The 68,163-nt window shown below is 33.4% G+C and overlaps 2 protein-coding genes across 3 annotated transcripts; both read right to left on the bottom strand.

Moving 5' to 3' along the window:
* Positions 1-9,351: 9,351 nt before the first annotated feature.
* On the bottom strand, positions 9,352-55,676 carry LOC132755476 (protein DDB_G0287365-like). Of its 2 annotated transcripts, none has more exons than XM_060746351.1 (25): positions 55,555-55,676; positions 54,383-54,544; positions 53,342-53,558; positions 52,565-52,728; positions 51,533-51,671; positions 50,815-50,994; positions 50,493-50,699; positions 49,808-49,912; positions 19,506-19,687; positions 18,946-19,140; positions 18,360-18,496; positions 17,756-17,960; positions 17,122-17,251; positions 16,455-16,518; positions 15,773-15,808; positions 15,324-15,440; positions 14,652-14,835; positions 14,048-14,269; positions 13,620-13,819; positions 13,212-13,391; positions 12,183-12,354; positions 11,700-11,759; positions 10,772-10,874; positions 10,376-10,492; positions 9,352-9,438 (listed from the first exon to the last, which is right to left on the bottom strand). In XM_060746351.1, the coding sequence occupies exons 2-24, from the start codon at positions 54,506-54,508 to the stop codon at positions 10,377-10,379; spliced, it is 3,441 nt and encodes a 1,146-aa protein (XP_060602334.1). In that variant the 5' UTR covers positions 54,509-54,544; positions 55,555-55,676; the 3' UTR covers positions 9,352-9,438; position 10,376. The 2 variants fall into 2 exon arrangements, with proteins under 2 accessions (XP_060602334.1, XP_060602333.1); XM_060746350.1 differs by lacking the exons at positions 49,808-49,912; positions 50,493-50,699; positions 50,815-50,994; ... (3 more) ...; positions 54,383-54,544; positions 55,555-55,676 and adding exons at positions 20,197-20,301; positions 20,846-21,052; positions 22,793-22,972; ... (3 more) ...; positions 25,878-26,039; positions 27,408-27,561.
* Positions 37,207-42,770, bottom strand: LOC132755478 (SCO-spondin-like). Its single transcript, XM_060746352.1, has 8 exons — positions 42,626-42,770; positions 42,197-42,396; positions 41,737-41,916; positions 40,297-40,468; positions 39,804-39,863; positions 38,581-38,683; positions 38,204-38,320; positions 37,207-37,293 (listed from the first exon to the last, which is right to left on the bottom strand). Exons 2-7 carry the CDS (start codon positions 42,307-42,309, stop codon positions 38,205-38,207), a joined length of 744 nt encoding a protein of 247 aa, XP_060602335.1. The 5' UTR covers positions 42,310-42,396; positions 42,626-42,770; the 3' UTR covers positions 37,207-37,293; position 38,204.
* Positions 55,677-68,163: the final 12,487 nt, after the last annotated feature.

Below are 68,163 nucleotides of genomic sequence, written 5' to 3'. Positions count from 1 at the left end.
TCTCATTCGAAAGTCAAAATTCTGTCATGTTAAATTATATTTCAACGGATTAATCCAAACCGAGATATCGATTCGAAAATGACACTTAAATAGAAGGGTTTAAGCATGACATATGTCCATAGATTTGTACAATCGATACTACTCGCCTATTTAGGATGCGCCACTCAATACATTGTCGAAATGATAATTACATGAATACATTACCCCACCCACCCCGTCAAAACAGCGTGGTACGGTCTAAATATGGGACCCTGAACATGTAACAGAACAGGCAAATGTCGACATCCTGCTGAAGTAATCTATGGTAGTTATTTAAGGAATGATAATCGTATTATAAACATTCAGTCAATTTAAAATGAATATGATATCTTCAACTACATTTATATTCTAGGTGGTAACAAGTTCACGCACTGAAAATCGGCAAAGACGCTTATAATGATAAAAAAGAGACGTTAAAAACTTCTATCATAATTCTTTACGAACTTTAGCCTCGAAGTAATACCATTGGACGATAGACAGAAGTGTTAAATAGAATGGCATGTTTATAATTTACAGATTATCGCTGGTTTAACTAGTAATCCAAAACTGATTTTTTGGATAAATATCCTGATTCACAAAGAGTAAAACATCTTAAGGTGTGGTGAATTTTCAATATTTTTCAGAAAAAGCTAATAGACCAGCTTTCTGCGTATTCTTTTTTTATTTCAATTTTATTTTGTCCTTTCTTATATTATATGTTTGCAATAAGTTAAAAAATATTTAAGAATTAATGATAATTTCATTTTGCTATATATCACTTTACACTAAAGGAATTTATTTTCCTAAGAACAAAGTTGTTATATTCGTCTTTTATATTGAATTATTTATCTTTATTAGTTTCGAGTAATCCCTTAAAGTTATTCTAGTTGATGATTTACGTTACATTGTATGTATATATTGAGAATGACACCTTGGTACCACCGATTGCAGGTGTTATTTTATCGATTTAGCTATGATTCGTTGTATCACTATACATTTAGAACGAACAATTGGGTTTCAGTCACACACACATTATAAATACAAGTTAAGCATACAAATCTAGTTTTAAGACAACACACAATTAATATAAACAAGTTATTGTTAGAAGTACAAGTAGAGGAGCCGAAAACAGATTTATCTTTATCTTTTACTGATAATATTAGAATTCTCAGACACATAACCGTGGCCTTAAATGATGCTGGTGTGTCGAACCATCATCATCTTATATACCTCAGAGCCTATGATCGACATACTGAGGGAGAAATGTTCCAAAAATAATGTCATTTCACCTTTTGCGAGAAAAAGGAATGCCCCTGTGTCTGCAATTTATCAGTATATGATGGGTGGTTCTATTGAGGAGTGTGAAAAATGTTCCCAGAAGTGCAATGACCGCCTTAAAACAGTATCAAAGCCAAGGGTGAGTACATTGACGGGCAGGGAAGAATAAAAGGGTCACAGAGATGAGACATGGGTACACAATTTTGAGCCAAAATGTAACAGTTCTGACAGAATATGGGCATCAACGAATGTACTTCACATCACGAAGCGTGAAGAAGGTTTTATATGTTATTTTCTTTGCAATAAAGGCCCTGCTATGCAAATTCGTGTAAGGGCAAAACAGCCACAGGTGACTTCTATAAAAAATGTTGCGATTAAAGAACTGAAGAAATATTACGAAAGTTGTCGCCCCAAAACGGGTATGAAATATCTTCGACTTCTGCACAACAATGTGCCTGCATACAAAGCACGCATTGTGATCGAGTATTTGGAGGCGGAATAAGTACCACTCCAGATTTAGCTCGTGCGACTTCTTTCTGTTCCCAAACGTAATTTCCACGTATCTGGAAAAGATACAAATCACGAAATGCCCCTGTATCTGCAATTTATCAGTACATGATGAGTGGTTCTATTGAGGAGTGTAAAAAATGTTCCCAGTACATGATAAAGTGGAATGATCGCCTTAAAATAGTATCAAAGCCAAGGGTGAGTACATTGACGGACAGGGTAGGAAAAAGGATCACGGATTAATATATATATACATCCATTGTACGTACATGACACTTGCGGGAGATTGATTGTCGGATGTAATAAATGAACTCTTAAGCAGAGTTGTTGTTGTTGTTGTTTACTTTGACACGGGCTATAACTGACCGGACAATTAAACCTTGGAGTAGACTATAGGATGCTTTTATTATGCAATAAAACAGATGGAATTGTCCGATTGGACGGAGAAGTAACGGTATGTCATTACAGAAAAAGAAAATATAATTTAAACAAGCAAGTATGACATACTTGAAATGCAATGTTTTTGGTTTTTTTTTTTGGTTTTTTTTTCCATTTTGTTACTAAATTTTGTTTCGTTTGCTCAGTGATCTAAAATATACTGTTTTCTGTCCTCTGCTACTAGTTACTTTGTTTATCTGTAAAACACAAAGTAAAACCTTCAAATGTTAAGATGGCTGTGCCAACGTTTATTCTCAATGTTTTGGACTTCTAGATAAAGTTTAATATCGTCAGGTCTCAGTGAGTTCCAACAATCATAGTATCATAATTCTTCCTTCTCATGAGAAGAAAGACTTATCTGGTGACAGATTTACTGATTGGGGAAAGTATCAGGTACCCCTCTTCCATCAATAATTTCAGACACGAGCTGATACCTAAGTAGAATCCACAAATTTCCGTTAGCTAGTTGAATAGTTTCCCAATCTGAAAGAATTGATAATTGTTTGAGAAGGGCTAGAATCAGCAGACTTAGCAAGTGAATCAGTCAGCGTCCACAGATATGTGCAATAAACTTAGACGTCACTACATATAGTATCGTCCATATTTGATAAGTTTCCGCAAACGTGAATTAACCGTCCCAAATTGTTGCAAAAAGTATACGAACAATAAATATTCTTGTCGATTTAGTTAATTGCTATTATTACATTGCATTTTTTACTCGCCCCTCACCACTATGAAAGCCGCCTCCGTGGTCGAGGGGTTAGAGTCGATGACTTCTAATCCAGGTACCTCTCTGGCGTGGGTTCGATCCCCGGGAGATGCTTTGGTAGTTTAGCGCGGAGGAAGGTAGTCTAGTACTGGTGTAACTCTCCAGGAACGATGGTTAGGAAACTACCCGCCTATATGACTGAAATACTGTTGGAAAAAGGCGTAAAATGAAACAAACAAACAAACAATCACCACTATGAGTTTCTATCCCGAAAGGGACTTAAGATTCTTTCATGTGATGAAGCTATCTAACTAGAATACGGAACGTCGGTGGTTTTACTCAGGTGCCAGTTTGTGCTTGAAAGGCACGGAAGGGCACCCGAGGTATTCCTCCGCTAGTAAAAGCTGAAACTTTGCCATATGGCATATACTGTGTCGGTGTAACGTAAAATCAAATTATTGGTATTAATATTACTTTAATCAAAGCGAGATAATTCTTGCATGATAGCAACTGTAATATCAAACATCATATAAACAGTTATCTTTATTGCCCAAAATAATAGTGATTTACAAGTACCCTAAAATGATCATGTTAAAACTGGATACACTATAAATATTACTATATACTATAAATGTTATGAAAGATCTCTTTGATACCCCTCTATTAGATGGCATTATTCACGGTTTTAGCTAAGAAGTTGTCTTTTAAGTGTTTAGGCATTATGGTTGTAGTTACCGACTATCTTTGTGTGATCGTAAGATGCGACTGAATAGGTTCGAATAAAAACTGGAAGAATTAAAAATGGAGTCTGTGCATCTCTTAGCTCGAAGCAGGTTCAATTGTTTTGACTCCCAGTGTTGCTTTAAAGTTTGTTTGTAACAAAGTTAGCCAAAATCGTCCTTCTTTTTTCGGCGTCATATGGCATAAACTGTGTTGATGCGCCTTAATACAAAACAAACAAACAAACAGAGAGCCAATGTTATTATTTTAGGTAAAGGACAGAAAAGAACTGGTGGGTGTTCCAATTATTTCCCCCTAAGTAGCCATCATCATATCAAAAACCACAAAGCCAAATCCTGTAATATCTGCATGATTACACACAGAAGTATTTTCTGATCATCTGGGGGTAAAGTGGGGGTGATGAGCATTGCGTCAATACTATAATGGAAAACAAGATGTCCAGATCAGAACAGTAATAAAATACAACATTAACTGGCAAATGTTTATAATACAATTTAAACAAGCAATTTTCATAGTATTGCAAGCAATCCATAAGTCCCCTACCGGTAAGAGCCCAAGCAACATTCTGAAGGGCCATTGGCCATTCACTTAGGTTCCTATTTTAAGTAAATTTGTTGAAAAAGTTCTTTAAAAGTGATCACAGGAAACTGTTTTTATGTACAGACAGACGGACTGAAGGACACTCTAAAGTTATTTTTTAAACATCCCTGTTATCAAAATATAACATTTTTAAAATCCTATCATGATTGAAGAAGTTGGAGTAAAAATTACCAATTTCTCAAAAAAAAGTCTAAGTTCAAAAGGGGCATAATTCTGGAAATAGTCTTGCTAAAGTATTGAACACTCACAAATGTTGAGTGACAATAAGAAACATTTATATGAAGTTTGAAGTAGATACATTCAGAAAAAGAAGTTATTAAAAAAAACAATGTTTTTTCATGAAAATTTTAAGTTCAAGGGAGGTAATTCTGATAAATTTTGTGCTAGAGTTGTAAACCTTGTCACATATGATGTGGTTGATGACAAGCAACTTATATTTAAAGTTTGAAGAAAATACCTTAAGAAATAAAGAACTTATAGTGAAAAAACTTAAAAACTAGAATCAGAAATCTTGAAATTCAGTCTATTTGTTGCCATAGCAACCAGAATTTTCAACATAGGAAGATATAAAAGGATGTGCATAATTTCCATACTGCCATCTACCCATATGTCAAGTTTCATAAACATATTTTCAGTACTTTTTGTGTTATCACTGGATCCAGGTTATGTGTAAAATTTGCCATATTTTCAGTCTATTTGTTGCCATAGCAACCAGAATTTTCAACATAGGAAGAAAAGAAAAAGACGTGCATAATCTCCATACTGCCATCTATCCATATATCAAGTTTCATAAAAATATTTTCAGTACTTTTTGCGTTATCGCGGGATCCAGGTTATGTGTAAAATTTGCCATATTTTCAGTCTATTTGTTGCCATAGCAACCAGAATTTTCAACATAGGAAGAAAAGAAAAAGACGTGCATAATCTCCATACTGCCATCTATCCATATATCAAGTTTCATTAAAATATTTTCAGTACTTTTTGTGTAATCGCGGGATCCAGTTTTGTGGACGGACGGACTGACGGACGGACAGACAGACAGACGGACAGACGGACGGAGGGTAAACCTAAAGTCCCCTCCGGTAAACCGGTAGGGGACTAATAACAGCTACCAGTATGCCATTCATACTTTCTGTTTGACAACACATACTAATTTTTTTATTTTAACGGGTACGAGAACATAAGTGCAGATCCTGAAATTGTCTCCCGATGTAATAAATGTGTATTTCAAGCATGAAGATTAAATCCCTGCATATACTTGCGATGGCTTATGCACATGTTTCTTTTAAAAATCAAAATTTTACTATTTCAAAATTTTAAGTATGCTATTAATAAGTCAATATTTTTAGATATATATACCAAGGGATCAAAGGTTCAAGCTCTTCGGGCGAAGACCATCATATGACACCAATACTAGTTAGTTCCATGAAGCGAACTCAAAAGAGATAAATTCAAGTTGCAAGTTCCTGTTTCACAATCGAGCTTGAATAAATATATTTAAACTAAAAGCGGGATCAATCATTCACGATAACATTAGTTAGTGAAACATTTTCACTCCGAGTTCAACAATATTTTTTCTTTCCTTATTATTACAGTTATTTACTGCTTTATTTTGTTACATTACAAATTATTAATTCTGCATCCAACCCTTGTGTGCCGATTACATTTGAAATTCTACACCATTTTTGTCTTCATAGTAATATACTGATCAAGTTCAAGAAACACAGCAATTTCTGCTGAGTATAGTGGCACCAAAATAATGATAAAAAGCTAAATTGTGTTAAGAATGTTAAGAATGCCACTTCAAAATGTGCTTTATATTTGTCTTACAAAGGAAATAAGATTGACTATCCAAGGTAAATGTCATTTACATTTGGTTTCCAAATCTTTTTTGATTGCACGGAATTTTACAAATCATTTATTTATATGTTTTTATTAGTCATGTCTTTAACCAATGTTGTTTTTTTACATCAGCTAAAAAAAACGCTTTAGATGTTATGTACATATAAATAGACAAATCTACTTTGTTAAGCACCCTAAGTAATTTTTTTTTATATTTTCACAAGTATAAAATAGATTTCTTTCCAATTTTTAAAAATTCTGATTCAGCAATGTTTTGAGATAGTCCCCTGATATGAATCTGTGTTGACTAATCCGTTACAACTCGGTAGCATGGAAAGCAGGCACCCCAATATTTTCATGTTTTTGATTGGGTGTACAATCACATGTCTTTTGTGATACGGCGACGTTACCGGCTTATTGTCATTCAGTGGCTTACATTTCTTACATATGTCACTTTGAGCCAGGTTGGTGCGACGCTTGGTGTACACTACACCGTCATCACGAGACCCGGGAGAGATACCGGCTACATGGTACACCCGCCAGGAGGCATACTGGATTCAGCAAAGAGTCAAAACACCAGCTCAGGATCGAGTTTTGGTCGTTTAGGCACGTCGTACAAGGTTTTCGACACCACATTCTCTACAAAGTAGCCTTGCTAATGCTGCGGGAGTCCGTGTTTCCACGCAGACCGTACGTAGAAGGCTGCATAAAGGTAATTTGCTTTGAGAAAACGTGCATACGTATCCCCTTGACGCGTCGACATCGCAAGGCCCGTTTGGAATTGACCATAAAGCATACACGGTGGACCATGCAACACTCACTGATGAGTCCAGGTTCTGCTTAGCTTCACAGATAGGTCTGGAGAAGACGAGGTGAACGGTTTAAGGCTGCAAATATTGCTGAGCATGACTGCTACGGAGGTGGTCAGTTATGGTGTGGGGAGGCATCAGCTGGGATGGACGAACCGATCTGGTTGTGCTATATAGAGGCACATTGACAGGTCAGCGATACATAGACGACATCTTAGACAACCAGGTTAGGTTGTATGCTACAGCAGTCGGCGATCAGTTCATTATAATGGACGACAATGCTCGCCCCATAGGGTCAAGGTGGTCCAGGACTACCTAGAGAGGGAGTCTATTGAGCCCATGGACTGGTCAGCTCGCTCATCTGACTTAATTCCAATAGAACACATGTGAAATGAGCAGCATGTAAGAATTTCAGCTCGTCAGCTACAACCCAGAACCATCCAGAAGCTTGGAGTCATGTTGTTAAATGAATAGGCAGCCATACCCGTTAAGGCCTCAACAGACGGTAGGATTTTGAAGTACAACACCAATTAAAACTAAGATGTACAGGCAAATCTTAATGTGTGAAGGCTACTATTTCTTGAATTCGGAAACCTTAAGTCTAGATGTAAGGGATAGGACATGTTCTATTTTGAAAATCTTGTCGTACAGATTTCTACAGACCTCCCACAATGACAAGTAACAGATTACCAAATTATCTCCTGATAATGGGTGTAATGAATGAAATTCCAGAACAATTAGGGCTAAAAGGTAAACATAGTAGTAAGATGGGGTAAAAATGATGTTGAAAAACTCTTCAGGAGACCCAAAGTTGTGTTATGTTCGAATCCCAAATTATTCCGAAAATGATTATGTCACGGTAGTGAACTGTTCTCTAGTTAGGGGAGGGGAGGTAGTTTGTAAGTGGCCGGATAGCTTAGTCAGTAGAGCCGCAGTACGGTATTCCAAGGGTCCCAGATTTGAGTCTCGGTCAGGCTTCACATTATTTATTTTTTTAAATGGAGGTGTTTCAATCATTTCTCATGGCGAAAAAGGTATTTAGTGAGTAAAGTATGTAAAGGATCAATGTAAAGGGATTCTTTTAGGGAAACCTCAGCTGATTCCTACAGTGTAGAATTACCGTCTGAATGCAAGTGTTGTATTGCTTTGAAAATTGTACATCTTATCTCTAATTAGTGCTGTACAACTAAATCCTACCGTCTGTTGATCAAACACCTAATAGAGAGTATGAGAAGGTGCTGCCAAGCTGGCATTGATAGTCACGTGTCACATACACGATATTAAGTCTAGAACTGTGAACAAAAATATCAAATTCTGTAATCAAATCCTCAAAGAGGGGGGTCACCCTCTTCTCAAGCACAAAATCGGTGTAAAACTCATTTATAGGATTAAATTCGTCCAACTGAATTGATAAAACAGTAAATCAACATTTAAAACCTTTCGCACGGCGTTGATAAAATCATCCCAAAAAATAATCACACTCAAACATATGGTGCTTAGCAAAAGTTGACTAGTATAGTAAAGAAATTTCTTGTATGTAATAATTATTATTAAGTGTATATAAGTAGTACTTTTAAAAATTCCGTATTTATTTAGATCTATTTGTGCGAAGGCACACACACCATGGCATGTCTCGCGTACTAATTAGAACACAAAAAGGGCGACTCTCATTTCCATTTTGCTTCTTGCAGACAAAGGAATAAGATTAGGGACAACAAGAAAAAATTATTTGGAGGAGCTAAATAAGTCTGATAAAGAAAGTACATGTTTTGTTGCATCCACAGAACTTGTCGGGAAACTCTCAAGATACACCATTGGTTTCATATTTCCGTCGTTTATTTAACTCGCATTTTATAACACCTACTTTCTTTTGTTTTAGCCAATAGCTGATATTGATAATCGAATTGTAATTTATATGATATGAAGCATAAGTAATGTTTAAATGTACAAGCTAATCAGTTGTATAAAAGAAATTGAAAATAAATGAAAATTAGCTCATTGAAGAACTCATTCCAAGCGGGATAAATCTTTCATGAAAACAACAGTTGTGAAGCGTTTCAGTATAAGTTGTCTTCAATTCCTCATTGTTAAAATGTCTGCTTGAAATTCACCAACCATAGTTAGAATAGTCTTTATTAAAAGCAGTAAATTACCATGCCATGACAGTTTAGTCGTTTCACGTTAATTTTAGTATGTTATATATTTATCAAAAGATTAATTAATGTTTATTACAGCAGTAACATTTGTATCTCAGCAAAATGTACTTGTTTTTTCTTCTCCTAAGAAGCCATCCTTTTGCTAGTTTTGAGGATGTCACAATTAAAAAAGGCTATTGCTTTCATAACAACAGGGTCTGAAATAAATACTCGGTAGCTAAATAGGGTTAAGGAAAGAAAACACAAAATGGAATGCTACTCGTATAAGTTTATTACAGTTGTTACTTATATCATAAAATCTTAGGTCTCATATATCCATTTTTTGTTGGACGACTTCCTTCTGAAAAAAAAAGAAGAAAGACAATTTTATAAAACATTGTATCAAGTCTTTGTAAATATGTCTCTGTTGATTGAATCCAGTTTAGTTTATAATACTCACTGTCTAAAACTAAAAATACTTTACGACAAAAAGTTGTTGTATTGTAAACGATGGGGCCACGATTTCAAATTCAATGTTGTATACGTAGAACAAAATGTGCAAGTACTTTAATCTAAAGAAAATGGGGGCATTGACCTAAGTTCAGGTCGGGAAAGTTAAACACAAGGTATAAACATACGAATATGTATATTAGATATCAGGTTAGAAGCAGATTAGTAGAATATTTTATCAATATTGATATCAGGAAACCAACCAAGTAACACTCGGACAGACTCAATTTGAACAACAGTGCTTTGAGTGAAAAATAAAAACTGAAAGAGATCACGTTGGCCACCTTTTTGAATTTTACACTGTCTTTCGGTGTCTAGGTAACCTATAACATTAATTCAATGATAAAAATAAATAGAACATATGCTTGTTGAGCATAACCGGCTGAATTCGTGTATTGGGTTCGCCAAGCTTTGAAATTTTAACAGTCCATCCGAAGATTAACGGTTTTAAATATCAAAATACAAAAATGAGCTACCAGTAGATTAGACCTGAACGGATACCGGTATACAGACTAGTCCGGTTTTATACTGGTGACCAAGGACAATCATATTTAGTTCTTAGACCACCAACGTAATGGAATGTATATCTTTTCTACTGTACGCATAATTTCTCGAACTTTATTTTTGACGAAAACCCTTCGCAAAATTTATCAATGTGTTCGTGCAAAAACCTTGATGCCATGAAGAGGATTCAATCATTTTGCGATTTTATTTTTGTTTCTTGAGTTATAATTATTTAAGCATTGATATTCATTTTATGAAAAATAATTATTTTGAAAAAAAATAACCTCATGTGCATGCATCTAATTTACAGTTGCGCTCTCTATAATGGGGTGTGGGGCACGGGGTTCCACCATGTTGCGGCATCGGGTTGTTGCATTCACGTTTTTTATACTGATATCCACCTGTAATGTATTTATTTCAGTTATAATTTTCATGACATAGATTAACCTTACGAAAGCATTAACGAAACAAAAGTGGGAAAAAAAAATATTTTAAAATTCATATTCAATCTAAGAAAATGACATGATATGTTTAACTGTATACAACTCTTATAAACAAACATCATTTTATCAAAAAATTGTAACATTTGAATTAATGAAAAATAAAATTCATCATAATCTCTGCTAACATTACTATATATTTATTTTGAAACTGAAATTAATATGGTAAAAAAGACATACTTCCGCAAGTTACCGAACAAGATGACCACTCAGACCATTGGCCGTTTTTACCATTTACTGCTGATCGACTAGTAAAAGGTCGGGAAGACCCGTGACCGAAATCCTGTAAATATTTTCAAGACCAGTGGGTTGTCATAAATTCATATTATCCAATGCAGCACAATAGCCAATGATATTATTTTACATTAATGTACATACAGGTAGTAAAATACAAATCAAAGTTAACAGTTACGATTTTGAAATGGATAAAAATAATGTATATTACTGAGTATCATATTTGTTTTAAGGTTGATTCCCCGACAATGACGTACAATATACACGTTGCTTACATTGTCTTTATGATTATCAAATTCTTCGAATAATTCCCGCAAAAACACCTAAACCCCTAACTTATAGTAGCAATTCCGCGAGAAACTCAACCTTCCCAGCACCAAACTGAAATTAAACAATGCATGAAGGACAATGTTAAGACAATGTTAAGGACAATGTTTGGACAATTGCAAGGACAACGTTAGGACAATGGTAAGGACAATGTTTGGACAATGGTAAGGACAATGTTAGGACAATGGTAAGGACAATACAATGTATTAGGACAATGGTAAGGACAATGTTTGGACAGTTTAAAAGACAATGCTTGAACAATGGTAAGGACAATGTTAGGACAACGATAAGGACAACGTTTAGGCAATGTTAAGGGACAATGTTTGAACAAAGTTTAGGACATTGTTTGGACAGTGTTAACGACAATGTTTGGACACTGTTAAGGTGAACGCTTAGACAATATTAAGGACAATGTTTGGACAATATGACAGATATAACTTTATCCAGATTATCAAGATTAGTTATTCTGCTTTTCAGCTGAGACAATAAATTAATTGATAACCACATTAAGTAATTGATTATAAAACAAAATGATAAGTTTACAAACCGCAGGAGGTTCTGGTCCAGCATTTGCCACAAACGTTTCAGTCAGTAATGGTAACTCAGGCTTTTGGTAAATAAAAATATAGTTGTTAGTTATACAATAATTGTGATTTTACAATGATTTATTTTAACTATATAAAGACTTTTGAAGGAAAGACAACTTTTGAACATTTATTTTCTTACTTGATAAATTTGTGTGACATTGATACGACGGATGAATAAACTGAATTAAAGTGCATATACATATGAGCAAAACAAGATACTTGTTCAAAGTAATTGACTGAGAATATTTTAACTAATATAAATTCATCAGCTGCTCATTTGACAGAATGTTAGGTACTATGATAACAAATTACTCAATCTTATCGGCTAGCCGAGACTGTAAATATGTACAATCCTTATCTGACATACACTGTTAATTTCTTGTGCAAGCGACATAATTAATTTGCTTATTTTGTTGTTTCCTTTATGAACTAGCTCAACTTACCGGGACAAGGGCCATCTGCTCTGCGCTGTAAAGGGTAGACCTACAATCGCCATTGTTTGCAGAAAGATTACCAGCCAATGTGAGCTGTATCATCGGGCATATACCACCACCACATACCTGGTTATCATTCTCTGATCGGTTTGTAGCACCATAGAATTTGTAGTAAACCATGCTGGTTTGTGCAAAATAAATATGTACATACATTGCGTGTTGATAAAATTTCATTTTTTTAAATTATATTTCTATTAATAAAGAAATTAAATGCCGGTTTTATTTAGGAGCGGGAAAATTACATTAAAATTACTGTAATAAGTTAAGGTGTTTGTAGATTTTAGTGACAATAATACTTTTTTACTTATGTGGTATGTAAGTTATTTCTTTCTTCATTGATGTCTTCACAGTCAACGAACATTTTGTTCAATAACAACTCGAAGTTAATAGGTTCCCATCTCCACAAAAGCAATTAAATGACCATAAGTGCCATAGATCATATGTGACCATGGGACAATACTTTATATAACTTTTGTTGAGAAGCACAAGATCAAGTAATATGTCAGATTTATAAGCTTTGAGCATTGTAGCTGATCGGGTTAATTTGAGCCATTGAGGTGAGCATGATAAAATTGTGTAAAGCTATGACGACAGATACCCTGGTATAAAAGACCTCATATCAAGCAATTTGTGATAAGTTGGATAACAACAGGTGATCATGCCTTTGTCTTAGCGTGGCACCCGAACTCTATAAAATGATTTTTCTATCGAAATACGGAAACAAAGATGCCTGGGTAAATTTCAAGTCGCACGGGCTCTGTAAACGTTTACATTTTGGCAACCTTCATCATACAGCTTGCCGACAAGATACATAGTTAACCTACTCAAAAGCGATTGTATGCAAAAGAAGGAAAAAGTACCTGCTGGATAGCTTCTTTATGTGAAATAATTAAATGCTGCACATGATATGAGGCATGTATTCTGAACCGTTCGTGAAATGAAGCCAAATTGTAAAATATCATAATAAAACGAATATACCTAGTGGCATTGTCGAAGTAATACTTCTTTCCGTTCCTGCCAGGCTCGTCTTTGTCAAGTTCAGCGAGTGAATCTACTTCTATGAAATCGGCCATTTTTTTTAATTTCAGAGGGTACGAGGAGCTTAATGTCCATGTTGCTCCTTTAGGTACACAAAAACCTATTCTTACTTTGTCTCCCCTGAAGTAATTTATTTACAATAATATCAGTATCGTCTTCTTTCATTGACTTTTGTTTGTTTGTTTGTAGCTTGATATACTAAAAGCAACTCTTGAAAAAAACCATCCACGAACCTTTATAGAAAAATGAAAGTCCTATTATGTGGTAATTTTTATAATCAGTTTAACAGAAACAAAGATTCTAGCGTACTATTTTATGTTTTGTAATTATGACGGACAAAATTCTTACACTTCAAGTCCTTCTGCTGTCATTTTCATCCAATTCGGAACTTCTCCTACTGTATGGAATGTGTAAGACCGAGTCCCATCAATTACAATTTGAGGCCCCCCTGCCTTCTCCAGAATATACTCCTGTTGTCCGACAGGGTATTTGTCGAGGACGTAAATACCACGTGATCCCAGATTGAAGAAATTTCCGTTTACTCGGAACTTGAAGTAAAATTCAAACAAAATAAAATCTAAAGAGATCATCTTGAGATGGTGGCATAATAATTCAAATTGAGAAAAAGCAGACGACATTAAAAGTTTTCATTTCTGACGTGAACGCTGCAGATGTAAATGTTAAAAACATCTGTCTAATAATAAAAAAAATTTCACTACCATTCTGACACAAGGTTAAGCAACCATAAATTCCGAAAATTGTAACTACAATCTTACATTTCCATATTTGGTCTTGCAAAACGCCAATCTCCAATTTGGTCTCAATTTGCAATCGTCTGCAGTTCGGGACAAAACGTCTGGCTTAACTATATACCATTTTTCCGTTACATTGCCCGTTTTCTTATACCATGTAAAACCCATTACTAGTTCTCCATCTTTCTGTTTCTCCCAGCCTATATCCGTCTTGTTTCCGGACATGGCGTAAGCGGCACCATTAGGCTGTGGTGTAAATTGATACTTGATTAATTTCGTATGCTTTTAATTTTTCATTTGGTCAAATCAATGAGCGTAAAGCTCGTTCTACAAATGATTTTAAATACAATACATATTTCAAATTTCTTTAAAATGTAGAAAATGCATACATTTATTAATTCTAACAGCACGTAGGGATAAAATGGTTTACTGCTGTCCTAACAGCAGCAATTATTTTAAAAATACAAGAAAAATCATACAATTTTGGATAACATTGTAAGAAACTCAAAGAAATTCATCGGCTATGAGTAGCATATGATTTACTATTCTAATTGTTTTATTAAGTGTCTTAAATTACGATAAATGTTCAATTATTAACAAAATGTATTTGCAACTTGACTAAAATTACCTCGTCATCAAAGGCAAATTGTATGTCTTTGAAATTATTTGTCACCGAGAAATAGTAGCGTTCCACTCTCTTCTTCATTATAGCTGCAATATCATAATGTTTATTTGGCGGGTAGCCGTCAAAGTAGAGGTTATCATATCTACATGGTCCTCTCCACATTGCCAGTCCAGAATGTGGATCATAGCTGAAATAGTTATTTATTCATTATTCCGGAAAGATTCAGCTCATGCTGCAAGTTCTCGTGTCTTAACGAAATGACACTTGTGAAAGCGCCGCCAGAACTAAGAGTAACAAAGGGGCATAATTTCCAAAACAAATGTCCTTGAAAAATTCTCAACCTGATTCTAATGACGTATAATTTATGTTAATGCAAATAATAAATGGGAGTCGTTGTTACAAAACTCTATCATTTAAAGTCATCAATTATTCGATGGTAGTCAATGGTGGTAGGGTCAAATGCATGTATGTTGCAAATCGGTTTTAATAGAAGTAGTTTTAATATCAAACTTTACACTGTGCCACACATATAATGAAGTCAAATACATTATAATCTTAATGATATATACATCGACTGATGTTTTGATTGTAATAAGATTCTAAAAAAAAATAGTTCTCTTGTTATTTTTTTTTTCTTAACGTGTATTAATTTTTTCATCTCTGATCAATGCTTACATTTTTCCATGTAATGGGAAGCTTCTAGTGAAGTTTACTCCGGGAACACCGTAATTGTCGCTTTCTCCTATAATTACGGAATGATGAAGTCTTCCCGCAAATGCTGTCATCTTTTCGCTAAATAGAAACACAGGAAAATATGCATTATAGCATCTGACAATTATGTTGTTCTTCAATTAAGTATAAAATCTCAAGTTACAAACTACTCACGTGCATTTCTGTAACGTTTTCCGTTTGTATCCTTGTTCTTTTAATAAAAGCAATTATGTATAGACATGTCTTAGAAGTTGATTAATTGACTGAAAACTTATGACTTTCGAAAGACACCTTGAAAACAATTAAAGTATGCTGATGTAAAATAACATGGTATGGCATAAAAAAATAACTGTACAAATCATATGTTAAATTAGATTAATCTATCACGTTCAGGAAAACAAACATAGACTTACTTTGAGATTATAACACCGCTAATACTGTCAGCTGTCCTGAAAACAATTAAATAAACCATTAGCTGTATGTTGGTACACATTAAACTATTAAACAATACGTAAGTAAGTATCAGGCTGTATAAAGAACATTTATCATCAAAAACCTTTTACGTTTACTCTCTTTTATTATATATAACTGATAGTTTAGATGATGATAGTCCTATGTCACCAACACAAAGCTATGTTATCCAGCAGTTGTATACAGTTGGACCAGATACTGTATCAGGCTTCATCACCTCTTATTCCTTCTTCAAATTCCGATTTATTTAGTTCCGCTCGTTGTTCAGGTCACACACTGGAGACCTTTTTGCACGGAATGAAATTACTACTTTATGATTTTATCAGATGTTGTAATATATTTATGATGGAAAAAACAACATTTTCACGTTGACAGTTGAGCTGCATTAAACGGTGTTAGGAGGGCATTGACGGTAGATAGATTTACCTCCGCAATATTTTGTTATCAAGTTTTATTAACGAAACTCACTTTTAACTTCAAATCAATACAAGTAAATCTTACAAATTTCAAAGTCTTAAAGATATTTTTACCCAATTCATTGATATCTGATGCTGACCTTAACTGGCTACATGCAAACAAAGTTTGTTAAATGTTACATTTCCTCCGACTTGAGATTGTACTTACGAAATTTTCGACACTTGGAGTAAACTGCCCTCAAACCAAAGGTTAAATTTACTATTCTTGTATCCTGTCACGAAAAAATGATATTCTTTATCATTTAATATTCATAACTATTATTTACAGTATCTGTAATATTATAATACTGCACTGTGCTTCGTTTTTTTATTGGATAGTCGTAACGTGTATATTATTCGTTATTAAGATTGTTGACAGGTTATATGGCCGTATATAAACGACTGTTTGTAAATATACGTTTATATACGGCCATATAACATATCAACAATCTTTATAACGAATTTATAATACAGCAAACATCATTTTTAGAGAAAAAAGTAAGATTTCTTTATGAATCGACAACAGCCGTGTATATAAAACTACATAAACGTCACGACTATCCAATGAAAAGCGACGTTACAAACGTGCAGTATTATAAAATCTATTCACATGAACGCAGTCGATTTATAAAAGTAGTTATAAGTAAAGTTATTAATTAATTACAATATTATAAATTTGTTATAAAGATTTTGACAGGTTATATAAACCATATAGCCTGTCAAAAATCTTTAAAACTAATAATATAACCTAATAATACCGGAATAAACGGCATGTTAAAAAGACATCAAATAAATGTTCGGCATTAAACATATGTTATATTTCAAATCAGACATACCTGAAATACGTTCAAAGTATACATCGATTGGCTTGGAACCATTATCTTTTGGATTTTCCAATGGTTGCCAGTTATTACAACAATATGTGGTGCGATCTTCCTCAATTCTTCCACCGAGTTTCATGCCCATCTGAAAAATGTGGAAAAATTAATGTGAATATTTAAAAAAAATGACAGCATCATTCTATATAGTCACCTACATTTGACAACTTATGCATGTATACCAAGCTCGAAATTGGAGTATTTCTATTTTAACAATCATGTCCTCCATCATTTAATTAAGCATTGCTTCATTATGTTAATCATTTTATCAATCATTTTCTTAATTATTTTCTCAATCCTTTTCTCAATTATTTGATTAAGTTTTTCTTCAATCATTAAGTCAATCATTTTTTCAAATCATGTTATCAATCATTTTCTCAATCATTTCTTTGTTATATTCTCAATCATTTTGTAAATAACACTATCAGCCATTCTATTATTCATTTCCTGAGTTTTTTCTCACAGTCATTTTCTCAAGTATTTTCTCAATCATTTAATAAATGATATTATCAATCATTTTATCAATCATTCAATTTATCATTTTCTCATTATTTTCTTAGTTTAAAATGAAGTGTTATGGATTCAAACATACCCCGATGTTAGAGTGAGCCACGTTGTTGGTATACTCGAGTAGATTCGTTTTTCTGGCTTCATAAGGTGACATTAGGTTGTACTGTCTTGATGGTGGTAAGGGTTCGAGCGGGAACAGCACCCAGATACCGAAACCTTCTCCTCCAGCCGCTACGTTGTTCCGAATGTACGTGTGAGGATTCGTTATCCACATGCCGGCGGGTTCTCTAAAATATATACATGTATATAAAAAAATAATAAATTTCATAACATGTTTAATCATATTTTTGTGATGACATTCGTAATTCGCATTCCTTTCATATTAAGTTATTGCCATTTTTATAAAGAAATAATTAGAATTTTTTAAGAACGGTATTCATCCTGTTGAACTTACAAACTGATAAGGTGGGACATCAGGGGACATCAAGACCCGAAGTCCTATGTTTAAAGTTTTGATTGACTAAATCATACATATGAATTTCGTTCCATTAATGAACGAGAAAATTTAAACCATCCAGATTTTTAAATTTCATTTTGTCTGCTGTGTCATAATACAATCTTTTTTCCCAGAAGCTTCTTAGTTAAAACCAGATTTGTACTTCTAGTGTCTCATGAATGCTACTTACACATCGCTAGGTTCAAGATCACCAGTTCCCTTCCTGGTATTGAACACAAGATTACCGTCGAATGTATTGTTGAATTCGGCACCATCCTCCAAGAAGAATCCATGTCCCAGGTGATCATAACATACGTTGTCTTGTACCTAGGATATATAACAACACTAAGAAAAAAATACGTCATGGTAAAATAGATTAATATACGTGTATATGTGAAGGAATTGCTATGAAAGAAAAACGAGAGCGAGAAGTTTAATATGGTTGAGAAATGTATGCCTCGGACGAAACTATGCTTATGTGTATGCAATGTATTAACCGGTATATCCAGACAGAAAATAATAACTAGTACCGTACAACACACATTTCTTCTTTATGTATCTTCTACGAGAAAAACATTCGTTGTATTCTACAAATGTGATTTTCATGACATAAATTTAATTATAAGCCTAGAATATTCTAATTACTGTAAAACCTGTGTTAAAGACCACAACTGAATAACAATCACCCTGTGACGAAAGGCCATATTTTGTCTATCCTTTATGTGGCCTTTATTTACAGGTTTGACTGTATGAGAAAACAATTATTGAGACAATACCAAGATTTCGTGCGTGGCATGTATTGTAACACATCTAGCGAACGTGTTGTGGATACTGCAGCCTTTAACATATGAGCCCCTTGCATCCCCCAGACACAAGTGGAAATGTATTGGGTAACGTCCTAGATTCATTTGTTGTCCCATATTATACAGTTCGATGTTCTCGATCTTAGCCGATATAAATCCTTTCAATAACTGAAAAGCAAGAAATCATATTTTTATTTGCTTAAAATCACTGAGAGTAAAAAGATAATGGGAAACTTCACATTTTTTTAAATACAGTTTTAAATGAGACAGCATGTATACACACCACTGTTTGGCAGCATTTAAATGAAATAAAGGGTCACACAGCATTTAACATACAAACTAAGAAAGGGAAATAACTCAGCTGCAGCTGTAGACATCCAAATACAAAGTGCAAAATGTGAAGTTTTATTTAAATCAGCATACAAAATATCGCGGGTTTTGTTGTTCAAGGGAGGCAATGGATATATTAGTTTAATAATATGAAATGTTCTATGATTGGGATACTTATAAGAAACAAGTTAAATAGTCATCACCAGGATGTGACCTCCAAACGTATCCATGTTTCGGACAGCCTCTTTGGCACAGTTTCCGTTATATGTCGGGCATGTGGACTGCACCTCTCCGCGTATCACAATTTTACGGCTCAACAATGCAACTTCTCCTCTCATGTCCAGATTTTTATAGATCTGACCATAATGCCAAAATTTCAGAGGCTCTTTAAACAAAAACAACAACAAAAAAAAACAGTTTAGAAAGATTAAGATTCTTGTTATTACAATAATAATGATGAGATAAATGTCTTTATATTGTCAAGTCTATTTGGGTAATATATACAATGTATTTTCAAACAAATAAAATAACAATGGCAGATGTTTATATATTGTAGTTGTTTCTTTTTTTTTCCATTTAAATAAATCGCTCATTCAATCAAGGTGATATTTTCTTACATATGTATTAATAGAACCTTACTTTTATTTTCATCGCAATTTTAAACTTATCCTATTAATCTCATATGCAAATACAATTTAACGAAGCATCTTTCCATTTTTGTTATGGATCGTAAAGTTTGGGCTAAGTTTCTAAGTTATGTTCTTTGAGCAGCGAACTGAAACAGATTTATTATTATAGGTCATTCTTATCTTTATATGATACGGAATGTTGCATAACATACCAAATTTTCACGAGCCTAGAGTGGGTTTATATTATGAAAGGGTTAGTAATTACCATTGATTCTGATTTGATTGACGGTACAATCTCGACAATGTACAATGGTCCTCTCCTCTGATTGTTCAGGGTCATAATCCGTGGATGCAAATGCTATCTTGTCACCTATCAAAGTCACATGAAAAAACAAGAGTCATTTTCAACAGTCTTCCCTTGTTTTCCACAATAATGAATATTCTTCATTGATAATGGTTCTGTGTAAACTGGACAGTGCACTAGTATTTTTTTCAATTGATATTATTTCTTATTATTTCTATAAATAGATCTCTATATATGCAGTACATTTTCATCATTTGTAAACATTTAATTTAATTCCTAATCTCGTGCGTCTTACATTCCTTAAATATATGAATGGACTGTAAAACTTAAAAATAAGGGCATGATTGGTGACATGACCGTACTCTCGGTGCAAAAATGGCGGATGGACCCATATTAAGCTAAGGACATACACAATTAAAAAATCACAACAAACTTCTTTCCATGAACAGTTTTAATTTGAAAAGTAATAACATTTCTACCACTGTACACGGTTTAAATTCAAGATATATAGTAACACTGTGTGCAAATTTTAATCTGACTTCAGTTCAGACCTTCTTATGTTTAAAGCGTAGCATTATTTAGGAGGTAATTTTAAATAGATTGTACAAACCATCACGCCATGTTGTACAGTCATCCAGTAAGTCAACCTTTGGGTAAATCGCATTTATACTGGCAACTTGGAAATTTACTGTCTGTCTAAAGATGGCTGTGTCCCCTATAGACTCAGCAGTGAAAAACAGATCGTCACTGTCTTTATACTTAACTGATGATGTAGTACCAAGTGGGTTGGTTACTTCCTGGAGACTGCTTGGTGTTCCTAAATACCAAAAAATCTACATGTAGTTAGTCAATTTCAATTTCAATATTTTATTAGGCATATAAACATTATATACTGTTTTTTCCTAAATGAATATATTAGGCGGCAACAGATATCATGAGAAGAGTATGTTATATACAAAGAATGATGATAAATGTCAATTATAACATATATGTATATGGAAACACTCATATTTATACATTTCGATTCGATAGCACATAAATTTATTTGCAAGTGACTACTTCATTGTCCGATAAAATATTCCGATTACTGGGTCGTATAATTATAAACCAGTATAATACAAGATCGGTACGGACAAAAATGAAATGTTATCAGGCCACACAAACAAAATTATGTGCTTTACATGCAAAAAAAGTAATACAGTATTACATTTGAACTAATATAAATCTAATCAGTAAACGCAGTGCGTTTTATATTTGCTAAATATATAAATTTTGCTAACTTATTTAAAACATTCGACTGTTGTGTAGTTAACAAAATTTTAAATTTCTGAGACGTTGGCCAGTGGCAATAATATTTAGGGAGACATGCATTTCTTATATCTCGATAATGCGGGCACACAAGAACAAAATGATATTCATTTTCAATAGCATTCATTTTACAATATATACATTTTCTATCTTCTCTTACAACATTTCTGAAACGACCTTCTTCAATTGCAAGTCTATGGGATGAACATCTTCATCTAGTCAATGCAATACAATAAGCATCAGTTTTGACACACGTCAAATATTTTTCAAATCCAATGCAATCTTTTATAATTTTATAGGTACTCAGTTTTGGCATTGTGTCAATCATTGAGTATAAATCTTGATAATATTGACTATACAATCTTTCGATCACAGCATTCAATTGATATTGAGAAATGGTAATACAACTCCATAAATATGCCAAACCTAAGTTTTCTAGTAATGATTTTACAAATAATGCCCAAGAATCCTTAACATTGTTTGTCTTACTATCTATAAAACTTTTGTGCACCATTGTATTTGGAGAATTCACAATTTTACACCAATATTTAAGAATACGTTCTTTTCTAATTATATCTAATGGTACTTTACCAAGTTCAGCATATACAGTAATGTTAGTGGTTTGCTGTCTAACATGCAATATCTGTTTAAGAAATCTTATGTACACTTTTTCAATATCAGGGGCTTTATGGAATCCCCATAGTTCACATCCATAGTTTAAAATTGGCAAAATCATTGCATCAAACAATTTCAACTTTTCTGAGACAGCTAGAGATACAACATCAAATAATCAGTTAAGAGTAAATAGGGCACGTAGTGCTTGCCCAGACAAAGTTATTTGAGCATTATAAAACTTTCCATTACTTGATAACATTACACCTAGATAACAAAATTTATTGACAACATTAAGTTGAGCATTATCGTAATAAACATCAATATTTTCACGTCTGTTTCCAAGTTTACATACCATAGCTACAGTTTTCGACGTATTTACAGTAATGTTCCATTTTAGACAAAAAAATGTAACTAATTAAGCAATGTTTGCAATCCTGTTAAAGAGTAGGAAAACAATACAGTGTCATCTGCAAAAAGAAGCATAAAAATTTGAATTTCATGTAAAGCTACTAGATCGGCATTTATATCTTTAATAAAGTAATTAGTAATTACAGTATTTTATAATAGCCTGTATGCATTCACAATGTTGATTTAATTGACAAATAATATTAAATAAGTTAATGCCTACATTTACCTTTCTTAATAATGAATGCGTAGGTGGCGCCATCTTGTGTAACGCTTCGCAGGAGACAATTTCCAGACATTCCAGCTAATGTCTCTAAAGCTTCAAACGCCGAAGTGTCTTGTTTGCTTGGATCCTTGTAGGACACTTTTTCCTGAGAGGCCAGCATAAAAACCTCGCCATCAGCGACAGCTGTGAAGACATAACTTACATAAAATATCATATAAGGTTATAAGATCTGATATACTAGTAGTATCGAGATTTGTATCACACCGAACATAATCCAAAATAAGTAAACCCAATCGGAACCTGTCGGCTATTATCTTATCTGAAGTTTGACGGAAAAGGCCCAGAAGATGTGATAATTAGTAAGCATAATACCTGCCAAAATTAGTTTCAAATTTTTTAAATCAATAGCAGCTGCTATTTACCGCGCAAATTAGCGCGTAGCTTGTAAATTTGATTACTGACAGACCTTTACGTTTATAAGACAATGTTTGAGCAATTTATCAGAAGTAGTTTTAACTAAATAAACAAGCGATGGACAGAAGCAGCTAAAAAGAGGAAGTTTTAAAAAAAACATCAGTGTATTGAATTACAGTATTTTAATTTGTTGCTCTTATTCAGATAAACAAATAGGAAATGGAATATACAGAGTCTGCACGAGAAAATGGTGAATGCAATACTTTCATTGGTTTACTTACCATTTATTTGTGCAGCCAGTTCAGTAGCCTGGGTTTTCATAAAATAAAGCCCAGATGTCTTCACCGTGACGTCAGTTCCGTTAATCGTAAATGTATAGGCAAACACACCGTTTCCGTCAACCTGGTAACTTGGTTCGAGCTAAACAAATAATCATATATATTCACATTTACAATAGATCAACAACTCTTCTAATAACTAAACTTTTTAAAGAAAGTTATTTTAATGTTTTAAAATTTGATAATGCTTCCTGAAAATGAAAAGAAATCCAAGACTTTAAAGCGTTTGAATACGTCTGTCTACAGATATCTGAACTTATTTTCTTTTGAGCTCGACAATACAGGCAATTAGGGAACTGTCCTATTCACCCAATTACATCATAGAAATCTCTGTCGGCATTTTATGACTGAGTTTCATTTACATGCCTGTAATTAAATGTTAAAAGTGTTGACATTTTAGTTTTATCTTAATATTAATCACGGGAATTATCAATTAATTGTTATTTTAGTTTTAACTGCGTCAAGCATTTACTAAATCGAGTGTGCTGTCTCATTGACAGATTTTGTTTTTATTCGATTACTAGATATAATTTCTGTCAATCAGCATATTGTACCTTATTGGTTTAATTCAATAAATTTAAAGCTATAATTGAGTTTAAAAGCTTTACCCCAGAAGTGGGACGTCCAGTTACATAAAATATGAAAATAAGTTTTATAAAACTATAACTGGTTCTAACCAGTTTTTCAACTAGGTAAGAAAACGATGATCAGTGGGTAAACTTCAATAAACAAAATATATATATTAAACTCAGAAATTCAAGATCCGCTGACCAAACTTTCTCTCACTCTCCTTAATTACCTTATGTTCGAATAAAATGCCATCTGCCCTTGTTGTTGGGGGTCGAATATGCTTAGTCAGCTTGGTCCAAGCCAACCGAGGCTCGCCATAAATGTTAAAGGTAGCTCCTGAATTCACTATGATTCCCTTCGGCTCTGCTTCTCCTTCATGTTCTTGTCGAGTTCCTACCAAGTGTAATAAGTTTAGATCGCAGTCAATATTTTAAAACTGTTCATATTATATAAGACAAATGTTCAACTTTACTGGTATAAATAGAGGATGTTCAAGTTTTCCCAGAAATACAGAATTTATTTTAATCGAGTTGCATGTAAATAAATATTTTATGTGTGATGGTAGCCACGAGTGAAATATGATAATTTTCATACCACAATATGCAGATAAATCTTGTGTTTATTCAATATTTCTTTTGAATTTTCTGTTTAGTATACATTTTTCTCTTTTTAGACATTACAGTTTGAATAACCTCCCCTTAGATACATGTATTATTATTGACTGAATTTAAAAGAAAGTAATCCGGTACACCAGTAAAAATGTAAAAATGCGGAAAATATGCTTCACTTTTACAGTGAAAATAAAGATGATAAAATATGCATTTTATTTTATCAATATTTCACAATATTTCATACAGAAGTATGTAATAAAGTATTTTGTCATTCATGTATATATAAGTAAAAACTCATCATATACGTGATGCCATCCGTATTCAACACTTTTCTATATAGTATCAAATAATTGTGATAAATTTAAGGACATTTATATTCTTAGTAAAAGACAGAAAAATGTACGATACCTGTAAGTGTGATGGTAAGTGAGCCGTTATATGGACAATCGCTACTTCCGATTTCAAATGTTCCATCTACAAATATGTTCCCGGCACGGAAATCTATGGTGACGTCAGGATTAAATGTCAGCAATGCACCGGCATTTATTGTGACGTTGTACAAAGATGGCGGACTTTCATCCATTAAAATCTTATCATTTATGACGACATTTTGTCCTTCCGTCGGCTGAAAATAAAAGGAATGATTTTTTGAAAAACGTTAATTTGTACAGAAGAAAAATAAAAGGACATGTATTTCAAAGTGTTTTAAATATCGTATCAATCTTTTCACCATACGGCATACCTTTTGAAATCGTATTCATTTTAATTGAAGTTTACTGGTGAAAATGCATTGCATTTAACGCCTCTTGCTAAATAGTGTCTGTAATGGATTAACGTGGGCACTTAAAACGAGAAAATATTAAAAAGAAAATACATTAATATATTCAAAATTAAATTGAAAAGACAAATCTAGGAAATTCGGTCCATATAAAAAGTGATATTGGATCCAAAATGTGAAGAAAGTTGGAAAAAAAGACGGCAAAATGTAAAGGACTTATTGTGGCTGAGACACTTCACATGTTACAGGTATATCATCTTATGTCGTCTTAATCCAAGAAAGCCGGTTTGGTGGATCTGCCGCCGGGATATAACAAAAGTTTGTTAAAATTGGCGTCAACAAAGCAAGCCAAAGATACAAACAAATTTAGAACTTACTTTCCCGGCTGTTCCCCAGGTGGCAGCATCTGACCATTTTTTCAGACCAGTCTGTGTATGTGGGCATGCGGCGAAGGTGTTGCCTAGCAACAGCACCATGCAAATAAACGCATGCAAGACTTGCATCTTTAATTTGTTTGTGACTTTAATAGACTGATGTTTCTGTAAAAGTAAAGTAGACAATGGAAGCATATACATGTAAATACTTTAATTATTTTATATACTATATTCACATCTTTTCTTCCTCCACTTTATATTGTCATTTATGTTGCACAGTTTATATCACGGTGCCTATAGAGCCTACTAAGTTGGGCAGAAAACCAATACAAACGTTTTATTAAACTCCATCAACAACGTGTAAATCCAGTCACGCTGCAATGTGAAAATAATAAGAGTCGACAAAAAGCCAATATCACACTTAAAAACGGTCAAGTCATCATTTTCACGAATGATCTTGAAAAGTAAGCAATTTCGTGGAAATAATCTTGATGAGGGATAAAGTATCATGCCTTTGCAGCCATAATTCCTTTTTTCAGTTTCGTTAAATTTAGAACCAGTTAACTTACCGCGCTGGAAATGCTGCCTGGTATCCGCCGTTTATTTCACAATTCTGCGTTAAGTTGTGCACGAATCGTGCGTTATTTTCACATTTGGGTGTAACTGGATATACACGGTCATAACTTAAAAAATCCATTACTTTTGCAAGCTCATTCTTACGACTTAGCATCATTAATTGTTTCCCGACTTTGTCAGATTAGTATAGCCACAACATTGATACGTACATACGAATATAGAATTCAAAATGTCTTTGCTGTTTCAAACAAACATTCAGACAAGAAAACTCGTTTTCAATTCTCTTAAACCAAAATGTATTTAATTAAATTAGATATCATTACTTTTCTTCATTCTAGTTCACAAAATAAAAGTATCATTCCTTTATAGAAAATGTCTTCTTTTATCATTTAGTAACATTAATAAAACTCTTTTGAATATGGAATTCTGTGATAATTCGTAATTGTAATGTTTGTTATTTATCTTATTTATCCATATGCAAGAATTACAAATACCAGTGTTATTTCAGAATAAATTATAATTTTAAACGTCTCGCAAACAAATGCCTTATGTTAAAGAAGATATACGATATATTTGTTGAACAGTTAATGAAATTAGTTTTACAGCGTCAGAAATTTCAGTACTACTCACAGATATTATTTAATGAACAAATGTTACCATGTTGAAAAATAAATAAACTCAGTGCATGTGAAACATTAACTCTGTGATTAACAACTGAATGTTTCAAAATAATTTGAATTTAAGTGAGTACTAGAAAAGATTAAAACATCCGAATTAGCCTTCAAATGAACAAATTTCGTATATTGAAATTAACTCTAGAGTATTTTTTCGAAGTACCAAGTAACTACATGACAAACGCCTGCATATAAATAAGTTACCTAACATAAACATTAACTTTCATTTGCATGATCAATGTTAATAATAATCAAATCAAATAATGAAAGAAAAGACTCTTACCTTTAGTTAGCAGCCCCTTATGACAACAAATTATTGAAGTAACACCGTCGTCCCGTCGCCCTCACTATATAGTCCGAGAACAACTGCTGCGTAGGAAAATTTCTATTTCTATTGTCATAATCATCTACCAGTCGGTGATTTACTTTTTGATAAATAAAACAATGAAAACTGATTTAGATTAACAAGGGCTGCTGGCGATGTTTTCACGTTATCATCAGAACCCACGTTGTTATTTTGAGCGACATTTTAAGCACTCATAAATACATTTCATAAATACAGTATTGTGCAGGGGTGATTTTGTATCCAGCCCTTTAAAACATTTTGGTCAACGGTTGTCAGTTTCAGGTAGTGTCGTTTGATTTCGTACGATTCATGTTATTATGGTAGTACCTTTATTTTCAAAGACAATGTTTCCACGATTACACAAATAATGTGAGTCTCAATGAAAAAACAAAACAGTTTGTGCCTGGTGTTGGAGCAATTATTACACACGGGATAATCAGTAAATATTTTAATAGTTGGCTCTAAGATTCCTATTCTCACTTAAGAACGTTTATCTTATCAAAATGGTTACCTGTTTCTTTTAAAATAAGCTATAAAGTTAAAGCAATAATGTAGAAAACTTACGTTGCAAAGTCTTTATAGTCAGCAAATATTCCACTTTTGACATTTATAATTATGTTATTACGGCTACTACATATATTAAATAAAAGCATTATGAAATACAGAATTTCAATTTTGGGAGGTAGGGATGGGGGTAATTAAGAGAAGGGGGGAAATTTCATTGAGCAATTATGAAGCAAATATAGTAAATGCATACGAACAAAATAATAATAATATTAAAAACATTTAAGATTTCTATACATTGCGTGATCATTCGACACAACGTTTTTTTGTTTTTTTTGTGAGGGCTGCACCTGGGAATGTTTTGCGATGAATTGCGTGTTCAAGGCTGTATTGAAGCTTTTCAAAAGTGTCCGATCTATTTTCTGATATTGTAAAACTGAACAATAATGACATCTTTCATTATGAGAAATATCACCGTATGTTGCCATAAAACAAAATAAAGACAATTGACAGATTCGTATTGAAGTGTACATTTATCACACCATTCGTGTGTTATCTGATAATTGCTTTATGTACTTTATCTGATTCTTGCCGCCGATGTTCAGTTACTCTTATTTTCTATCATATACCACTGAATCATATTATATACGAAACAAATCCAAAATTTGCACTATGCATTGCTACAGAGATTGCAAAATGCCTTGTCCGAGGTTAACTTTGTTATAGTGATAGTGTCCATATATATATTAACAGATTACCCTTCACTGAATATAATAATAATAATAATATTTGCGACTCCGTAAAAATTGGAATTGCACGACCAATTTTGACGTCATTTTCATTTTATAAACATAGCGTTAAGACGCGCTGAGTGTTTTCGTTGACTATAGGCGCGCACAATGAAAAATGGTTCTTTTCACTTTAAATGACCCTGTTGTTTTGGTATTTGATACCAATACCATTACTTAATTTATTGAACTCGTTGGATAAAATAATATTATGCTCGCCAGAGGAAATTCATAATATAATTTTATTCAACTCGTTCAATGAAAGTCTGTATTAAACTTACACTCATCCAATATCCTGTATGATTGACAAGTTTTTACTATACATATAAGAAAATTCTATGTTCCCCCGGGGCGGGACCAATTTTGGCCCAAGGGCTATACTTGAACATTTTTGTAGTGGTCCACCAGACAGTAATTCATACCAAATATCTATGCTAAAGCCACTATCGTACAATAAAAGATTTTGTTTTGACTTTATAGTATATACATATATAAAATTAGCGATCACTATGATACGGTGCCCTTATCGTGCCATTTATTATGTCGTCCGTCGTTTAAGGGTCGACGCACAACAATGCGAAGTGATATAGCGACAATGCGATACGACGCTCGACAACGCGAAGCGACTCTCGACATCGCGATATTTCGTTTGGCAATATCGAGCGTCGCTTGCATTGTCGAGCGTCGCATCGCATTGTAAATAAATAAATAAATCCCCTTCTATTATACTATATATGTACTATAAATATATATACTATAATTTGAACAAACTTAGACTACTAGAATATGTGTCAGTTAAACACAACTAATTAAGCTTTAGTTTTTTAGTTTTAGAGAAGAACTTTTACTGTGTACATATAAAGAAAATCTATGTTCCTCCTAGGCTGGGCAAATTTTGAACTATCATTTGAACAATGTTTTAACCAAACAATGTGGGCGGGGTCAATTTTGACCCAAGGGCTTTTATTCGAACAAACTTTGTTAACACCCATGAGAAGATGTTTCATACCAAATATCTAAGCTCAAGCTCTTTGGGGCTTTTAAGAAGAAGATGTTTATGTTTTTCTATAGGTTGCCTCGGCAACCAGAATTTAGCATGGAATGAACTTCTTTGAAGAATTATTAAAGCAATTTATGCCAGACACATTTTTACTCAAATATAACGATATTGGCCTTTTGGTATAGGAGATGTTGCTTAAAGAAAAAGTTTGACACCATTTACGATGTACGACGGACGCAGAATGATTTCAAAAGCTCAACCTTGATCACTTTGTGCTGAGCTTAAAGTAGAAATGTAGCGTATGGAATAATGGATTTATTTTGCAATGCCCGGAAATCATGATATCTGGAAAACAAAAGCTAAAGCAATAAATTTGCGTTCTTGAATGCAAAAGATTATTCCATTTATTCAATATCTACAGATTATGTCAGCTTTTGTCAACCATTGAAGTCTATCTCACCTGGAGTCAACATGAACAATGCAATATCAAACTTGATAACAGTATGTAACAGGCGTTGTTTCATTCACTTCGAGATTGTAATATACAACAAAGAATAATTCTATTGCACGACAAATAAATTCTACAAATTGCTTTACATATAAATCATTAAATTATACATTATATTTGCAAGTACGGGTATATACACAGATTTACACAATTCATATGTTTTGCTTTGTACAATAAGACCTTCCATTTTAAATTCCAAACAATTCGTAAATTAACAAAATGGTTTTGGAAATTGTAATTATTTCAACATTATACTATGTATAGTCTCATTCTAAACATTTGTAAACAATTAAAAGCTTAGAAATTGTACATTTCTATTTGTGCACTATACTGCAGTGTAAATTGAGATGTTACGCTTAAAACTAAACAAAAAGCTTAAAAGTTTAAAAACATTTTTGCATATTGATAAACTTCTGATGTTATTTATTGCCCAATCATTCAAATAATTTCTGATATTGGTGTCCGTGGCTGAGTAGCTAAAGGTCATTGACATCAAACCACTTGCCCCTTCACCACTGCAGGTTCTAATCCCGCTCTTTCATGTGAGGAAGCTATCCAGTTAGCATATAGAACGTCACTGGTTCTACGCAGGTGTCCGTCCATGCCTAAAATAATGCACGGAGGAGCACCTGGGTTCTTCCTCAAGCAGTAAAGCTGGAAAGCCACAATGTGGCCTGTATTGAGTTGGTGTGATGTAAAACCCAACCCAAAAAATAAACACATTTTAATATTTTTACTATTTAAGAGAAAAGGTAGATTATAATTCTTTTCATTTATTTATAGCATACCGTGTATGCAGATATTTAGCCGTATTTGTCATGTCAAATTGTGAACAACTCTATTTCAGACCATCAGATTATTTTCATACAAGTTGAGAGAGTGGTCATGTAATTATGTTCAAATAATTTGCTTAAAAATTATTTAGTTGCATCCAAAACATCACGTGATTTCTACCTGAAATTATGATTGTGTTTCTATTGTTCTTTTGAAATCATTGTTGGTACTGGAATTTGATATACATATCAATCACGACAGATGTTCATAGTTTGTGTCCACACGTTGCAAGCCTTGTGGTATACTAAATCAGCTTCAATTCACGTGGCCTACATGTATTTGTCTTCTATAATATCTGTGATCAGTGAAAATGATTGTTTGCAGTTGAATTACAAAGTGTAGAACATTGTCCCTTACAGATACCATCCGCAACAGCAGCAGCGATAAAGTTATTGCGGTGTTACAAAACAGAAGTATCATAACACATGGCTTACACATTGTTTGATGTGTTTAACCATTGGTATATAGAATTCAAGCACATACTTTTAATTATGTGTCAGCCATGTGGCAAAATAAACTGTAAACAAATCACGATAACGAAGACTAGACCATTATAAATACCGCGATATATCACATTTATGAGGATAGATTCCAATACCTGAACTGTCAAGACGTTACTGATATCTCCGTAAAGAAACGAGTGCAAGTTATATATTTAATCGAAAAAACTTTAAACACAAAGTTGAGACACCATGATATAACAATCTTTATTTTTCCCATAAGATTATTGACGACTTTGTTAAATGATCTATGTCTATTTGTCCATATGCTTAGAATATATATAATACTGTACAGACATAACTTGTACTTTATCTATTAAAGCTGCACGCCTCCAGATGAGCAAAAACTTTTCATTAAGAAAAATGTTCAAAAATTTAAAGAATGTAAAATATTCGAAATCAAATTACATGTATATTTTACATGTTTTGTGCGGTTTCAGACTGATTTTGCAGTATACTATCACCATATTTCTACTGCGTTACTAACTGTTTTTGCATATCATGGCCACTTTCTTGTATTGTAAGTGCCGATTCTAATATGTAAATTGTTTTATTTGGTCACTCACAATATTTTATTTTTAAATACATTTCCAAAATTGTCATGAAAATTAACATGAATTTTGAGGCGTGCTGCTTTAAATACAAAAAGAAGAACCTGTAATATGCGGTGAACGAATTTATAATAATGGCAGGAGAGATTATTGACCTGCTGAGACAACAAAAGTTAACACTCATGCAGAATTTTCCATAACATTGTGTTCATTGATTTTTGACACAATAGCTTCTTCATACATTGTATATTTTGCGACTACTGACGATAATAACTTATTTGTTTGTATGACTGAGAGTTTACCTACTTTTTTGTTGTTTTTCTTTTGTCTGAAAGTTCGAAACTAATAGCTGGCTATGGCCTGCACTATTCGCTCGTACTGAAATATCTTAACTCTTGGCATTGCACTTTTAAAGAAGATTTTAAAGACGTTTTACCCTGTGAGTGCATGTCAATTAAATGACACCCAAAAAAAAACTTTTGTAGCGGACCATAAGGTGATGCTACATGCTAATTCTTGGCATTGTACTTTCAAAGATGGAGATTTTTAAGACATTTTTACTGTATAAGTATATTGAAACAAAGTGGTCTCTATAGTGAGGTCAACTTTGTCAAGACCATAAGGTGATACTACATTTCTAATATCAAAGCCCAAGGCATTGTCCATTGTTTTACTATACAAGTCTATTAAAGAAGTTACCTCTGAGGCGAGGCCAATTTTGACACCATGGTCATGATTAATATCACTCCTGTAGAGGTCTACTTGGCAATGCTACATGCCAAATATCTCCGCTCTGGGCATTGCACTTTCAAAAAAGAAGACATAAATTATTTTCCTATTTAAGCCTTTGTACAGTAAGTGACCCTTAAGGTGGGGCTTTTTTACCCAAGGGGCATGTTTTATATCCCTTTTATAGATGACCACACTGTGATGGTACAAAGAAATATTTAAGCTCTTGACTGCTTTTTCTTATTTTTCATTTTTAAATCCCTATAGCTACTTATACATCAGTAGGACCACCTAAATGTACAGTTTGTTCAATTTGAATACAGTGGCTTAGGAGATACAGTTTAGAGATTCTATGGTAACACCAGACGACATTTTATTTATATCTTAGTAATGACCAGGTCTAAAGAACAATGAAATAAAATTAATAGAAACAAATGCTTAATATACCAAATATTAAATGATAAGGTCTAGCAAACTTAGAGTAAAAGCTTTTATAAAAGGCTTATCAATATCAACATTAGTGAAAGGGTGGGATCATTTTGAACCAAGGGACATAATTCAAACAAGTTAGGTGTAGAGACACAAATATATGTAAAAAATAGTAAAGAAATGACATAATAGGGTAGGGCCAATTTTGACCTGGAGGTCATCATTTTGGACAAACTTTATACAGTTTCATAGCTTTATACTAAATACATAACCACCTTCTTAGACCTTTAAGATATCAAAGCAAAAAGGCAATGGTGGCCCCGAATTGCTCAACAGAAATTACAGTTTCTGTTTTTTTTGTGCTAGAAATATTCTTTTAATTGAACTTGTCTTAAGGTAAGTCCAGCTCAACTTGCCCCTCTAGATATTACTTTCCCGACACCGATATTTTTGTTCATGATAAAAATGAAAACTATCATAAATTGTCAAAGTGCATTTTTCATCAATTGTGATCATCCATCATTTAGTTCAAAAGAAGATGTTTAAAAGTTTACGATTTTAAGCTTAAGCAGCCCCTAAAAGACGCCAATCAAATTAATATGATCAAATTTTATAAAAGACTACCTAAGAATGCTACAGAAAAGTTTGGTGATCATCCATCAATTAGTTAAAATGATTTTCTAGTTTTAGCTCTGTTGACCCCTACAATGGGCAAATTAAAAAGATATGAGCAAGTCTGACTGTCACAAGGATGCTATAGACCAAATTTGAAGTATATCTATCCAGTAGTTTCAGACAAGAAGATTAATGTTGACGCACTACGATGGACGCCAGAGTATTCCCCTTTGATACTTATACAATGTAGCTCACCCTGATCCTTCGGTTCCGGTGTGTTAAAAACTGATTTTGAATCTTTAAGAAATTAGGTATTTCCAAACGATAGGTCATTTCACCCTAAGGCAATAATTTGAAAAGTATTGGTAGATGTTCATGCTAAATATGAAATATCGTAGTTTTGTAGTTTTGAAGAAAGGGTTTATAAGACTTTCCCATATAAGCCTGTGTAAAGTCTAGTGACATTTTGCACAAAAACTTTCATTTTTATAATGTAATTGTTACATAAATATAAAAACAATGAATAAAACATTCTCAAATATTTTGTCTTTATTTTCCTTATTTTTTATTAAAAATGATGTGAAATAAAAGCACTAATGATAAAGATATATGCAAAAGTGTTTTGATTCATCTGTGTTACTATAAGATAACAAAAACCAATCTAATCATATGATACAAACAAATTAGATAAATCTCAAAATACAATTTTGAAACTATTAATATTTATTTAGTATTTAATAGATTTCTTGTACTTCTTTCTCATCGATTCGAACGGCTATGCATTTGATTTGATGTGGATTTACATCGCACCGACACAGTCATATGGCGTCGTTCCAGTTTTACTGGTGAAGGAAGATCTCAAGTGCCCAATAACAAATTTACGGTTTTTTTAATCATAATCAAATCTCCATGGCATAGGATTCACCGAATTTCGATATTTGGTTTGGAGTTTACAAAATATATAAAAAATGAAAACACTTGACACTTGTGTAACAGGGTCTTATTTTTAAAATTTGTTGTAAGGGACAAAACTCTTGCTTACTGTTTAATTAAAAAATCCGCCGGTCTTGTCTGATACTTTTCAAGGAAGAATACTTTAAAAATCAATTCAATGGTTCAAGGATGGTTGATTTTAAGTTATTTTTATTTCATGTGATTTCTTGGTGGTAAAAGTCATTGTGTCTTTTTTGTTGTGAAGATGTGATAAAAGAAAATAAGTGTTTTGTGGTCAAGTTATTAATTTCTTAAGTTGGTATGTATTTGTCCTGACTGCTTTATTGTAAATATGGAGAATTGCATTATTGTGATTCTGTTCTATTTTAATCGTGTCCATTGATTGTGAACTTTGTAAATGAGTATGAGTTTCAGAATGACATGTATCTATCAAGTCACCTTTCATCTTTTATTCCCTATTAATATTTAACCATGCAGTCAACAGTCACTGGTGTGATAAGTTATAAGATTTATGTACTCCACTCATCACTCAGATGGTAAGTTACATATGTAATGTATGGTGTATTGTTTAAAGTGCAATATATGTTAAATGTAGCTATGCACATGATATTTAAGGACTGTAGCTAAGTTTAAAGCACTGATTGGCCACTAGACATGTTAATGATTATGTTCTAGATGTGAATCTAAGATATGATATTATTAATGTTATGTATTGTTTCTAGTTTATTTTACTTTATATTCACTAAATGGTATATACTTATTTCAGAATGTTGTTTTGTACCTATACTCGATGTAACACCCTTAATTCAAGGTAGATCGGTATACAAACATGATAGAACTTTAGAGCTGTTGTTGAATTGAGTTTACAAACCCGAAATTTCTTAACGCTCGGGGGCTCGGATAGCTATATGAAATTGCGCCGAAACCATTCCTATGACACTTGATTTTAGCGACAAACACTGGCTCGGAAGAAGCGATAGAGCGATTTACCGCATACAGGGTCTCCGAAAGAGGTAGCTCTATCGTTTACCGGGCGTGCACTAGTATGGCAATCATATTTTCTGTTTCTGTCAACACGCGTACATATCCTGAATTGTTAACACTTTCAACATGCGTACAGATCCTGAATTTGTTTCCAAATGTAATACATGTGTATTTCAAGCATAAAGGTAAAATCCTGCATATATTTAAGGTAAGTATAATATTATATGTTTTTCTACTGGAAAGTTTCTAGTGAAGTTCTCTTCAGGCGTACCATAAGTGTCCCCATTTCAATCGCCCCTGGTAAAAGAAGATATTTGTCTACAGTGTCATGTCTTAGCTAATTAAACTGTCTTCATTTGGCATGCAAGATTTTATTAAATCTCTTGTGTCGTCCTTTTCATTTTGATAGATACAGATTCCCTTGAGGAGAACTGAGCAACTTTGAACAAAAGAGAACTTGTGGGAATGGTGAATAATCATCGTAGGGTTTTGAAACAGACTTCCGGGATAAAATTATGAAGTTGAGACAAAGATAACTTTGAATGTTGCCTCTCCTAGCAAACATGTTAAGCTACTTTATTCATAAAGATGAAAAGGTCAAAACTATGTAATACGATTTTTGCTAATGTAGTACCTAACAAATTTTACTTTATGTACAGTATTTAATAAACGTAAAGCTAGCACGAATGCAGGAAACGCAACATAAATATTGTGTATGTATTACATAACTCTTTGGAAGAAGCTGAATTAGACTTATTAGGTAAGTGACAGGAGTACAACCCTTGTTTTTTGATAACGATATATCAGTTCATCTATTTTTTTTGGATCCACAGAACTTGTTGGGAAACTTTCACTACACCATTTGTTTAGTATATTTTCTTCTTTTATCTAACTCGCATTTTATCACACCTACTTTCTTTTGTTTTAGCCAATAGCTATTATTGACGTAGGTATTGTAATTGAAGCATAACTAATCTTTAAATGTTCAAGTTGTATAAAAGTAATTTAAAATAGATGGCTTATTGAATAACTCATTCCAAGCGGGATAAATCTTTCATGAAAACAACAATTATGAAATATTTCAGTGTGGGTTATCTTTAATTCTTCTTTGCTTGAAATTCACCAATCACAGTAAGAAAAATATTGATTAAATGCAGTTATTTACCATGTCATGAAATTGTAATCTTTTCATTGCTTGTTGCTTTTTCTTCTGCTAAGAGGCCTGCTACGCTTTAGCCATTTTGAGGATGACACAATTAAAAAGATGATTTCTTTAATACCAACAGGGTTAGAAATAGATACTCGGTAGCTAAACAGGGGCTAAGGAAAGAAACACAGAATGATATGCTATAAGTTTATTACAGTGGCTATATTTTACTTAATACTTCATAAAATCTTGGGTCTCATGTATCCATGTTTTCTACCTTCTGAAAGAAAGAAAAAAGACAATTTCATAAAACATGATTACATTTCATATCTTTGAAAACAGATCTTTATTAATGTCATACATTTTAGTTTATATAGTCACTGTCTACAATAAAAGAGTCTTTACGACAAAAAGATGCCGTTTTGTAAAAATGGGGCTACGATTGCACATTCAATGATGTCTACGTAGAAAGAAGCGGGCTATAAAATTGGTAGCCTCAGTTCCGGAGTAAAGGAGAAGGTTTAATACAAGATATCTGCAGCTATAAGTACAAAAGGTAAAATTAGAGGCAGACAAGTAGAACATTGTATCTACAGTCTTGATGATCATTATTTATTTCTGGAACTTAAATGACACTCGGGCAGGCTTTCAACAAAAGTGCTTTGAGTGAAAAAATCACGTTGGCCAACTATCTAAATTTAACACTATGTCTTTTGCTGTCTAAATAATCTTTAAAATGAATTCAATAATAAAAATCAATGGAACATATGCTGCTTTAGCATAAACTGCTGAACTTGTGTAATGGATTATTACCTAGCTTTAAATTTTTAACAGTCCATCCAAAGTTTAACGGTTTTCAATATCAAAATACAAAAGATGAATAATTTAAATCCTTGTCATGCTGAACGGATATACATACAAACATGGCTCTATAGGATCTAGGATTATCATTTTTAGTTCTACCAAGGTAATGGAATGTTTATCTTTTCTACTGTGTACGCATCATTTCTCGAACATTATTTTTGACAAAACACCCTGCAACAATTATTAATGTGTTACGTGCAAAAACCTTGATGCCACGAACAGGATTCAATCATTATGCGATTATATTTCTTGTTTCTTAAGTAATAATGTTTTAGCATTGATATTCAGCTTATGGAAAATAAATCAGTATATTGAGAAAAAATAACCTCATGTGCATGCATCTAATTTACAGTTGCGCTCTTTATAATGGGGTGTGCCGCAAGGGCCTCCACCATGTTGCGGCATCGGGTTGTTGCATTCACGTCTTTTATACTGATATCCATCTGTAATATATTTATTTCAGTTATTACTTTCATAAAATAGCTATACACTACAAATTCATATTCAATCTAAAAAAATGACATGATAAGTTTGATGTAATATGTTTGACTGTATACAACTCATTTATCAAATATATCTAAAGCGAACACAAATTTCAAAAAATTGTAACATTTGTATACAGCAAAATGAAATTTATCATAATCTCTGGTAACATTATTGTATACTTATATTGAAACTGAAAGTAGGATGGGAAAAAACGTACTTCCGCAAGTTACCGAACAAGATGACCACTCTGACCATTGGCCGTTTCTACCATTTACTGGTGATCGACTAGTAAAAGGTCGTGAAGATCCGTGACCGAAATCCTGTAAATATTTTCAAGACCAGTGTGTACTCACATATGCATAATTTCCAATACAACAAAATGCGCCAATGATTTTATTTTACATTAATGAATATACAGCCAGTAAAATATAGATCAAAATTAACAAAGACTTTGTATTGGCTAAAAATATAAAACGGAGTATATTTCTATTAATCATAATTGTTGTAAGGTTGTTACCTAAAGAATATCCACATTGCTTACATATTCTCTATGATTATCAAATTCTTCAAATGATTCCCGGCACAACTCCTTAACTTACAATAGCAATTCCGCAAGAAACCCAATCTTCGTACCACCACACCGAAATTAAACTAAGCTTAAAAGACAATGTTCAGGACAATATTTGGACAATTTTAAGGACAATGTTTGGACAATGTTAATGACAATGTTTAGACAGTGTAAACGACAATGTTTGGACAGTGTAAACGACAATGTTTGGACAAAGTCAAGGACAATGATAAGGACAATGTTTGGACAGTGTTAATGACAATGTTTAGACAGTGTAAACGACAATGTTTAGACAGTGTAAACGACAATGTTTGCACAAAGTCAAGAAAAATGTTTGGACAATGTTGAGGACAATATTTGGACAATGTTTGGACAGTGTTAAGGACAATGACTGAGCAATGTTTAGAACTTTGTTTGGACAATGTTAAGGACAATGTTTGAACAATGTTAAGGACAATGTTTGAACAAGAAGGTTATGGACAATGTTTGAACAATGTTAAGGACAGTGTTTGGATAATGGAAAGGACACTGTTTGGAAAATGTTAGAACAATGTTTGGACAGTGTTAAGGACAATGATTGGACAATGTTTAGCACTATATTTTGATAATGTCGAGGACAATGTGTGGACAATGTTTGGATTGTGTTAAGGACAATGTAATGACAATGTTATGAACTATGTTTGGATAATGTCACAAACAATATTTGAACAATGTTAAGGACAATGTTTGAACATGTTTGGACAATTTTGACATAAAAAACTTTATCCAGATTATCAAGATTAATTATCCTGCTTCTATTTCAGCTGAGACAATCAATTAATTGATAAAACATTAATTAATTGATTATAAAACAAAATGATAAGTTTACAAACCGCAGGAGGTTCTGGTCCAGCATTTGCCATAAACGTTTCAGTCGATACTGGTAACTCAGGCTTTTGGTAAATAAAAGGATAGTAGTTAGTTATACAATCATTTAACTTGTGTTCTTACAATGCTTTAAAAAGACTAAACGAAGACTTTTGAAGGAAAGTCAACTTTTGAACTTTCATTCTCTTTACTTTACTTGATAAATTTGCGTGACATTGAGACTGCTGATAAAAACTAAATGAAAAGTACATGTATATACATATGAGCTAAACAAGACACTAGTTCAAAGTAATTGACGAAGAATATTTTAACTTCAATAAATACATCAGCCTCTCGATTGACAAAATGTAACGTAATCTGATTACAAACTTCTCAAACTTATCGGCTGACCAAGACTGGAAATACGTACAATGCTTATCTGATATACACTGTTGATTATTTGTGCGAAATAATCAACTGCTTATTGTTTTGTTTCCTTTATGAATTAGTTGAACTCACCGGGACCAGGGCCATCTGCTCTGCGCTGTAAAGGGTAGACCTACAATCGCCATTGTTTGCAGAAAGATTACCAGCCAAGGTGAGCTCTATCATCGGACATTTACCACCACCACATACCTGGTTATCATTTTCTGATCGGTTTGTAGCCCCATAGAATTTGTAGTAAACCATGCTGGTTTGTGCAAAATAAATATGTACATACATTGCGTGTTGATACAATTTCATTTTCCAAATACATTTGAACTGACAAAGAAATTAAATGCTGGTTTTATTTAGGAGCGGGAAAATAACATTAATGTTACTATAATAAGTTAAGCAGTTTTTAGATTTTAGTGATAATCATACTTATTTTATTCATGTAGTATGTAAGTTACTTCTTTCTTCATTGAAGTCTTTTTACAGTCAACGAACATTTTGTTCAAGAACAACTTTTCGAAGTTATTGATAAGCTCAGTAATATGCTTGGTAATTTTTTGGGATCTGAGTTCCCATCTCCACAAAAAGCAAATAAATGACCATTAGTGCCCTAGATTATTTGCAATCCACTGCCGTAAAAACATAGAACATCATTGATGCAAAAGTAGGTCAATGAGTCACACTGTGCACTGGGACCTTTTTGTCAATAATAATATAGTGATAAAACGAGTCACATAACGTTAGAGGAGGTCCGCATACAATGCTTCATGCTAAATGTGTTTTTCTTTTGAAGTTCCTAAGACCGGGCCAAAACGGGTAATCTTGACTCCTTGATTCAGGCATGATATAATTGTGACTAACTATGACGACAAATATCTTGTTATTGTGATAAGTTGGATAACATTTGGATATCAACTGGTGATCACGCCTTTGTCTTAGCGTGACACCCAAACTCTATAAATTGATATTCTTGCCGAAATACGAAATACGCACCGGCTTTTTATATAGATTTTTATACTTCACAACAGCAGGTGTCAAGTGCTGTGTGGCAGCTGTAAACAGTTACCCTGTACTTCAGTGTTGTTATATTTTTCTGGTCCTTCGGGATCATTGATGCCAGCACTATTAAGTGTTGAGAAATTAGTACCGCTCAAGTCGGTGCTAGGGGGGCGTGAGGGATGTTGCACTTATTCATTATCCCTCATGTACAGACTCAATCAAACCGAGTCTGCAATTCTTATGTAATTTTGTTGTGATTAATGCTTCCGGGGGATCACTTTGTTTCCAGATTTGTAAAAGTTTAATATTTTGGCAACTTTCATCATACAGCTTGCCGACAAGTCTAGATACATAATGTATCCTACTCAAAAAGCGAGTGTATGCCAAAGAAGGAAAATGTCCCTGCTGGATAGCTTCTATATGTGAAATAAGAAAATGCTGCACATAATATGAGGCATGTATTCTGAACCATTCGTGAAATGAAACCAAATTATAAAATAAACATAATAAAACGTAGATCTATACCTTGTGGCATTGTCGAAGTAATACTTCTTTCCGTTCTTGCCAGGTTCGTCTTTGTCAAGTTGAGCGAGTGAATCTACTTTTATGAAATCGGCCACTGTTTTTAATTTCAGAGGGTACATGGATCTTAATGCCCAAGTTGCTCCTTTAGGTACACACATACCTATTCGGACTTTGTCACCCCTTAAGTAATATATTAACAATAATTACTCATATCGTCCACCGTTATTGACTTTTCTGGGTTTTTTTAATTTTGTTTTGTTTTTTTTAGCTTGTTGTATTACAAGCAACTCTTAAAATAAACCATATACAAACCTTTATAGAAAAAAAAGTCCTATTATGTGAATGACAATCACAGTTTAATTTCATTGCGGCGTGTTTAATACATATAATCAGTTAAACAGAAAAAAAAGATTCAAGTGTACTATTTAATGTTTTGTAATTATGACGGACAAATTCTTACACTTCAAGTCCTTCTGCTGTCATTTTCATCCAATTCGGAACTTCTCCTACTGTATGGAATGTGTAAGACCGAGTCCCATCAATAACAATTTGAGGCCCCCCTGCCTTCTCCATAATATACTCCTGTTGTCCGACAGGGTATTTGTCGAGGACATATATACCACGTGATCCCAGATTGAAGAAATTTCCGTTTATTCGGAACTTGAAGTAAAATTTAAACAAAATAATATCTCAAGAGATTATCTTGAGATGGTGGCATAATAACTCAAATTGAGAAAAAGCTGACGACATTTAAAGTTTTCATTTGTGACTTAAACACTGCAGATGTAAATGTTTAATAGATCTGCCTAATAGTTACATTTTTCTTCATAACCATTTTGACACAAGTTAAGGTAACTATAAATTCCGAAAACTCTAACTACAATCTTACATTTCCATATTTGGTCTTGCATAAGGCCAATCTCCAATTTGGTCTGAGCTTGCAATCATCTCCAGTTCGGGACAACACGTACGTCTGGCTTGACTACATACAATTTTTCCGTTACATTTCCCGTTTTTTTATACCATGTAAAACCCATTACTAGTTCTCCATCTTTTTGTTTCTCCCATCCTATATCCGTCTTGTTTCCGGACATGGCGTAAGCGGCACCATTAGGCTGTGGTTGTAAATTGATAGTTGATTGATTTCGAATGCTTTTTTGGTACAGTTCGTCAAATAAATTAGCGAAAAGCACGTTTTGCAAATGATTTAAATATTATACAATGAATATTCAAATTTCTTAAAAATGTAGAAAATGCATATATTCATTAATTCTTACAACATATAGGGGTAATAAAGTTTACTACTGTCCAAAGGGCAGTTATTATTTATAAAAATGCAAAAGAAATCGTACTTTTTTTGATAACATTGTAAGAAACTCAAAGGAATTCATTGGCTATGTGTAGCATATTTACTATTTTAATTGTTTTATCAAGTGTCTAAAATTACGATAAATTTTCACTAATTCAAACTGTTTTTTGCAACTTGACTAACTTTACCTTGTCATCAAAGGCAAATTGTATGTCTTTGAAATTATTTGTCACTGAGAAATAGTAGCGTTCTCCCCTCCTCTTCATTATAGCTGCAATATCATAATAATCATTTGGTGGGTAGCTGTCAAAGTAGAGGTTATCATATCTACATGGTCCTCTCCACATTACCAGTCCAGAATGTGGATCAGTTCTGAAAGGGTAATTTATTTATTTTTCATGAACGTTCGGCACATATCGCCAGTTTCCTGCCTAAAAGCAACGACATTACATAAGTTGAAAGCGCTGGCATGACCAAATGTAACAAAGGGGCTTACTTTCCAAACCAAATATTAAGTTCTCAACCTATTTTAAATGACGTAGTGAGAATTAGGCAGACGTATATAATCATAAATATATGTTAATGTTTATAATAAACGGGAGCCATTTTTACAAATATCTTTCATTAAGATTCATTAATTATCCAGTGACACAAGAGTCAAATGCGTGTATGTTGCAAATTAACGGTTTTAATACATGTAGTTTTAAAATCAAACTTCACACGTATAATTAGTCAAATGCTTTATGATAAGATATTCGTAAAGATATACTATTGCCTGATGTTCTGATTGTAATAAGGTTCTAAATCAAAAACAGTTCTCTTGTTATTTTTAATTTATAAATCTGAATGTGTATCATCACTGATTTATACTAACATTCTTTTATTTAGTGGGAAGCTTCTATTGAAGTTTACTCCGGGAACACCGTAATTGTCGCTTTCTCCTATAATCACGGAATGATGAAGTCTTCCCGCAAATGCCGTCACCCTTTCGCTAAATAGAAACACGTATAACATCTTACAATTATGTTGATCTTCAGTTAAGTATAAAACCTCAAGTAACAAATTACTCTCGTACATTTCAGAGGTATTTTCCGGGGTTTTTTTATCTTTGTCGTTTTAAAAAAAAGCAATTATGTATAGACATGTCTTAGAATTTGATAAATTGGCTGAAAAACGTATGACATTCGAAAGATATCTTGAAAACATTTGAATTATTCAGAAACGAGTATGCCATGCTGACGTCAGAACATAGTATTGTTTATAATCGTACTGTTTAAAAAGCATTTATATTAAATTAGGTTAATCTAATACATGCAAAAGAAATAAAAATAGGCTTACTTTGAGATGATGACACCATTAAAACTGTCAGCAGTCCTAAAACAAGTTTAATAAACCATTAAAAGTATGTTGGTACACATCAAACTACATGTATAAAACAATGCGTTAGTACGTATCAGGCTATATAAAGAACATTGTTTTACGTTTAATCTCTTTTTATATATAACTGACAGTTAAGATGATGATAGTCCTATGTCACCAACACAAAGCCTTGTAATCCAGCAGATGCATACAGTTGGACCAGACACTGTATCAGATTTCATCCCCTCTGATTCCTTCTCCAAAGTCCGATTTATTTAGGGGACAGGGGATATATCCAAATGAAGGCCCCGGGTCAAATTTTTAATAACTCAGACATGGCCTTGAGGTTATAAAACTTGTTTTAGAGTTCTGCCTCAAATCTCAGAATTTTCATTGGTCAGTGTACATTCTGTAGGAGTTTCTGACCAATCAAATAACTGAGATCTGAGTTTGAGCTTGGAGAATTTCTTTATAACCTCGAACCATGGTGTTTTAAAGGTACTGGAAACATTTTATATTTCTCTGTCACTGTAATTCTTTCTTGTTTATGTGTAGGAAATGGGCAGTATTTTTGGTTTTTTACCCGAAACTAAACATGTTAAAAGCTTTGTATGTAAATGAAGGTGAAAAAGTTAAAACTCAAGATCTGACAGTTGGCGCCAAACAAGAAAGAAATTTTTGATAAATTTTATGAAAAGATCTTAACGTATGACAGACACTTTATTGGTCATTTTTGAAAATGCCATTGATTACACTGTGTGTTAGTGACATTTTTTAAAGGAATCGGGCGCATTATGGACTACATTTTGTATGTTGCACCTTCATAAAGACTGTCCATATTGGTATATTTTAGGTGTGATTTTTGCTGGTTGGGGTAAATATAAATTGTTCAGTCATTATTTTTAGAAGCAATGCATGCAATCTATTATTTTCTTCAATGTATATCATATATTCTTGAATAATGCCGTGCAACTGGTTATCTGCCTGTGAAACATATTTTGCAGATTTGGAATTGTGTTTCTGGTCACAATTAAATACAAAATTGTTCATTTAGGGTCCCCCGGCCCCTTAGTTCCGCTCGTTGTTAAGGTCACACATATTCTTTTACTTGGAGACTATATGCCGTTTCGAATGAAATGGCATCGCTGCCTTATCAGACGGTACTACAGTATTTTATTAACGAAACTCAGGTTTTACTTTAGATAAATACAACTTTATGTTACAAATTTACAAGTTTTTAAGATATTTTTCATTCAATTCATTGATACCTGATGCTGGTAACTACCTTAACTATCTACATGCAAACAAAGTTAATTACATGTTACATTTACCCCGTATTGGTTTGTACTTACGAAATTTTCGACACTTGGAGCAAACTGCCCTCAAACCAAAGGTTAAATCTGCTATTCTTGTATCCTGTCGTGAAAAATGGTATTCTTATATTTTTTCAAGAACTATTCTTTTCAAAATTAATACTGTAACATTATAACAATACACGTGTGTGACGTCGTTTTTCATTGGATGATCGTAACGTGTATATACAGAAAGAAAGTTTGCAATATTTATTATTTCGTTATAAAGATTTTTGACATGTTATATGGCTGTATATAAACGGCTATCTGAAATATACATCTTTTACTGGGACCATAGAACTGTCGAAATCTTTATAACTAAAAAATATAATTTAGTAATACTGGAAAAAAACTGCATGTTTACCATGTTATATATTCAAAGAATTAAAAGACGTCCAATAAATGTTGCATTAGATGTATGGTATATTTCAAATCAGACATTGTGAGTTAAGACATGGTTGTTATACATGGGCACAGAAATACTAAACAATTGTAAAAAAAATGGTATGCATGTAAGTACCTGAAATACGTTCAAAGTATACATCGATTGGCTTGGAACCATTATCTTTTGGATTTTCCAATGGTTTCCAGTTATTACAACAATATGTGGTGCGGTCTTCCTCAATTCTTCCACCGATTTTCATGCCCATCTGAACAATGTGAAAAATAAATGTGAATATTTTGACAAATGATAGCATCATTCTATATAATCACCTGCATTTTACAAATTATACATATAAACCAAGCTCGAACTGGAATATTTTTTATTTTATCAATTATTTCCTAAAGCTTTAATAAAGCATTTCTTTAACCATTTTGTCAATCATTTAATCAATCATTTTTCTTAATTATTTTCTCAATCCTTTTCACAATTATTTAATTTAGTATTTCTTCAATCATGATGTCAATCATTTTCTTTAACATTTTCTCAATCATTTCCTCATTTCCTCAATCATTTTCTAAATAATATTATCATTCATTTTAATAATAATTTCCTCATTTCCTCAATCATTTTCTCATTTATTTTCACAATTATTTTATAAATCATTTTTCACAATTATTTTATCAATCATTTCCTCTATCATATTATCAATCATATTATCAATCATTCAATCAATGATATTCTCGTCATTTTCTTAGTTAAACATAAAGTATAATGTATTTAAACACACCACAAGATTAGAGTGAGCCACGTTGTTGGTATACTCAAGTAGGTTCGTTTTTCTGGCTTCATACGGTGACATTAGGTTGTACTGTCTTGATGGCGGTAAGGGTTCGAGCGGGAACAGCACCCAGATACCGAAACCTTCTCCGCCAGCGGCTACGTTATTCCGAACATACGTGTGAGGATTCGTTATCCACATGCCGGCGGGCTCTCTTAAATATATACATGTATATAAAATATTAACTTGTTGAGTAACTTGCATCACATGTGAGGAAATGTTACACGAGGGATGAAGTTCTTATGATAACTTGTCAAGGAGTTCTTGTGATAACTGTCAGGGAGTTCGTCGGAAAACCTTGACAAGTTATCATAAAAACTCCATTCCTCGTGCAACACTTCCTCCCCCGTGTGCATGTACATGACTTTAATAAAATTCCATATACATGTTTATTCATATTCTTGTTATGACATAAGTATTAGAATATTTAAACCATCCGTATCTTAAAATTTCATTTGTCTGCTGTATCATAATACAATCTTTCTTCCAGAAGTTTCTTAGTTATAAAACTTGTTTTCATTACTAGTGTCTCATGTTTACTTACACATCGCTAGGTTCAAGATCACCAGTTCCCTTCCTGGTATTGAACACAAGATTACCGTCGAATGTATTGTTGAACTCAGCACCATCCTCCAGGAAGAACCCATGTCCCAGGTGATCATAACATACGTTGTCTTGTACCTAGGATATATAACAACACTAATTATATCTAAGTCATGGTTAAATAGATTTATATACGTGTATATGTGTATAGGAATTGCTATGAAAGAAAAATGAGAGAGGATTGATATGGTTGAGAAATGTATAGGTCAGGCGAAAGCTGATTTGTGTTCTCTAGAAACATTCGTCCGGATGAACGGAAATGCGAAAAGATGAAAACATCAATCGATGACAAATATTGCTGCTGCTGTTGTTGTCATTGCTTTTTGCCTTGTTTGCCACGCAAAATGAGTAGTGTATATGGTTAAAAGCAGGCACAAAAGATTGGAGATAACCAATGTTCTTTTTATGTATACATGTAATTATTAACCAGTATAATAATACTGTACACGTTGACAGAAATAACAGACTATTAGGCCTATCAGACAACACATGTTTGTTCTTTGTTTATCTTCTACGAGAAATACATAAAATGTATTCTATGAATGTGATTTTCATATGACATTAAATGTCATTATTAGCCTAAATAAAATAATTACTGTCAAAACCTGTGTTAAAGACCACAACTGAATAACAATCACCCTGTGACGAAAGGTCATATTTCATCTATCCTTTATGTGGCCTTTATTTACAGGTTTGACTGTATATGAAAAAACAATTATTGAGACAATACCAAGATTTCGTGCGTGGCATGTATTGTAACACATCTAGCAAACGTGTTGTGGATACTGCAGCCTTTAACATATGAGCCCCTTGCATCCCCCAGACACAAGTGGAAATGAATTGGGTAACGTCCTAGATTCATTTGTTGTCCCATATTATACAGTTCGATGTTTTCGATCTTAGCCGATAGAAATCCCTTCAATAACTGAAAAGCAAGAAATCATATTTTCATTTGAGAGTAAAAAGATGATGGGAAACTTCACTTTTATTTTAATGCAGATTTTATTGAGATACACCACAAATTTGCTGCATTAAAATGAAATAAAGGGTCTCACATCATTTAACATAAAAAATAAGAAAGGGGAATAACTCAGTTTCAGCTGTAGTCATCCACATACTAAGTGCAAAATTTGAAGTTTTATTAAAATCAGCATACAAATTTTATTTTTATTTTTTGTTCAAGGGAGGCAATGGGTATATCATTTTAATAATCTGAATTTTTTATGATTGGAATATTTTTTTATTATTTCATTATTATCACATCGTTGTTGTTGTTGTTGTATTTGCTATTCAGCTTTTAAGAAGCGCTGATAAACATAAAGAAACAATTTAAATGGTCATCACCAGGATGTGACCTCCAAACGTATCCATGTTTCGGACAGCCTCTTTGTCACAATTTCCGTTATATGTCGGACATGTGGACTGCACCTCTCCGCGTATCACAATTTTACGGCTCAACAATGCAACTTCTCCTCTCATGTCCAGATTTTTATAGATCTGACCATAATGCCAAAATTTAAGAGGTTCTTGAAACAAACAAAAAACAGTTTAGTAAGATTTGATTTATTGTTAAGGACTACAATAGAAATTTAGAAGAAAGACGTATTTTAAGAAAATATCATAGTTATTCTATAAGATTTATTGTAGTAATATAGACCAGCTGTTAATAAAAGCTATCTGCTTTTTATCGTTTTTATGAAACTTAAATCAAATAATAGATGAGATATTATACTAATATTATCCTATATTCTATAGGAGATAGTATGTTTATTACTTAACATTTAATTTCGACCAAATAAATTATCAGTGGCATATGTTAATATATTGTTTTTAAGTTTATATAAATCGTTTTTTCATTCAAGGTGAAATTTTCTTACATGAGGGTAGAACATTACTTTTATTTTCATCGCAACTTTAAAGTTTAAACTGAACCTCTAAATCTTACATACAAAAACAATTTTGTTATATGAAATTATGCCCGGTTGCCTGCTCATTCCCGTATTTTCTTTCTTTGTCTGATTCCAGTATTCCATAGACCCATATATCGTATAGTTACGTTTAAGTTTCACAGTTATATTCTTTATTGAGCGGTGGACTCAAACAGATCTTTATTCCAAGGCATATATGGACGCTTATTTTATCTTTATACGATAAGGAGCGTGGCGTAAAATGATAAATGTAGCTTTATAACATCAAAAGGTTAGTATATAATTATACATAATTACCACTGATTCTGATTTGATTGACGGTACAATCCCGACAATGTACTATGGTCCTCTCCTCTGATTGTTCAGGGTCATAATCCGTGGATGCAAATGCTATCTTGTCACCTAGCATAGTCACAAGAAAAACAAGAGTCATGTTCAAATAGCTTTCCATGAACACTAGTTGCTTGTTTTCCACAATAATGAATATTTCTTCATTGATTATGGCTCTGTGTATACTGGACAAACCACTTGTATTTTTTCAATTGATTTTATTTCTTATTATTTCTATATATAGATATCTATATATGCAATACATTTTCATCATTTGTCAAACATTTTATTTAATTCCTTATCATGTGTGTCTTACTCCCCTTGAAAATATTGACTGCAAAACTTTAAAAAAAATAAGGACATGATTAGTGACATGTCCGGGGGGTCCTTACTGTCAGTGCCAAAAAGGGCGAATATTACGCTAAGAACACACACGCGCGCGCGCGCGCGCGCGCACGCGCACACTTAAAAAATCACAACAAACTTCTTTCCATCGAACAGTTTTAATTTGAAAAGTAATAACATTTCTACGGTTTAAATGCAAGATATATAGTAACACTGTGAGCAAATTTCAATCTGACTTCAGTTCAGACCTTCTTATGTTTAAAGCGTAGCATTATTTAGGAGGTAATTTTAATCAGATTGTACAAACCTTCACGCCATGTTGTACAGTCTTCCAGTAAGTCAACCTTTGGGTTCATCGCAATTATATTGGCAACTTGGAAATTAACTGTCTGTTTATAAAATGCTCGTTCCCCTATAGACTCAGCAGTGAAAAACAGACCGTCAACGTCTTTATACCTAACTGATGTCGTAGTACCAAGGGGATTGGTTACTTCCTTGAGACTGCTTGGTGTTCCTAAATACAAAACAAACTACATGTACTTAGAAATTACAATATGTTATGACAGCTTGTTTGCATTCACAAAGTTAAATTATTTGAAAATTATAAATAAGTGAGTGCTGATATTTACCTTTTTTATAAATGAATGCGTAGGTGGCGCCATCTTGTGGAATGCTTCGCAGGAGACAATTTCCAGACATTCCAGCTAATGTCTCTAAAGCTTCAAGCGCCGAAAAGTCTTGCTTGCTTGGATCCTTGTAGGATACTTTTTCCTGAGAGGCCAGCATTAAAACCTCGCCATCAGCAACAGCTGTGAAGACATAACTTACATAAAATATCATATAAAGTTATAAGATCTGATATTATAGTAATAACGAGATTTATATCACACCGATCATCATCCAATATTAGTAAACCAAATTTCGCTAATTTATCCAGAGTTTGACGTAAAAAGGCCGAGAAGATGCGACTGCTAGTAAGCCTAATACCTGCCAAAATGAATGTCAAATTTATATATCAATAGCTATTTACCACGCACTTTAGCACTGAATCACTAAGAGACATTTGATTTTATATAAATAAAAAAAATATTGCTGAGCGATTTATTAGATATAGTTTTAACTAAATAAAGAAATGGATGCACGGGCGACGGACAGAAGTAGGTGACAACGCCTAAGCAAGCTCAAAATAGAAGTTATAAAAAACAGTGTATTGAGTGACAGTTTATTGTTTTTAATGTGTTGCTCTTGTTCAGATAAACAAATCTCGGAAATGTGCGGACGTGATAGAATATACAGAGTCTGCACGAGAAAATGGTGGATGCAATACTTTTTCATTGGTTTACTTACCGTTTATTTGTGCTGCCAGTTCCGTAGCCTGTTTTTTCATAGAGTAAAGCCCAGATGTCTTCACCGTGACGTCAGTTCCGTTAATCGTAAATGTATAGGCAAACACACCGATTCCTTCAACCTGGTAACTTGGTTCGAGCTATACAAATAATCATATATATTCACAATATCAATAGATCAACAACTTTTCTAGTAACTAAATTTTTTTTAAAAAAATATTTAAATGTTATGAAAAAAGCAAGACTTTCAAGCGTTTGAATACGCCTATCTACAAAAATCTGAACTTATTTTCTTTTGAGCTCGACTAATATATACGAGGTATTTAGGGAACTGTCCTATTCACCCAATTACAGAAATCTCTGTAGGCATTTAATGACTGACTTGCATTTACATGCATTGATTAAATATAAAAAAAATGACATTTTAGTTTTATCTTGATATTGATCAATACAATTATTTATAGTTATTTTAGTTTTCTCTTTCGTAACTGCATCCAGTATTTAACAGATCGAGTGTGTGGTCTCATTGAAGATTTTGTTTATACTAAAGTAGTTCAAAATTACTAGATATACATGTAATTCCTGTAAATCAGCATATTGTAGCTTTTTGATTTAATTCAATAAAATTCAAAGCTATAATTAAGTTTTAACCTTTTTAACACCAGCTATGTGTCGTAATGGTAAAAAATATAAACAAAGTAGTATTTCACTTCCAAAAATACTTATTCACTATAATTGTACCAATTGCCAACAAAACTGAAGATGTACAGTTCAATACATAGCAAATGAGTATTTTACAGGAAACTGTAACAAGATACCAAAAATGAACAGTTTTTGAGAATTAAAAATGATAGTAACTCTGAGGCATAATGGGTCTTTAAAGTCTAACGGGCAGTTGCATAGCGATAAATAACTAGTTTTAACCAGTTTTTCAACTGAATAAGAAAACGAAGATCAGTGGATAAACTTCATCAAACAAAGAATATATCAAGCCCAGAACTAGAAGTCAGAAATTATTTCCTTAATTAATTACCTTATGTTCGAATAAAATGCCATCTGCTTTTGTTGTCGGGGGTCGAATATGATTGGTAAGTTTGGTCCAAGCCAACCGAGGCTCGCCATAAATGTTAAAGGTAGCTCCTGAATTCACTATGATGCCCTTGGGCGCCGCTTCTCCTTCATGTTCTTGTCGGGTTCCTATCAAGTATAGGTTTAGATCATAGTCATAGTTTCAAATTGGTGATATTATATAAGACATATACATTTTTTAGGGTATGATAGAGGATGTTTAAGTTTTTCTATAAAAATAGAATTTATTTTCATAGAGTGGTATATGTAAATAAATATTTCATGACTGGTGGTGGTGGTCACGAGTGAATGATGATAATCTTCATACCACAAGATGAAGATAAATCCTGTATTGATAGAAAAGACACTTGTATTTTCTGTTTATTAAATACATTTTTCTCTTTTTAGACAATACAATTTGAGTGACTTCCCCTTAAATTTTGTGTACTGACTAAATTTAGAAGAAAGTAGTCCGGCAAAACACCGGTGAAAATATAGAAAATATGCTTCACTGCAGTAAAAAGTAAATTTTACAGTAAAAATAAGGATAATAAAAATATGCATTTTATTTCATTAGATTTAATATTTCTCAATATTTCATTAATAAATATGTAATAAAGCATTGAATTAGCATATAAGTGATGTCATTCATGATTCAACAGTTCTCTATATAGTATCAAATAATTGTGATAACTTTAAGGACATTTATATTCTTAGTTAAAGACAGAAAAATGTACGATACCTGTAAGCGTGATGGTAAGTGAGCCGTTATATGGACAATCGCTACTTCCGATTTCAAATGTTCCATCTACAAATATGTTCCCGGCACGGAAATCTATTGTGACGTCAGGATTAAATGTCAACAATGCACCGGCATTTATTGTGACGTTGTACAAAGATGGCGGACTTTCATCCATTAATATTTTATCATTTATGACAACATTTTTTCCTTCCGTCGGCTGAAAAAAAGAAGGAATAATTCTTAAATTTTTGAAAAATGTTTATTTGTACAGAACATGTATTTCAAAGTTTTTTAAACATCGTATCATTCTTCTTCGCCATGCCTTTTGAAATCGCACTCATTGCAGTTTACAGTTTAAAGACATAGGAAAACGAAATATTAAACGCCTTTTGCTCAATAGTGTCCGTATTACGTGGGCACTTAGAACGGGAAAATATTAAAAAGAAATTACAGAAATATATTCAAAATTAAATAGATAATCGATATAAAGTGCGATTCTTGGCACGTTTAAGGGATGCTTAGGCAAATGAATGACAAAAATATTAAATTAGCTTAATGTATTCATTTCAAGGACATATAAATTCAAATCGAAAAAATAACAATTTTGCCTGCGTCTCCCTTAAATCATTTTTTATGTCAATTTGCAAAGAACCAGTTATTCTATGAAAGAGAGAAAACGGAATGAGAGAATGATCTGAAATTTTGCACACGATTAATGGGATAGACAATCAACAAATAGTATCAGATAAAACTCAAAATATTTTCACATCCGCAACGTTTAAAAAAACAGAGTCGAGTCCCTTTTATTGTAAAAAAATCATGAAATATTGAAATAACAATGCGTGCCTTTAATATATCATATTTTCTTCACAAAGAAATTCTCGCACATTGAGTCTAATGTTCACTTGTGGAAAAATTGGTAATTACTGGGAAGTTATCAAAGAAACTCGTTTTGATGGATCTGCCGCCGGGATATAACCAATATTTGTTAAAATTTGAGTAAAAATGCAAGCCAAAGATATAAACAAATCCAGACCTTACCTTCCCAGCTGTTCCCCAGGTAGCAGCATCTGACCATTTCTTCAGATCAGCCTGTTTATGAGGGCATGCGGCGAAGGTGTTGCCTAGCAACAGCACCATGCAAATAAGCGCATGCAAGACTTGCATCTTTAATTTGTGTGTGACTTTATTATACTTATATATCTGTAAAAGTACAATTAACAATTGAAGTATATAAAAAGATTTATATTTTTTCCAGGTGATTGCAGATTAGATACGATTGTTATTTACTGTTTATATACTGTTTGACTGCCATTGTGATGATATTTTATTGTGAAATTTAGATATTACAATCTTTTGTGTATTAATATATTTAGCTATGTAAGATGATGGACATATCATGTCTTATTTCTGAATAAAGTATATATATATATCATATAATGCAAAAGCACTATGTGTATATATTTGTTATAATTATAATATAAAAAACTTAAATTGTTTGTATAATATGTTCACATCTTTTTTTCTCCCACTTTAAATTGTCATTTATGTATCATGGTGCCTACACCACGTGACTTTTTTCTGATCTGCATGGGGCAGAAAACCCAATACAAAAATCGGACCAGGTATCATTTTCTTTCATAACTTTTAAAAAATTCCTTTACTTTTTTAAATGAAAAATATATAAATATAGATATATGTATTTTATAACTGTGATGTTTGTTATAAATCTATCTGAAAGAATTCTAAATACACTTGTTAGATCTATTTCAGAATAAATTTTAATTTTAGATGTCTAGCAATAAAATGCTTAATGTTGAAGAAGAGATATATTTGTTTAACAGTTTATAAAAACAGTTTTAAAGTATTAGCAATTTTGAACAGTAACTGTTTGTTAAAAACATACCTGATTATATGTCAGCAAAACACACAGAAATTTATAAACGAATGTAACATTGTTGAAAAAAAATGAACTCGGTAAAGGTGAAATTTCAAAATAATTTGTATTTTCATTGAGTAGATCTACTCATACAAATAAGTCTTCAATTGAAACAAACAAATCTCATATATTGAATTTGACTTTGGAGTAGTACCAAGTAACTAAGTGATAAATGTCCACTTATTACAATATTCTCTAACATAGTTATGTTGAAAACTTTCATTTGCATGATCAATTTTAATAATAATCGAATAATAAAAGAAAAGACTCTTACCTTGAGTCAGCAGCCCCTTATGACAACAAATTATTGAAGTAACACCGTCGTCCCGCCGCCCTCACTATATAGTCCGAGAACAACTGCTGCGTAGGAAAATATTTCTATCTATAAGCTACCAGTCGGTGATTTACTTTTTGATAAATAAAACAATGAAAACTGATTAAGATTAACAAGTGGTGCTGACGATGTATTCACGCATTCATCAGAAACCACGTTGTGATATTGAACGCCATTTAAAAAACTCATAAATACATTTCATAAATTCATTTCATCGTGTGTGTTGAACAAATATCAAACAGATAAACGGGAATTGTATAGAATATAGAGATGGTGTCATCTTGTCTGTTAACCATTTTACTAGACATACATGAAAGTGCTATTGTGGCAAAAGTGAGTGCACGTCTACATGTCTTTACCAAACTAGTGACATTTTGAAAATAAAAGTGGCGCCATTATATTTTTTATCAGTGACTCATTTCCTAATAGAAGTGATATTGTAATAGAGATGATGACGTCATCATGTCATTACAAAACAGTTGTGTTCTAGTAACATTGTGACGGAAATGAATGGACGTCAACATATCTTAAGCAAACAGTTATGTTCCACTAGTAGTGATATTGTGAAATAGATAATAACGTCATCATGTCATTACCAAACAGATATGCGAGACAAGTATAGTACAGTAATAGAGATGGTGTCATCTTGTGTGTTAATTAAATGTTTTTACTAGTCAGATATGAAATGAAATTGTGACAGAGTTGATGACGTCATCATGTATTTATCAAACAGTTATGTACTTTAGTGTCCAGCTTTATTTGTCATCAAATAAAACGGTGTATTTCCTAAAAAGTGTGTGGAAGAACAAAAGTCGATACTATATCGAATTCCGTTCATAGTCGCTTTCTATTTTTCATGGTACTTCATAGAACCGCGTAGCACTTGACGTAATTAAGTGAATAATAATGAAGCAAAATAAAACTTGACACTATAGTAAGTATGTTAGTATTCATCCGTAGCTGTTCTACAGAGATTAGAAACATTCTCCTGTCGCTATCGCTCCCGTCGAAGTTTCTAATTTCTGTAGAACAGCACGGATGAACACCAACATATACATAGTTATGACAGTACTAACAGAAGTATAATTGTAACAGAGATGACGTCATCATGTCTTATCAAACACATTATGTTTAATTTTAATTTTCTTTTTTACTTTTTCCTTTTTTACTTCTGAAAGACCGACTTGATTTATCCTTTACTCTCGATAGTTATTTCACTGTCCATTATATACATAAATGAACTTTCTGTGATGACTGGTGTGTCAGCTTGTATGTGTTTTGAACAAGGTATAACATGAAGATGGCCAAACCAGTCATCATCAATTCGTTCAAACTTAACTCACATTGGCGATTCTATGTAATATTTATAGTTCTTATATCTACACCTATCAATACTATCTTCCATGTCGATAATGCAATCTCTACTCACTTATCAGAACGACATATTAAACTGTACATTCAGATTCAAACGCACACATCCTATGTCTGCAATTCACCACAGAAATGTCACATTCTCATATGTTATATTGTCTCTGCTAATAAGTATCCAATGTTCACTCTTAGGATTTCTCATGTGTTTGATATGCCTTTCTGGTGATGTGCATCCTAATCCTGGACCAGACGTTTCAAGATCAAATTCAAATAGTTCCCTTTCATCCAAATCCAGCATAACCTTGACAGATATTTCCTCTTATTTTTCTTTTATGCACTACAATGTTCAGAGCATTAAACATAAACTAGACACGCTCTTTGCCGAATTTAAGGACTTTGATATCCTCTCTTTCTCTGAATCATGGCTAGATAGTTCTACACCAAACAGTGATTTAATCTTTGAAGGCTTTCATGAACCAGAAAGGACAGATCGGTTAGGGGGCAGTCACGGAGGAGTGCTGTTGTATGTAAAAAGCTATTATTACCCTTCCAGATTTTGTCCGCCTTTTTGATTGGATATTGATCACCCGAAAGAAATTGATATAACCGAGCCAGACGGGTAATATACACACTAAATTTCCCCGTTGGGTACCCAACGTTGTAAACAACATGCGCTGAGGTGATGCGCGTACGGTTCGATTTTATGCGGTGTAAATTCCGACTTAAAAGCACTTTTTAACTGTCAAATGATAAATATTTGCCAAAGTAGAGTAATGATACATATTACCATCAGTATCGAAAACAAATATGACCTTGTGAAAGCTTGATATTAATTACAAAAAAGTGCGTTCAATAGACTACTCCTTTTCTCTTGTTTACATTCGTTAGGTACGGGAAAAATACGTCATGTATTTATGTGACGTCATGTTGTGACGAAGAGGTACCCTAAAGGGAATCTTATTTCGACGTTTCATTTGAAACAGCAATGATTTTTTTTAAAAATCGTCTAAACTCGGCAGGGGAAGGGTAATAAAATTATTATTTTGGTTTTGGAGTGATATATGTGGATATATTACCTGCCAAGATAAAATATCACCCTCGCCTAACGGCTCGGGTGATATAAAATCTTAACAGGTAATATATCCACATATATCACTCCAAAACCAAAATAACATATATTATCGTTATTTGCGTCGTCATGACTTGGAAATTCATGGAATTGAGTGCATTTGGGTTGAAATTATTAGCAAGACAAAACGCTTTCTCTTTGGTACTTACTACCGCCCACCTAACACTTCTACTCTACAACACTCCTTAATCGAAGATTCCATAAATCTTGCTGTTGATTCCGGTATACCAAACATCATAATCACGGGAGACTTCAACATAACATGCTTAATTCTACTGCCTCTAGAAAATTAATCTCACTTAGTCAGCAACTTTCTCTTACTCAACTTATTTCAGAGCCAACCCACTTTACTGAAAGCTCCAACTCACTAATCGATATTATTCTCACATCGAATTCTTTATTCATATACACTGTTGGTGTTGGTGAGCCTTGTCTAGACCAACCTGTTCGCTATCACTGTCCTGTTTTTGGCCTGATAAATTTTAATAAACAAAATACACTTATACAAGGCATATATGGCTGTTTGACAAAGGCAACTATCAAAAACTTCGATAACTTGCAGCTTCAACAAATTGGCACCAATTTAAAGATCAAAGCATAGATATATACGCACACAAAATCACAGAAGCCATAACAGATATATCAAAAACATGCATTCCTAACAGAAACGTAACCATTAGACCAAATGACCCACCCTGGTTTCCTCCTAATTTAAAAACACTTATCAGACAAAGACGTAGATATTACAAAAAAGCCAAACGCACCAACACAGAACACGACTGGTTGCAATTTAGGACACTTCGCAACAATATTATATCAAAAATAAACATTTCTAAAGCAAATCATATACAAAATCTTGCAAATAATCTTAAGACATCACAGCAAAACTCAAAATCATAGTGGTCCTGCCTGAAATCATTTATAAAACCCTGTTCCTCTTCCTCTATTCCTCCTCTGCAAAATGGTGATATTTTAGCTGAAGACGAAAAGACAAAAGCAGACATTCTGAACGATTTGTTTTATTGACCAAACACTTTTAAATGAACCAGAGCAAACTTCTGTGATTTTCCAGCAAAATGAACCTTCAAATATGGAATCCTTTTCTATAACACCCGACGAAATTTCACTTGTCCTAAAACACCTACCATTAGGTAAAGCAGCAGGTCCAGACGGTATAAACAATAGAATTCTTGCAGAGTTGTATAATGAGCTTTCTACTCCTTTAGCTGATTTGTTTAATGAATCTCTACGTTCTTCGGTATTTCCCATATGTTGGAAAGAAGCGTTTGCCTATATTCAAATCTGGCGACCGGTCTATTCCTGGAAACTATCGCCCTATATCTCTTCTTTCTACAATTGGTAAAGTTTTCGAAAGAATTGTTTTCAAACACACTTTCAACTACCTCCACTCCAACAACCTTCTAACACCTTTGCAGTCAGGCTTCATACCTGGTGACTCAACAACAAACCAGCTTACATATCTGTACAATATTTTTACTGAAGCAATTGACGCCGGTAAGGAAGTTCGTGCCGTATTCTGTGATGTTAGTAAAGCATTCGACAGGGTGTGGCATAAAGGCCTATTGTTTAAACTTAAATGTATGGGCATCAATGGAAACTTGCTTTCGTGGTTCTTATTCTATCTCCATGGCCGCAGGCAATGCGTTGTTATACCTGGCGTACATTCTAAATGGAACACTGTGAAAGCAGGAGTACCTCAAGGATCTATCTTGGGACCTCTTTTGTTCTTAACATATGTTAACGACATTGTTATCGATATACAAGCTAATATTCGCCTATATGCTGATGACACGAGTCTATATCTAATTGTAGATGATCCTACCTCTGCTGCTACCACTCTTAACTCTGATCTTTCTACTATCTCCGACTGGGCAAAAACCTGGTTGGTAAAGTTCAACCCGAAAAAAACAGAATCTCTTATCTTGACTCGCAAAACTGGCAACCAAGTCCATCCACCCTTAGAGATGAATGGGGAGACTATTCAAGAAGTTACTCATCATAAACATCTTGGCGTATTTTTCTCTTCTGATCTATTATGGAATATTCATATAAACTATATAATTGAGAAAGCCTACAAGCGTATCAATGTAATGCGAAAGTTGAGATTTATCCTTGATCGTCATTCACTTGAAAAAATCTATATGTCTTTCATTCGTCCTCTTTTAGAATACGGTGATGTTAACTTTGATAACTGTACATCTCAAGAGAAGGAAACAATCGAAAAGGTTCAGTACGAGGCAGCTCGTATTGTAACGAGTGCAACCAAACTTGTGTCAATTGCCAAACTTATGTCCGAGGTAGGGTGGGAATCCCTTGAATCTCGTCGTAACCAACACAAACTTGTTCTTTTTTATAAAATGACCAAAAATCTTGCCCCTCCTTATCTTTCTGAAATGCTTCAAGTTTCCACCAATGAACAATCATATAACTTAAGAAACCAAAACTGTTACAGAGCTCCTAGAGCTCGTACCACGCTATATTATAATTCCTTCTTGCCATCCACAACTCTAGCCTTTAACAGTCTTCAAAGTGACGTTCGTAGCTCTCCAACATTATCGTCATTTAAACAGAGTATATCTCCTAACATTCAAAAGCCACCGAAATATTTTTACTATGGCAAAAGAAAACTCCAGATTTTCCACACACGTCTGAGGACCAACTGTAGCTCTTTGGCTGAAGACCTTTTTTCTAGGAACATCATACCTTCGCCTCTCTGCGTCTGTGGATAAAGGGAAACAACTCGTCATATAAATTTTCTCGACTGTCCTCTTTATAAAAGCATAAGACCTCAGTTGATAAACTGTATAAGCACATACTGTCATGTTTCACTAAAAACCATCCTGTTTGGTAACACGTCACTTACAGACTCAGATAATGAGAAAATATTCCTTGCATTTCATAAATATATTGAAAAATCGAATCGCTTTGACTCTCCAACAATTTTCAACTATCATTAGGGGTTAAATCACAGGTCTTTTTTCTGTTGTTTTTTCTCCTTCTTTTTCTATCTCATTCTTCTTTCTATCTGAACTTATCAAACTATTATCATTATTAGTCTTATTTTGCTTTTCTTTAAATAATTGACATATATTATATTTATTTATTCATTTTCGATGCAAGTTGTAACACATCAGCCTTCTTAGTCAACAAACGACAATTTATTTCGCCTTATTTAGCACATATATTTATTGTACATTGGGAAAAGACTTCAATAAGCATTAGGTTGCTTCCAGTCTAATCCTTTTCTTGTTTTGATTGTAAATATCATGTATGTAAATATGCTTATGTGAGGAATAAAATATGTTTAAACCAAACAGTTATGTACTACCGGTAGTGACATTATGACAGACAGAAAAATGACGTCATTATGTCTATACGAAACAGTTATGTTCTACCGATAGTGACATTGTAATAGAAAACAAATGACTCAAATTCTTATTTTTAATACCAATTAACGTTAAATTTTAGAGTTTCCGCTGCTTGCACTGAAGAAACAAATATATTCTACCAAACTCAAGTCAATTTTTCGATTACTTTTCTAAACAAAATGAAAACAAGAGGGCCATGGCGGCCCTTATATCGGTCACCTGAACATAAATACATGTACTCTTCATGACAAGGAACAAGTACTATTAACATTGTAAACTATGAACGAAAGAAGATATATAATCAAAACTAATAGTACAAAGTTTATATTTATATCTGAAATAGAGTAGACCTACGTGTAAAAATACAGGTTGCTTTACAAAATAAATGGTTTCCTTGAAAGTCAATGCCTGCTATGACATTCAGTGACAGATTCACTCATTGCTATGCAAAGTTAATGTTTGTTTTAGAAGAAACTGGTTACTATGGGAATCAACAGTTTGCCAGGAAAATTAATGGATGCTATGAAGTCACTGGAAGTCAATGGACGTTATGAAAAGCAAACGATTGCTATGGGAGTCATTGATTTCCATGGAAAGTCGATGGTTGCTATGGATAGTCAATGTTTGCTATATATGTCACTGGTTGCTATGGGTAGCCACTGGTAGCTATGGAGGTCTATTATTGTTATGGAAATTCAGTGGTTGCTATGGAAGTCAATGGTTGTAATAGAGGTCACTGGTTGCTAGGGAAAGACAATGGTTGCTTTTCATTTCACTGGTATCTAGGGAAAAAGAATGTTTGCTATGGAAATGAATGGTTACAATAGTGGACACTCGTTGCTATGGAAAATCAATAATTGCTATGTATGTCATGGTTGCTATGGGAAGTCACTGGTTACGATAGAAGTTTGTGGTTTACTATGGAAAGTCAGTGGTTGCTTTGGAAGTCAATGGTTGCTATGAAAAGTCAACGGTTGCTACGGAAATCACTGGTTGCTTTGGAAAGTTAGTGTTTGTTATGTATGTCACGATATTGGAAGTCACTGGTAAATATGGAAATCAATGGACGTTATGGAAAGCAAACGGTTGCTATGGGGTCATCAATTTCCATGGAAAGTCGAAAGTTGCTGTGGAAAATCAATGTTTGCTATGTATTCACTGGTTGCTATGGGACGTCACTGGTTGCTACAGAAGTCTATTATTGCAATGGAAACTCAGTGGTTATTATTGAACTCAAAATGGTTGTAATAGAGGTCACTGATTGCTAGGGAAAGACAATGGTTGCTTTAAATGTCACTGGTTGCTATGGAAAGTCAGTCACTGTTTGCGATTGAAATCAATGGTTGCCATTGTGGTCACTGGTCGCTATGGAAAATCAATGGTTGCTATATATGTCACTGGTTGCTATGGGAGGTTTATGGTTGCTATGGAAAGTCAATACTTGCCAACCCTTCAAACAAAATGACAAGACTTATACATTCTTTAAATTGCGAACAACTAATAAACTCTCCTACGCATTACACAGAAAGTTCTAATTCACTTATTGATCTTATGTTCATTAAAAAATCTCATCATGTTCTCACGTCTTTTGTTGCTGACCCATTTCTCTCTGACCTAGTTAGGTTTCACTGTCCAATAGTATCAGTACTTAATTTTACCAAACCACAACAAAACTGTTTTCGTCGTAAAATTTGGATCTACGATAAAGGTGAGTATCAAAAATATAACGAAAAACTTAGTTCAATTGACTGGTCATTCATTGACAACGATCAAAACCCAGATAATATTGCAGATTGTATCGCCCAAAACATTCTTAACGCAGCATCTGAAAGCATCCCAAACAGAATAGTAACTATCCGGCCAAATGACGTACCTTGGATAAATAATGATGTCAAAAAACAAATAAGAAAACGTAGGAAACTTCATCAAAGAGCTAAATTACTTAATAATGAAAATGCCTGGGCTAACTTTCGAAAAATTAGGAATGAAACCACAAAACTTATAAAAAAAACTAAATCAGATTATCAAAATAACTTAACTACACAGATTAATTCAGACAACATCACAGCAAAAACATGGTTTAAACTTGCAAAAAAAATAACAAATAAACAAAGTACATCAACAATACCAACACTTACAGATGGCTCAGCAATAGCGGAATCAAACAAAGAGAAAGCTGACCTTCTAAACACCTATTTTAGCAAACAATCAACCATCGAAAACCCACACCATCCCCTTCCACCTTTTGAAATCATTACAAACGTCCTCATTTCTGGTGTAACAGTCACTACTCAAGACGTTAAGGACTCTATCAACTCTATGGACTCAGCTAAAGCATCTGGTCCGGACTTAATTAGCCCAAGGCTCATTAAGGAAAGTAAGGATGAACTAGCTTCACCACTTGCAAGGTTTTTCAACAAACTTCTTTTAAAATCTGTATTTCCCTCCTCCTGGAAACTTGCAAATGTTTGTCCTATTTATAAAAAGTCCGATCCTTCTAAAACATGTAACCACAGACCTATATCTCTTTTAAGCTGTCTCGGAAAAGTTATGGAAAGATGCATCCATAAATACTTGTATAACCATGTCATTTCAAATAAACTATTAACACCATTTCAATCAGGATTCATTAAAGGGGATTTAACCATAAATCAGCTAACCTTTCTTTACAATGACATCAGCAAAGCCCTAGATGAAGGAAAAGAAGTTCGCGCAGTATTTTGTGATATATCAAAAGCTTTCGACAGGGTTTGGCACCAAGGACTCCTCTATAAACTTTCTTCTTTAGGCATACAAGGTTCTCTTCTTCAGTGGTTCTCATCTTATCTTGCTGACAGAAAACAAAGAGTCATCGTATCAAATACTTCTTCAACACTTTTAAATATCAATGCTGGAGTACCTCAGGGTCCATCTTAGGCCCTCTCCTGTTTCTAATATACATTAATGACATAGTCACTGATATTGAAGCAAACATTCGACTTTTTGCTGACGACACTAGTCTCTACATCATTGTCGAAGATCCCAACTCTTCTGCTGCAATATTGAATTGCGATCTTTCAAAAATTTCTGTGTGGTCAAAAACTTGGCTTGTCTCATTTAATCCCTCAAAAACAGAACATGTCCTTTTCTCAAGAAAACGAAACAAACCCCAACACCCTTGTCTAGTCTTTGATAATGTGAACATTTCTAGTGTTAAAGAACACAAGCACCTTGGTGTCATCTTTTCTGAAAATGGTAAATGGACATCACATATAACATCAAATGTTAATAAAGCTTGGCAGAGAATTGGTATTCTTCGAAGTCTGAAATTTCTTATTTCTAGAGCGGGATTGGAGAAATTATATGTAGCCTTTATTAGACCTTTGCTTGAGTATGCCGACGTGATGTGGGATAACTGTAGTAATGAACTAAAAAATGATATTGAATCAGTTCAGCATGAAGCAGCAAGAATCGTCACAGGAGCTACTAAGTTTTGCAACATCAACAAATTAATTAGCGACCTCAGTTTGGATACACTCGCAGAAAGGAGAAGAAAACATCGTCTCGTACTTATGTATAAAATGAAAAATGGTCTCGCTCCTGATTATCTCTCTGGTCTGATACCAGAACATTTTAATCAACCCTACACTCTTCGCTCTAACACCGATATCCCATTAATACACTGCAACTCCCAATCATATGCTACTTCTTTTCTTCCGTATACTATTCGCCAGTGGAATTCTTTACCTGGAAATATTAAAAATGCATCCACAGTAAGTGCTTTCAAACACAAACTCAACTACAGAAATATGTCGTCTAATAAGAAAAAACACCTGTATAATTTTGGCAGCAGGAAAAACCAAGTAAACCATACACGTCTCAGACTTGGATGCAGCTCTCTTAATTTCGAATTACATAGGAGAAACTTAATCTCGTCTCCTTTGTGTACATGTGGTGCCATAGAAACTGTTTCCCACTTTCTGCTCAGTTGTCCTAAGTACCATATCCTACGTCAGCAATTCTTTGACGACCTACCCTGTGCCCCAACCCTTAATAATCTTCTTTTCGGCAATGATCGCCTAAGTATGGACATCAATCAGAATCTGTTCACACTTGTCCAGAGCTTCATTGAAGCATCAAAGCGTTTCGATTCATAATTCCCGACTCAGCGTTTTAAACATCGTATTTCCATGACAAACTGTGTGACACAACTTTTTTTTTATTGTTATTATTATTTTTATTTTCTTCTCTCTTTTTTTTTTTAAAAGGGAAAATGAATAAACAAAAAATCAAGTAAAACCTTCCGAAAAATTATAAATTTAGATCAATTTTGAACTTAAAAACATGCACTGATCATATAAAGTGAAATAACAAAGACGAAACTCCATCATGGAAAGGAATTAATATAAGTGTTATGCTTGTTTTCCAATCCATATATATTGTGATGTAAAAATGTTACATGCTTGTAAAAATTGATGAATAAAATATGTTTAAACTAATGCTTGCTATGGAAGTCAATAGTTGTTATGAAAAGTCACTGCATGCTGCGGAAGTCAGTGGTTGCTTTGGAAAGTAAGTGGTTGTTATGTATGTCACTGGTGACAATGTATGTCACTGGTTGCTATGGAAGTTTATAGTTGCTATGGAAATTAAGTGGTTGCTATGTATGTCATTTGATGCTATGCATGTCACTGGTTGCTGAGTTAATGATTGCTATGGAAAGCCTATGGTTGATATGGAAGTCAATTGTTTTTATAAAGTCTATAGTTGCTATGGAAATTCAGTGGTTGCTATAGAAGCCAATTGTTATTATAGAGGCTACTGGTTGCTATGGAAAGATAATGGTTGCTATGGAAGTTTCTGGTTGCTATGGAAAGGCAATGTTGCTATCTTTGTCACTGGTTGCTATAGAAAATCACTGGTTGCTATGTATGTCACAGGTTGCTATAAAAACTCTATGGTTGTTATGGAAGTCAATGGTTGCTATGAAAATCACTTGTTGCAATGGGAAGTTTGCTATGGAAAATCAATGGTTGCTATGTATATCACTGGTTGCTATGTAAGTAAATCATTTCTATAAAAATTCAGTGGTCGCTATGTAAGTCAATGGTTGTAATAGAGTTCAGTGGTTGCTATGGAAAAGAATGGTTCTTTGTATGTCACTGGTTGCTCTGGAAGTGAATTGTTACAATAGAGGTTACTGGTTGCTATGGGATATCAATGGTTGCTGTGTATATCACTGGTTGCTATGGCAAGTCTTTGGTTACTATGTTAGTTTATGGTTACCATGGAAAGTCTATTGTAGCTTTGGAAGTCAATGGTTGCTATGGGAAGTCACTGGTTATTATAGAGGTCACTGATTGCTTTTGAAAGTTAGTGGTTGTTTTGTATATCACCGGTTGCTTTTGGAAGTCACTGCTTGCTATGGAAATTTTTGGTTGCTATGGAAAGTCAATGGTTGCTATGTATGTCACTGGTTGCTATAGAAAGTCACTGATTGCTAAATTAGTTTTTGGTTGCTATTGAAATTCTATGGTTGCTATATTGGTCACTGATTACTATGGAAATGCAATGGTTGCCAATGAAAGGCTCTGGTTCCTATAGAAAATCACTGGTTGCTAAAGAGGTATAGACCTCTTTAGATTTTACTTGTGTATACATATAAGGAAAGTGTTTCCCCAAACAGTAATTCATACGAAATAACTAAGCTTAAGCCTCTATAGTATAATAGAAGACAATTTTGTTTTTGTTTTTACTATATACATATAAAGAAAGGGGCGAGGCAAAATCACTTTGTGCTCAGGTAAGTTAAAAAAAATAGACATGTAACATAAACATACTAAATGATGGAATATTGGATTTATTTTGCAATGCCCGGGAATCATGATATCTGGAAAACAATAGTTTATAGCAATGTATTTGCGTTCTTGAATGCAAAAGACAATTCCATTTATTCAATATCTACAGATTATGTCAGCTTTTGTCAACCATTGAAGTCTATCTCACCTGGAGGCAACACGAGCAAATGCTACATCAAACAGTATGTAACAGGCGTTTCATTCATTTCGAGATTGTAATATACAACGCAAGTCTGTTGCATGACAAATAGAATCTACAGACTGTTTTCAATATAAATTTTTAAATAATATATCATTTTTGCATGTGAGTAAGCTATCTAGTTAGTATATGGAACATCGGTGGTTCTACTAAGGTGTCCGTTCATGCCAAATCTAATGCACGGATGGTACCTCAGGCCTTCCTCAAGCAGTAAAGCTGGAAAGCCGCAATGTGGCCTGTACTGAGTTGGTGTGATGTAAAACCCAACCCCAAAAATAAATAGTTAATCTGTTACCATTTAAGAGTAACAGTAGATTCTAATTATTTTTCTCGAATTTATATTTAGCATACCGTGTATGATAGCGATGTATCATGTCCAATTGTGAACAACTCTATTTCAGGCCATCACATTATTCGGATGAAAAGCTCCCGAGTCTTTTAGAGCTTTGAAAAGGTCGCATGATTTATTGCCGAATGACACGATTAACTTTGCGAGTCGACAATAAAAACAAAAGTACATTAAAACACTGACATAATCAGCTTTACACTTCCGGACCAATTTAAGATTTCTTGTTTTGTTGCAAAACATTTTTTTTATTTACATTTTCCTCAAATGGAAAGACA

Source organism: Ruditapes philippinarum, unplaced genomic scaffold (assembly GCF_026571515.1).
Source record: "Ruditapes philippinarum isolate M1 unplaced genomic scaffold, ASM2657151v2 ctg219_1_1_1_1, whole genome shotgun sequence".
In the NCBI taxonomy this organism is placed as follows: domain Eukaryota; kingdom Metazoa; phylum Mollusca; class Bivalvia; order Venerida; family Veneridae; genus Ruditapes; species Ruditapes philippinarum.
Note: the sequence above shows the minus strand (reverse complement) of the source record. Positions and strands in the feature narration are given on the sequence as shown.

What these genes read in the sequence shown, in the direction of transcription:
- LOC132755476 (XM_060746351.1), bottom strand. Translation starts at nt 54,508, where the DNA reads ATGCAAGTCTTGCATGCGCTTATTTGCATGGTGCTGTTGCTAGGCAAC. An exon ending in GCATTTTATTCGAACATAAG is followed by an intron (nt 51,672 to 52,564) that starts GTAATTAATTAA and finishes TTATTTGTATAG; the next exon opens with CTCGAACCAAGTTACCAGGT. An exon ending in TTGTTCGGTAACTTGCGGAA is followed by an intron (nt 10,493 to 10,771) that starts GTATGTCTTTTT and finishes AATACATTACAG; the next exon opens with GTGGATATCAGTATAAAAAA.
- LOC132755478 (XM_060746352.1), bottom strand. Translation starts at nt 42,309, where the DNA reads ATGGAGAAGGCAGGGGGGCCTCAAATTGTTATTGATGGGACTCGGTCT. An exon ending in TACTTCGACAATGCCACAAG is followed by an intron (nt 40,469 to 41,736) that starts GTATAGATCTAC and finishes TGCACAAACCAG; the next exon opens with CATGGTTTACTACAAATTCT. An exon ending in CTGGACCAGAACCTCCTGCG is followed by an intron (nt 38,684 to 39,803) that starts GTTTGTAAACTT and finishes AAATATTTACAG; the next exon opens with GATTTCGGTCACGGATCTTC.